At 39.6% G+C, this 72,089-nt stretch overlaps 2 protein-coding genes across 2 annotated transcripts in view; one reads left to right on the forward strand and one right to left on the reverse strand.

Annotated features, from left to right (window-relative positions):
- Positions 1-28,854: 28,854 nt before the first annotated feature.
- Positions 28,855-53,580, forward strand: LOC117298524. The gene is made up of 9 exons (XM_033781825.1): positions 28,855-29,758; positions 43,520-45,406; positions 46,697-46,897; positions 47,321-47,560; positions 48,622-48,767; positions 49,558-49,725; positions 51,064-51,199; positions 51,993-52,179; positions 52,764-53,580. Exons 1-9 carry the CDS (start codon positions 28,969-28,971, stop codon positions 53,029-53,031), a joined length of 4,023 nt encoding a protein of 1,340 aa, XP_033637716.1. The 5' UTR covers positions 28,855-28,968; the 3' UTR covers positions 53,032-53,580.
- Positions 53,581-62,335: 8,755 nt separating this feature from the next.
- The window catches only part of LOC117291424 (uncharacterized protein DDB_G0283697-like), a 13,185-nt gene continuing 3,431 nt past the window's right edge, over positions 62,336-72,089 (reverse strand). Inside the window, exons 3-5 of the mRNA XM_033773087.1 lie at positions 68,911-70,272; positions 65,974-66,192; positions 62,336-63,475 (exon numbers count right to left, since the gene is read on the reverse strand). Coding sequence (XP_033628978.1) covers positions 63,066-63,475; positions 65,974-66,192; positions 68,911-70,272 — 1,991 coding nt within the window. The 3' untranslated portion in view covers positions 62,336-63,065. The remainder of the gene's footprint in view (positions 63,476-65,973; positions 66,193-68,910; positions 70,273-72,089) is intronic.

The following is a 72,089-nucleotide window of genomic DNA, read 5'->3' on the forward strand; positions in this document are numbered from 1 at the left end:
GGAATTCCTCCTTTTTGGTCACGTGATTTTGGGTGATACCGGACCCTAAATTCGACAGAGCCTAGTAGGAGATTTTTGGGTCTGGGAACCTGTTTACACAGCCAAGTGCTATCTCTTTGAACTCGGGAGCATCTTCATCAACAGACAGCCGTGCAGTTTAAATTACTGTTAACGTTAATATTAAAAAGTAACTTTGATCATTTCTTCTATGCTAGATCCTTCGATCATCTGGTTAATTAGTGACTAGCTCGTTTTACAGATTATTAATGGTGCGATGAGTTGTTTTTATAATTATTTAGATTTCCGCATGTGATACATTTTCTATAGTAAAGTGCAGGTTATAGTTAATTAAATAACGTTAAAACTGTAACTGATTCCTTATGAAGTTACTCTAATCTGTTTACTTTGAAAAACGATGTTTGGTCAAATTTATAACTTATTTTGCAAAATTTATATTATCGAGTACAAAATTTCGATTGCAATTGTGTTACTAAAGTGATTTTTTTTAACTGGATTAAAAATTGTAAATCGAAAGCTTACATGTTTTGAGCTGTGTTTGGTGCACATCATGCTATCCTTTAAATTTGGATAGAAAAATTGTCCCAATCGAACAATTTACTTTAGTTTGTAACGAATCAGTACTCAACTGTAGATTCGTTACGAATTTACATTTAAATGTTAACGAATCTACAGTGTAGATTCGTAAAGTTAAAAAACAAAAAGACGTCACAGAAACCTTATAAAGACAGGTGTTTGTGCATAATTATTCTAGTAAGTTAAAGGACGCCGACATGTCCGGATAACTATTCTACATTCATCTTAGAAGGGTCGCAGTTGAAACTATGGAATAAGTTATAAGAAGGAGTTTTGATTTAATTTGAAAAAGGTTTGGACAAGCTAAAAAATAACGTGCCTCGGCTAAATATCTGGCTTTTAGCTAAGTGTCTGCACAAGATTTAATTAAGGCTAAGTCATTTTGAAAATGTGACACACATATCTATTAGGCCAACATGAATTTTATGAAGAAACGAGGTCTGATAGAAAGCTGAAAAATCTGAGTTTAGAACCTGAAATTGTCTGTCAAATCTTTTTAAACCGAACTATATTCGTAACTTTATTGACAGTTAGTAACTATTTTTGAGCGTAAACTATTGTAATTAGCACGTTTTTTTCTGAAATGAGCAAAGGCTCGACAAAGAAAGTTTCCATTATGTGTACAAGGCAATGGAATTCAGATATATGATCCTAACCTAAATTGATTGGAATAAAGTAAATTCAATTAAATGAAAATTAACTAAATTGAATTGAATTGAATTGAATTGAGTTGAGTTGCATGGAAATGAACTGAGTAAAATTGAATTAAATGTAATTGAATAATAATGGGTTGTTCTAAAACCCCCTCGACCCCCTCGACCCCCTACTCGACTTTTGTGCGATTTTGTGTCTGTACACCGAAATTGCCACAGTTCACAACCTGACGTCGACTACCATGCCTCGCTCATCACAACACAGCGTACGAGACGGACCATACACACGTGAAGCAAACTTCGCGTGATTGGCTGTTGAGATCGGCCTTTGGCAATATTGTGATTGTACATGTACAGTGTATACAGATATAAAAAAAACCGCGGCATTTCCACGCGTATCTCTTGGCCGATCCGACATTATTATCCCAACTGGGAACCTGCGTTCACCGCCCGAGTACGATTACGGCCAACTCATTACGTGATGATCAGGCGGACCCATTTCCGGCCGATTGCTCCCGTCCTGTGTACTTCCATGGTACTACTAGAAGCGGAGCTCAAGGTTGTAGACCCGACCGACCAAATTGCCCACACGTGTTTTGGGGGCCCCAATCGTTGTTCACGTGACGTGCGGACTCCCAATTCTGTGTGTGATTAACATAACCGCAGTCTCAGACTTGAAATCAAGTCTAGTAGTGGAAGGAAGTTGCGTCGCGGATCACACACTTCTATTAACTCGGGGACTTAATTCTTACTCAGCCGTAAAGCGGAATTGGGACATTCTTCGAACACGGGGATGACGTCGAGGGACCGTGTGTCGTGGGTCGTGTGGGTCGTGGGGGTCGAGGGGGTTTTAAAACAACCCAATAATATTAATAATAGTTATTTATGCCACATGATTACTTGACTGATTCACAATCGTCGCAAAGTGGGTTATCGACTTCACATCCACTTTTAGATCCGTCTTTATTCGTAATGACAGCTTGCGTGAACTGTGTTTCCATTTCTGGAGGGTCAACCTCCCGCTCGGACACCATAGTCGCTCTACTGGTTGCGCTGACTTTGGAGACATCGGTGCTGGACTGTCCAGGTCGATTGGTGGCGCTTGATATCTTCTTGACCCACATGCCTCGTACTCGGTCGGTGAACGCGAAAGCAAAGAACGACATGGGTCCCTGAAGGGTGAAGATAACGGTGGTGACGTAGGAGAAAACACGGTCCTCGAAATAACCAACGATGAAGATGCCAAACCATAGCAGACCGGTAGCTACAAAGGTCTAGTGAGAAATAACCACAAAACCCCATAATAATTATTTAAAATAATAGATGTTACATTGGAATCGGGGATGAAGAGCATTAATTTTGGTTTTTACCCATACACCGATATGTGTAAGCACTGTATACTCATGTCAGTACTCCCGAGTGCTGTGAAAAAAATCATAGGCATGTTACTCGGGTGGGGTTCGAACCCACGACCCCTGCAATTCTAGAGAAGTGTCATACCAACTAGACTACCGAGGTTGCTCGGTAGCTAGAGGCAGTTTCGAATCCTATGTTTTGGCAGCGGGTACCGCAACGATATAATAGTTGTTAAATTTGCATCGGGGATAAAAAAATATTAATTTTGGGTTTACCCATTCACTGATTTGTGTAAGCACTTTATACTCAGTACGTTCCCGAGTCCTAACTATATTAGGTGCAATTATGCCATTCACCTAATGTAGTAACAAACCATACAAAATTTTCCCAAGTTTAGAAAAGTAATAATAATACACTTTTGTTTTAATCTTGAAATGGGTAATTGAAATTTAAATGAAACTGCAAGTAATGCTCTTGCTAAGCTGAATAAAAAGGGGAACCAGGACCAGACTAAACTTACAAGCTTTTGTTCTTAAAGGTAGTGGACAATATTGGTAATTGTCAAAGACAATAGTGTCTACTTCCTTTAAACTGTTAATTATTATAGTTTGGAGTCTTCAGCAGATTAGAAGTCATATAACATTTTTAATTCACCCACCTTCACAAAGAGACTCAACTCCATATTCAAAGTCTCGAGTCGTCCTTTCTTCTTACGGACCAGTTTCACATCACTCCGAGTCTTCCTTATCCCCACCAATGTGACAGTGAAGAACACCGCGTTAAGAAACATGAGACACGACAAAGGAATGGCCACCAGGTAGATAGCAGCCTCCCCACCGGATATGATGCAACCGTTGTAGACATTCTCCCTCTGGCCACCAATCTCAACTAAGAAGTGCAACGCACAGCCAAGTCCTGCAATGACAATGGGAGCACCCCATCCGTAGAGCGAGTACAGCCGGAATACTCGCCCGTCGTTAGTCGATCCTGTGAGCCTCATACGAACACCGAGGCCGAATGTGCGCACAAAGTGGAGAGAGATAATGTTACTCCAGAAAAAGACGGCCATCAGGAAATAGTGGATAAGAACGGCGAAGGTGAGACAAGAAGCCTTTGTACCCAAGGTGAGCTGAGACAGAGGGGACCCAACTGATATGAGGAACGTCACCAATAGTGCAAACAAAGCAACCAGAAAACTCATCATGTTCTTACCAGGCAGATTTATCAGTTCAGGGAACATGTAATAAGTGAACAGAGACATCGCTAGAAACACTAGAGATATAGACATACCAACCATTGATAATATTATTTCAGTAGTGTCGTATTCATTCTGGGGGTAGTTTGAGGTTTCGGTATCGGAATGGCATACGGCTATCTTTCCTTGTGACATCATGATGACATCACTAGATGATAGATTTCGGCCAGCTGCGTCACGATACATCAGCATTGAGCCCACCGTGGTTACGTGAAACTCTTTTGAATCTAACACAATGATTGGGCAGATTAATTTGACACTGCAAGTCAAAACAGATAGACCGGTCTTTTTCCCTGCTGCATGGGTTATTTCTTGCTTCGTCTTGAGCGATGGAAGGACATAAGTCTCATTGCCCAATAAGAACTCAATGTAAGAAACCCCTTCGACTAAAAACCTTTGATACACACCCAAAGCATACTGGTCGAGCTCTTGACCTTGCTTTGCACATTGATCCTGCAGGAGCACTTGATCGAAATTCCTTATTCTAACTGTGGACACTGAAAGAGACATGTTGGTAAACTCCCAGCATTTTGTTTTATTCAAGGCGTCTAAGACTAACTCTGACATTGATTCGATACTGGTTGAGTTGCTGACTTGAACCACAGCGGATAGAATGTAAGGGTACGGCATTTTAATACCAGAGCATATTGGATTCGGATACGTTTTATTTGAATCATCGAGGTTTAGTTCAGAAGTGTCAACCGAAACATCACCCAATATCTGGCGGAAAAGAACCGAAGAAAATGCTTTCTTATCATCAACGGGGAATTCGGTTTGGATAAAAACTTCACACGAGAATCTCCCGTTAGGAACTTGGGTTTCAAATCTTAAGATGTAGTTGCTTTGGTTCCTGAGAGAAACACACGTGAAACCATCGTCTGCAACTACCTGACCGAACGGGCAGAAGAAGTCACGACACTCACCGGTCGACTGTTCATAGATTTGTCCATGGTCGCATGTTGGCTTGAAATACGTCGTCGGTAGATGACCAGGACGACGAGCCAAACCTGCACCTTCCGATGGCGAAAAATGGAAAAGTGCGTTGACTGGCGTAACAATAGGATAATCGGTTGGCTCAGTCCCGTAGCCTGGGAAGGTACCGTTTCTATCCGCTTTGTAAGCCTCAAGACACAAATAACAGTGTATGTTTTGAGAACTATTGTATGGTAACTTGTAGGCACGGCACGCGTCCCAGTTCGGTGAGTCTTTGCATTGATGTAATCTACCAAACCCACGAAATGGCGCCACCTCCCACGGAAAGACAGGTACGACCATATGTACAATCCAACAATTGCTTGCCACGAGTGAAAGGTCTTTTTTTTGTAATTCATAACCGAGATCCAAATTTGGTAGGGAGCAACTAAACATAAAATTCCAAAATGTGACGTTAGGGGAGTCGTAACCATTACACAAAGCGCAATGAATGTTCATATAATGTACTCCATTCGCAGCGGTTACAGGGAGCAGTGCTATGAAGTCGGGAAGGTGTTGAACACTTTTTATTGTACGGTTCATCTGACAGGCATGCACTTCATCTTCTGATGCATCCAATCTACAATCCTGTATCATCGTGTACAAAACCAATTCTCGTCCAGCACGAATTATGGCCTTTCGTTGAGTTGATCGGTGTTTGAGAATCACTGGCGACCACAGCGCCTTCAGTTGGCAGAGATACTCTTGAACTAATTCATGTGTCGCTTCCTCGGCGTATACTCGGCACTTATCTTCGGAAGTTGAGACCCCGCCCTCGCTTGTTAAGGAGCTATTGACCCGATCGTTAGTGCAATTTTCCATCCCAATTAAATTATTTCCACTTGTCCCCGTCTCGATATCAGTACAGAAGAGGGCATAATCTAAACAACAGTCCCCATAAATGACGCAGAAGGGTTCACATTTGCAGACCAGTTCAATTGTTTCATACGACGACTCACTGCAGCTACCACAACATGAAGCGGTGCGAGTAAGTTGCAGTGTGGCGTCATCCAGTACAATCTCCAAACCTGAGAGAAAGACAGAATAAACTTGATTTAGGAATGCCCGATCACCCACTATCTAAATGGGTATAACTAATTTTATGTCCACATAACTGTTGCACTTTTCAAAAACACTCCTGACAAGCATGTGCAGTCTGAAGGCCGGTTTATAGTCGGTCGCGCGATGGTCGCGCGACGGAAATCTTGCGCGCAATCCTAAGACTGAGGCCTCAAAACCGTGTCTTTTTGTATTCGCGCGTCTAGATTTCCGACGCCCGACCATCGCGCGACCGACTATAACTCGGCCTTTAAAGGCATTTATTTATTTCCTTTATTTACCCAGGGTGAGCCAAATCAGTAAAAAACTGGTTTCCATTTGGGCCCTGCGAACAAACTTACATGTTAAAAGTAAACATAAAATCACATGAAAAAATTACCATATAAAATTAATAACGTAAAATATTTAAGAATGTTACGGAAAATTAAAAGCAATATTTAAAAAAAATAAGAGTAAAACAAAAAATACAAGAGTAAATTAGACACGTTTGGTAATTGTCAAAGGCCAGTATTTTTTCTATGAAGCCTCATTGGTGCCATTTGACAAGTACATATGTTTCACTGAATGAGATGTATTTTACAGCACCGCCACTTATATCTTGCGGCCACCACTTATTATCTTGCGGCCTTTTTACTATATTATCTTTTGGCCGCCACTTATTATCTTGCTGCCGCCACTTATTATCTTGCGGGCGGCCGCCACTTTTCATTCTGCGGCCACCACTTACTATCTTGCGGCCGCCACTTATTATCTTGCGGGCGGCCGCCACTTATTGTCTTGCGGGTGGCCGCCACTTTTTATCTTGCGGGCGGCCGCCACTTAGTATCTTGCTTATCATAATCATCACTTATTATACTTACCATAATCAAGCCACAAGATAATAAGTTGCGGCAGCAAGATAATAAGTGGCGGCAGCAAGATAATAAGTGGCGGCCACAAGATAATAAGAGGCGGTCGCAAGATAATAAGTGGCGACCGTGGCCGCCAGATAATAACGTGCGCATTACAAGTATTATTATTATTATGATTATTATTATTTCATTTTATCACAGCATGCAAAAGAAAGATCTCATTTTCCTTTGTGCCGGTAACTCCTTGAGTCGGGCTACATCCCGTAGCCTTAGATCTCAAGGGTCTTTCTCAGGATCCTCGCTGTTCCCAAAAGCGCTGCCTTCTGTAACAGATCTACCCTCACATTTGTCCCTATTTCATCTTGATGTTTCCCCAGTGCTTTGGGAATGGTGCCAAGTGCTCCAACCACCACGGGGACTACTTTTACCTTTACCTGCCAAATCTTACGAAGTTCCCTGGCCAGGTCCTGGTACTTCTCGATCTTTTCCATCTCCTTCGAAGCTACCCTTATATCACCTGGCACAGCTATGTCAATGAGATGACACATCTTCTTCGTCTTATCTAATAGTACAACATCCGGACGCCTATGTTGTATAACATGATCAGTCTGAATGTTAAAGTCCCATAGGATCTTGACCTGGTCGGTCTCTACAACTTTCTCCGGAACATGGTCGTACCATTTCGCAAGCACTTTGACACCATACTTCTTACACAGATCCCAGTGAATCACCTTGGCTATCAATATGAAATACAGTCTCTTCTGCTTTATTGCACATTCTACACATAGGAGAGACGTATGCTTTTTCTATCCTTGCCTTCATTACATTTGTCCTTGCGCCGCAGTAATTATTATTATTATTATTATTATTATTATTATTATTATTATTATTGTTGTTGTTGTTGTTGTTGTTGTTGTTGTTGTTGTTGTTGTTGTTGTTGTTGTTGTTGTTGTTGTTGTTGTTGTTGTTGTTGTTGTTGTTGTTGTTGTTGTTGTTGTTGTTGTTGTTGTTGTTGTTGTTGTTGTTGTTGTTGTTGTTGTTGTTGTTGTTGTTGTTGGTGTTGTTGGTGTTGTTGGTGTTGTTGTTGTTGTTGTTCGATTTCGTTTCATGATTAGTCAAATGTATTCAATGTTGCGGTATTCAATTTAACAAAATAATTACTCAATTAAACAATTCATCGAAGCAGCATTCAAATTCGCAGTCGCTTCTTCAGGCGTGTGTGTCTTGAAAAAGAATGACGATACACTAAATTGAACATAGTGCTAAGGGAATTTGACTCGACTCAAAACGAAATTGAATGGCCGAATTCTGAATTTAAAACGCAGTTACATGAAATTGGCTGCGCATTTGCCGAATTTGGCCGAGAAAACCTATATTATTATTAATCTTGTCTTATATGATTTGAAGCATTGCATGGTGAAATCTTGTCTTCAGTAGAAAGCTGGAATATTGGTGGTGGTTGAGCTTAAGTATCGCTTGAGGGGTGCACATGGGCTGGAATGTGTCAGTGTTGTGGTGATGAGCTGCTGCAGAGAAGGTTGGCTTGAGAAGTGTTGACCATATGTCATTGATGAAGAATCCGATGTATTGTGGAACTGTGTTGCGAGCCTTGATCTAGATTGCCTCCCTCACTCTGCGTTGGTGCCAGAACTTGACTGGTGCAATGAGCCTTGCTTGTTTCCATTTGATAAGATGATCTTGTTCGTTTGGATGTTTGATGATCATGTTGGATTTGTCCAGGAGAATTTCAGGAAAGTTATAAATGATTGTACCCGCAAGTTTAACCAATCAGTATTTATAATTACTTCTTTTATTGACGTATAATTTATAGCAAAACACAAAGCAACGCCTTTACCGCCTTTTTATTTATTTATACAAAAAACATACTTATCCCCCGATAAGACCAAGAAAAGAAAGGGCATTATAGAGAGAAGGGTTCAGAACGCTTCAATCCGAGAAATGTTTCCGCATTATCTCAAAAATGCTACCTACTTTCAAAATACAAATATCACAGGTAAGTTAAGTTAAGTGATTAAAACAACCAAATGGTTCTAAAATAAATGTGGGTATACTTTGACTTTAAACTAATGCTTTTAAGCATTAAAGTTAGCCAGTTCCTACTTGGTAGTTTAAGCACTAGAGGATAGCAAACATGTGTTTTTTTTGTTCATGTAAATGTTCATGGTTGTTTTTCGATTTTCAAATTTACAGCATAAAAATTTAGTCCGAAAAATACTAATACGATTTTAAAGCAACAAAATTTCGTTTTACAGTTTCTCCCCAAACTGTAAGAAAACTTGCCCCAGAATTTTAAATTATCTCATTTTGTATTGATAACAATTTAAAGGAACGTTACAGAACGTTACAGAACGTTACAAAAATCGTGAAGATCACAGATTTACATAAAACTTACATGGTCTAATGATGGTAGTAGAAAACATCCCTGGAAATATTTCTGTCTGAAATGTCATATTTCATGAGATAATCTAACTTTGCGTTTGGAGTTAATCGCTCATGTAAGCGTTTTATTTATTTTTATTTTGGCATCGATGCACTGCAAAATATTTGTAATTTTCACTATTCTCGTGACCCAGATGGCCGATCGATCACAAACTTCTACAGAGTTGTCAGTTTATGTATAATATGGTGGAAAGTGCTAACACTGCCAGCAACTGTTTAGTTAGCAAAAACCATATTTGTAATGTTCCTTTAAATATGAATGAATTCCAGTTGTTTTTCGCATTTTATGATGCAATATTTTACTAGAAGACGGTTAAATCTAGTAACAGAGAATAAACAATGTACCATCCTCTTTTTAGTTGTGTTATGAATAAAGGATAAAAGACTACCCGCCTTCTTTTAGCTTGGTTTGAAGAACAAATGATACAAAAGTTACCCCTTTACAATTTCGTTAGCATACATTGTCATTGAACGGTGTGTTTATATTTCGCTTCGTTATGAACACGCAGTAATAACATATTTTGAAGAATGTGGAAAACTGCTGTAGGAAAAGTGTATAATTAAGCCTACATGTATAAAACATGAAATTACTGCTCGAATGAGTGCATCGATTTCCAACTCTGTCCTTACGGCAACACTATATGAAGTACAAGCGTGATTTTAACATTTTACAAATATATTTCAAGAAAAGTCATCAATAAAGAGGATTTCAAAAGCTGTAAATAACTATGAACCTATTGGATGTCAATCAAACATCCACTTGCAATATGGATCAACTGGATCTCATTATTTTAAGCTTTCTTATGAATGTAAAACATATGTCACAATGGGTCATTATACGTCATGTTACATGAATGGCTTATATTTTCATAATTATCGCAATTTATTTTTGCTAATTTTTATCTGAAAGCGTTCTTTCCATAGGCCTAAAGATGTAACGGTGAGTATCCTGCAAAACTACATCGTCTGAAGTGCTCCCGTTGATTATAAATCACAATAAAAAAGGCCTTTTTGTCGACAAATTTGAGTATATTTGCAAGTTTCTGAGAGTTGGTGTCCGTTCGCGAATGATGTTGCCAGCTATGCCGTTGGTACCCACCGTCAACTCGCTATAGACGTGAGTAGAATCGGCATTCTTAAAAAAATTCTGACGTTATTTAAAAAACCATACAAACAAACAAAAACACTGCATCCAACTGAACATTTTACATGTGACCTTTTTTGAATCATTATTTGCTCGCACGAGACATGCTGCGACTGTTTGAAACTCATGTGGGCAAACTTGCGAAAGGAGCAACTTTCCGCTAAAAAAACGGAATGTGAAGATGACCATAGTCCTCTGTCTTCCAACACAATCCCTCTTGTCCGTCCTGCCCCCCCCCCCCCGTTCCCCTCTCCTGCACCTGTTTTTCTTGCGGTTTGCCTCTATCAAGATCTGGACATGATGCCTCGAACGTGTGTAAAGCTTATAATGACATGATTTATCTTAATGACAAGACCCACACCTTTTTGAACCTCTCTGGTTGCACAACTCGCGAACGGACACAAACCCCCAGAAATAATAAGAACCGATTCGTGCATGATGCAGAAGTTTTTGGGTAGAAAATGAAACGATATATTACTCCGAAGGAAATCCTTTCTCCAAATAATTAGTACTTTGAAGTGCTGTAGTGCTTCCCAATAGGTAAATTGTGATGGTCATTTACATGTTGAAGTACCATGGAACTACCTCATGGTACTCTAACACTTGGGCGAATGTATGAATATTTGAAATTCGCGATGAATTCGGCCAAAAGTTGCGACTTGATAGTGAATAATGTTCTCGGTCGTCCTTAAACCTCTCCTTACCAATATCTAGCGCATAATACGCACGCTTTACCAACAAAATACCAATGGCTTACCAATGCTTACAAAAATCGATGGCGAGTTACCTTTTTTCACAACATTCGCTGAAATTTAGGAAGCGCTTCGTATTGCTGCTCTCACAGAGTGGCGAATGTTCTTTCGAAGATGAATATTTGAATTTCGGGTTGAATACGTCCTAAATGGCAGTGGGATAATGAACATTTTCATCTTGGTCTCAACCATTGTTCGTCCTCGGTCGCCCACTCCTTACTAACATCTTATGAATTTATTACGAATGCCAACAGACGCTTGCCAATGCCTTTACGAATGTTGCCAATGCTAATACGCGCGCTTTACCATGTTACCATTGCTTACAAAAAAATCGACGGCGAATAACCCGTTTCACAACATTCGCTGAAATTTAGAAACCGGTTTCTAAATTGACCGATCTTCGTAAGGAGATGGGGAAAAATTTGTGAATGTTCCGAATTTGTTACCAACGCTTACGAAGACATGGCGAATGTTGCGAAGTTTGAGCGATCGTCAAATATGTCCTTCCGATAGCATATTCGCCAGCATATTCGCCTTGTGAGAGCAGCATAAAGTGACCGATCTTCGCAAGGAGGTGGAGTACATTCGCTAGCATATTATCCCTAGTGTGAGAGTAGCATAATGTATTACCCATTAAAGGGACACGTTGTCTAGGATCGGGCGCCTTGGTCTATGACAAGCGTTTGTAGCCTTTTTAAGTACAAAATATATATACAGGGTTAGAAAGATGTTTGAAAAGAAGAGTATAATGATCCACACAAATATGCCTCTAAAATAAGACGTTTCCCTTTTACTTTGAAAAGTTAACAAGGTCTGCCATTTTGTGCAGACCAAAACTTCACTCCACAAATTCTGCGTTGGTTTATTATTTGAATTCCGAAAAATCTACTCCGCGGTAGTAGAATATAAAAGCAAGATAAGTTCTCAAAGACACTGTGCACTATTGGTAATTGTCAAAGACACGTCTTCTCAGTTGGTTTATCTCAACATAATATGCACAAAATAACAGACCTGTGAAAATTTGAACTCAATTGGTCGTCGAAGTTGCGAGATAATAATGGATGAAAACACCCTTGTCACACGAAGTTGTGTGCTTTCAGATGCAGTAGGGGGGACGGGCGAGCAGGTCTTGAACAAAGAACATCTAACATTATTTTCACCCCATACTATTACTTTTACCTTTACATTTAATTTATATGTTAGTATACTTGTTCCCTATTTTTTTACCAGAATTCCATCACTAACATCCAAAATCTAAAAATAACATGACATGCAAAGTTTTTGTTCATAATATCACCACCAGTGAAAGTAGTCTTCTTAACTTTTCGGTTTTTGTTTTCAACCAAAGGGAACCATTTTTTAAAATAGATTGTAAACTTACCGTGTGTCAAGAGTGATGTAGACAATATGCACAGCAATATCGCGGCTGCTACACAGCTGTTGCGTCCCTCCATGATGTCTCGATCGTATTGGCAGTCACAATCTCTGCCTCTCTAACTGCAATAGACCTGTCTCGATCGTATTGGCAGTCACAATCTCTGCCTCTCTAACTGCAATAGACCTGTCTCGATCGTATTGGCAGTCACAATATTATCTGCTCCCTACACTATACCTATGGTATCAACCACTGGAACATCACCTCTCTGCAAGGTAGTGCTACCGGGAGCACGCAGTTTGCTCAGCTGACGGGCGTAGTGTGCAGGAGCCAACTTTTACAGAGGGCCAAAAAACACAAGAGAATACTGGGGTCGATTTCACAAAGAAATACAAATCGTCGTAAGAAAAATTTTCCAAGATTATCATATTATGTGTATAATGACATCACACTTTACTAATTGCAATTAAGATTGGTTTGCAGTTATCGGCCCGCCCCTAATATCATTATTGTCCATTGCTTAAGTGTTCCGAAGTTAAAGTAACACGTTGCCTTGGATCGGAGCGTTTGAAACCGTTTGTTATGAAATGCATATGGTTAGAAAGATGTTTACAAAGTAGAATACAATTATCCACACAAGTATCACTCAAAATATTTATGGGAGTCAAAAATTTGACTCCCATAAATGGCCGACTAAGTTAAATTCCTTTCATGACTTACCCTCTCCAGGGTTATGGGGTGTGTTGCATTTTGGAATAAAACATAATACAAGCGTCTCTATAGTCTATATTATTCTCTGCTTACAGAAAGCAGATCCCCGATCCACCGGTAGACTCCCCCCCTCCCTGTCGATTACACCAAACTCTTCCTAAAACCCCTTTGATGACATTTATTCGGAATCAGCAAGAATGAAGCGCATGTCGGAATATTTTTCTTTAATTCGTGTCATAATCGGGAGGAAATTTAAAATTGAACAAGCTTTGTTTTAAGGATAACATCAATCCTGTTTCATTTGCTAGGAATCTTGGTGTCATCTTTGACAAAAACCTCACAATGTGCAATCATGTTAACCTTATCTGTAAGACTGCTTCCTTCGCACTTCACAAAATCGGCTCCATAAAAAAATATCTCGACACCAAAACTACTGAAACACTTGTTCATTCCCTCGTCATGTCCAGAATTGCACCTGCAACAGTCTTCTCTTTGGTTTACCGGATTCTCTTATTAAAAAACTGCAACGAGTTCAAAATTCAGCTGCTAGATTAGTCACATGCACTCGTCCACGTGATCACATAACTCCCATCCTACAAAATCTTCATTGGCTACCTGTTCAAGCTAGAATTAAATTCAAAATTCTCCTTTTAACTTTTCAATGTTTGCAAGGCACAGCCCCGATTTATCTCCAGGACCTAGTTCACAAATACATTCCTTCGAGAAATTTACGTTCTAAGTCAAAGTCTCTTCTTGTCATTTCCACTCCTGTTACAAAATCTTATGGTGCTCGCTCTTTCCAAGTAGCTGCAGCTGAACTGTGGAATGGCCTACCCGAGTCTGTCAAGGATGCTTCCACAGTTGACACATTCAAAAATCGCCTTAAAACTCATCTTTTCAACGCTTTTCAGTAACTTTCTTTGATGGTTCATTCTTCCTTTATTTTGTTTTCCTTAAAGCGCATAGGGACTTTGTTTTAGTGATATGCGCTATATAAATACGGTTTATTATTATTATTATTATTAAGAATGCCGTTCAAATTCACCTCAAATGCTGTCAGAACGCTCCTGGAATGGCAACTGATTCTGATTGGAGTGTCCATGAATTCAAACATAATGCAGCACGAATAATAAGAATGTACTGCGAAAAGCCCCTATTATGGTTTGTGGGGTGTGACATTGTTGGATACGTTTGGTAATTACTCAAAGTTAACAATTTTAAGCAGAAAAGCTTACTTGGCAACGAGCAATTAATGAGAGCTTTCGATAATATAAAACAAGGTAAGAAATGAATCTCTCTTAAATAACGAGTTTTTTTTAGTAAGAGGTAATTTCTCACTAGATTATTCTACTTGGGTCGAAACGTCAGGCCATTAACAATTTTGTTTGCATTTATACCATCGGCCCATTTGGTTGGTAAGTTGTTTGCAGCAGTTAATTTTATTTTCTCATCCAGATTATTTGAATCTGATAAAGCATTAAAAGACTTATGAAGCCTTTCTCAGACATTGAAAGCACACATTTTGGGCAACAAGGGTGTTTTTCTTTCGTTATTTACTAGCGACTCGATGAACAATTGAGCTTTAAATATATGCATTATGGACTGTCTTGACAAAGTTTATAAGTTTTTGTACAAGAACAGATTTTCAAAGGGTGAAAGTCAATGTCGGGATTCGCCAAGTGCGCCCTCATTGTTGAACTTCTTAAAAGTTTACTTTTAGGATTGTCACATGACAATCACTCTCTTTTTCAAAAGCTTGGTTTCTGGAAGAGCACATTATATTTGAGTGGTAATTCTCTCTATTTTTATTTATGGGAGCGGTAGGGTCATAAAGCTTTCTGTGAGTATTCTTGTATGCCTTAACCCTCATTTATTCCTGAAATATGTGATTTGTAGCTCACTCTTTCGATAATTTTGTGTGTGTATTGCCAGGCAGCACCGACACACGTGCGTCCGCTAGCCTCTGTGTGCTGACCTTGTTGTACTTTCACTCTTCGTTGTGGAATGTAGGCTACATGTATTGTAGTGCTGTAGTGTTGTAACTTTTTGTGTTGTTTGCTATGGGTTACCAGTAAACCTATACATGAGAAGTCTATTTGATATATTTTAGCTATCTTCTTGATCGCTTTTATTATCATTGAAAGTATTTTGGCGAATGCTCGTCCTTTATTAATTAGAGGACCGGCTCTCCCTTACTGTGTCTCTACATAAACATATCCAATAAACATTACCAGACACGTCCATGTCACGCTATAAGCTGGGGACAAATTCCCATGAGTTGAAAGCGGAAGGAAGGGATGCATCACCCTTCACAATCTCTGAAGACGTTAGGGATTACAATTTTGAAGGCTTCTTCATTCGATAATTTGGTGATTTGATTGACTTCTGCTTTTTTTATTGCGTCTGGATAACAATGCATACTTTAAGCAAACACAATAAGCTGTTCTAAGCTGAATTAAACGATTGGACTTCCTAACAGGCATCAAACCTAATCCAATCACTGCAGCTATCATTCCTTTGTTCTTTACACTAAACGTAAATCCTATACTTTAAAATAAAAAAAACCCACTGCATACAACAAAGTACACAAAGTGTTTTAAAGTCCCCTCAATATGTTGACCAACTAGACCTTTTTGGATCTCATACCGGGCACACAACCTTTTCTGGTATGGTTTGTGGGGTCTGATACTGTTGTTCTGTTGTTTCCTTTTCTAAAGAATTCCTCTGTGGGGTCCAAGTTAAAGACACTGGACACTCACTTGGTGTATCTCAACATATGCATAAAATAACAAACCTGTGAACATTTGAACTCAATTGGTCGTCGAAGTTGCGAGATAATAGTGGAAGAAAAAACACCCTTGTCACACGAAGTTGTGTGCTTTCAGAAATCTAATTTTGAGGGTCGAAATAAAATTCGTTACTTCAGAGGGAGCCGTTTCTCACAATGTTTCATACTATTAAAACAGCTCCTCATAGCTTGTTACAAAGTAAGTTTTTATGCTTAAAATTACTTTGAGTAATTACCAATAGTGTCCACTGCCTTTAAACTATAAAGGAAATCATTTTGTTCTTTATTCGTCAATATTGTGTAAAATATACCACATCAGCATGTTGGACTAATTTGTCACTTCTCTTGCATGTAGGTAGTCCAATGCCTTGCAAAGAGTTATTGTTCCTAATCATCCACGCTAAGCCCTTCTCGGCACATAATGTATACAGTAATGGATATGTGAATAAACATTTAACTAAGATTGTAAAATATTAGTTTTTATTTTATTAACATAATTAAGTGTAGGCCCACCTTAACCTTGACCCGAGGGGCGCTGTTCGTGACGTCAATCATGGCGCGATATTTAAAGAGGAAATGTGTAGCCTGGCCCCGTTCATTACGTCTGGGTACCTGATAGTCGATCGTATCAAAGTTTGCTCTAAAAAGCATGCACCCATCTGTACACATATTTTCTATGGCAGCTTGAAATGACATTAAGTGTGTAGTTTGTCTCTGTGTCGCAAGACATCAAAACTATATATTATTTTTTTTAGTTATCTCGTACCTCGTACTAGGCTTGGCTCCAAGTCTTTTGCTTTTTAAACGTCCTGATAGCCGCTACAAACAGCGCCCTCTTGTGCTCAACCTTTGTCATAAGGGCGCGTGATAGACTGGGCCCAAGGATACAGACAGGTCCCAGCTTCTCAGATCCAGTGATTCCTGTGGATACAATGATATGGGATAAACGTGCATAGTGACATGAGCTTTCCGTAGATGCCCAAAAACTTCACTCCAGTCACGTCCGCAATAGAATTGGACTCGCGGCGTATCTCTATCTGAAATGTATGGGGTCAAAGGTCAAAACACACGCCGGTTTACGCAGGTTTTGATGCCGGTCTCTGGCGTTATTCACGAGCCTCGAAGTGCGACGTCAGATGTTCAGGCTAGGCGCGTGATAGCTAATAATGTGGGGGCAATTTTCGTGGCTGAGAGGCAAAAGAACAATCGCGACTAAGACTTGAATCAAGTCTAACCTCGTACCCACTTTGCTCTTGTCAGTCTGACTTTCGCGGCCCACACCCACCTTTACTTGGGATATGCAGGAAACAGATGCAGATTGACCACATTCTTAATTGTTTTGCATCATGGTTAATGAGCTTTTGTCCAGTTTTATATGCATGGGTTGGTGTGGGTTTTCATTCGTATACCTCGGTTTGAATATCAATTAGTCCAAAAGGACTTCTGAAATTCAGTCTTTTTCGGCCTTATCTGAAAAGTATTGACAGACATAATGAAGCAGAACATTGAAATGAAGAGCGTATCTGTCGTTTTGTATGAAAGAAATCGGTGCAACTCACATTTTAAAAAGAAAAAAGTTGTACGTCAAAAATGGCTTCAAAAAGAAATAAATCAATTCACAAAAACACGGGAAATTTTCCCGTTACGAATGTCGGCAACAGTCCCCAATTCGTATATTGATAGATGATTAAATAATCTATCCTTCGTATTCTTCCCGGAAATGTTAAAGCGAGACCGGATCGTAGCTAGTCCAGTCAGGATACAGCGATTTCCACCAGTAGTCCCTTACGAAGAAATAAACCATTAACATCATGGTTTTCCTGCACGGTGATTGGCTGACGATGACATCATCCATTGATATGGCAGCTTGCTGCTTTTCGTGGGTATGGTGCCCCGACCGCCAAGCCGGCATTAGTCAACCACCAAGGTTCCGTGAGGCTCATAGACCGAGACACGGGCAAAACGCATTTATGACGGCCTTATCAAAATGATTAAATACTTTTAATTTGGTCTTATCGGGGGTTCCTCGACCCTTAAAACGTATTCATAAATACCCCCAGACAGTTTCTCTACTCCTATTGGTGGAGAGCGCGTCCCGTGTGGGTGTTTAAACGTTTGATAAAGACCAGTGTTTTTAACCGGCTGGCTAATTCCGCGTGTCAGGCGCGCAAGATTATCACGCGGAACGCAATTCATAGCTTTTAGTAACAGCGCGTAATCTGCCTCTAAGCACAAATATTTCAAAACTCGAATTTTCAACTGTCAAAGTGTATGTTATATTATATTGTATTGTTTTTTACGTTGTTTTAACAAAAGGGCATTATGAATGGGAATAAAAGAGTAGTGACTCGTTCTTATAATTAAACGTCCGTTTAAAACCTTGCAGGGTCGTTGACGTGCGCTAAAGTCCCTCGCCTTCGGCTCGGGCTTTTATCACACGGCAATTCGACCCTGCCGGCTTTAAACGGCCGTGTAAGAACTCGTCGCTACCCTTTTATTCCCTTAATAATACTAATAATAATAAGTGTTAATAACCGGTTGTGCGCGGAGACTCCGCGCTAGTCTTGTTGCAAGACGTTTCTTGTTACGAGCGAGGCAGGCGCTGTCGGTGAGTTGGCCGCGCTGTGTGTGAAATGAAAACCAGCGAATTTGCACCAAGACTATACGCGCATGCGCACGAACGGAATCGGAAACACGCGTACGGACGTCGTACATGTATATGTAACATGTACTGTACATACCATGGAGGTAGAAACATACAGAGCTCAAGCACTCGGAAACAAGTTTTACAGAGTTTCTTACTTTATAACGCCTTTTAACTAAAAAGGTATTTATGAATCGGAATAAAAGGGTTAGTATGTTTTAATTAGGATTTTCTGCCCGGTTTATATTTGTTTATTTGGTGTGTAGATGTCTAGTTGGTACTGTCTAGTCCTTGGTCTTTTTGTTGTCCATTCTCGTTTGTCTTCTGTCCGAGGTTTTCTTGTTTACTGCCCTTTAGGCATTTGTGTTTAATCCTGTTGTTTGCTTTTTCTGTGATTTTTTGTATTTGTATGGTTTTTGTCCCATAATGAAAAAAAAAAGAAAAAAAAAAAAGCTTAGTCCACGGCCGTTTAAAACCTTGCAGGGTCGAATTGCCGTGTGATAAAGGCCTGATCGCCTTTCGGTTTGGGCCTTTATCACACGTCAATTCGACCCTCCAGTTTTAAACGGCCGTGAAAAACTAGTCTCTACACATTTATTCCCTTTAGTAAAGACACCAAATCCAAATCTCCATGAGTTTCACGACCGAGATTTGGGCACAACCAATTTCAAAAAGCTACCACATTGAAAAATGGCCGCCGTCTTTATGCTTCCAGCTTTTTTACTGGTTTCTGCATCCAACGTTTTTTTCTGGTTTCATCAAAATAATCACTCTGCGGATGATTTGGGTGGGGTGCCTTACGGGAGGGGGGGGGGGGGGGGTGGGTATTCTAGACCTATGTCACCGTGGTCAAGTGGTTAGTTTGCAGGACTTGCAATCACAAGGTTGTGGGTTTGAATCCACAGCTAACTGCAGATTTCACAATGACTAGAATAAATATTGTCGTCTAGTTAATGAATCACAATTTCTTGATTTGTGTAATTCGTAATCATATAGACGTTAAACCAATGTTTGTGAGAGAGATTGGCTGTTGCCAGCTTGGTGTTTATATCTTTTTTGAAAAAGAAAGTAAATACATTACTGATTCTTTTCATATACATTGTACAGGTTTTGCCGGTTAAACCTACAAAAGAGTACATGAAATCACCGTTTAAGAATAGTATGCTTTCATAGTTACGAACTTTGTGAAACATCAACGGCTGTTTTGAAGCTGTAAACGAACATTCCATTCAAAGTTCTGAAGCAACAAAATTGTTAGAACGCAGTTTGGTCCGGACTCAGGATGTAGATTTTGCCAAATCCGTTTTGTATTAAGCAATCGGCCGTCAGGTTTGGTTATCGAAAGAGCCCTCATGTGCAGCTGAATCGGGTACTTTTTACGAATTTCTTCATACAAAATTAACCAAACTGGCCTACAAACCCTTAAAACAACAAGGCAAATGTTTTCTGAAAGTGAATTAAGTGAGAGGATGTAGGGGTAGCTGGCATACAAACCCTCAAAATAACAAGGCAAATGTTTTCTGAAAGTGAATTAAGTGAGAGAATGTAGGAGTAGTTATTAAAGACCAATAAAATTACCGTTTCTATTATTTTAGTTTGTATAGGGTTCCACATATAATTATGATAACATATAAAATTGGATGTTTTATCAGGGGACTTCGTCACGCGGGGCGCGCGCCCCGGCGAATGTTGACCAGAAAGTTTACATGAGAATTAATTGATATGAGAATAAACTAAAAATTAAGAGGCCGACGCTCTGTTACTCCCAAAAGCGGTGGTAAAAACAGTAGATAAGATGTTGCACAGCATGTTCCGAAAACTCGCTTTATTTGGTGCTCTTGTATGCGTCGTTGGACGTACGCTCAATAAATCACGATGAATGGGGCCTTAGATTCTAAAATCGTGTACACATCATTGGAAACAAAGCAAAAATCATTCAACAGTTATAGCAACCAATCATTAAATATATTTATTTTCAATACAATTTTGCAGAAATTGACTTTGTCGTTAAAGTCCATACCAACTGGCACGTTTTTTTTTATCTGCTGTATACCAGAACTTCTTCGAAGCTTCCTTTTCAGTCAGATAAACTCCGCGGCTATTAGTGGCTGTGATTATGAGTTTGTTTTAAAAGAGGGTACCACTTTCATACAAGCCTTTTTAGTCGGATTTCTCCTCTGCTACAGCAGCGGTGATAATTGATGAGGGGGAGACCAGACTTAGACCACTCAAATCCATGGCTATCGGTGACTATGGATTTGTTGCTAAGGGAAATACCACTGCTGATTCCAAATTCAGCGTGTTATACATTGTCCGATTGGCCCATCTCCATATAAATTAACCAAACTGGACGTACAGACCCTCAAAATAACAAGCCAAATGTTTCACAAAGTTCGTAACTATAATGAAAGCAGTTTGGGCGGGACTCAGGATGTACATTTTGCCAAGTGTAACTGAATTATTATTACCTGTAAGAATACCTCCCTTGCCCCCACATTACCTTTTACAACATTTGTTTACTATAATCCTCCTCATCTAGCGGGGTGCCGCGCGAAGCGCGGCATCCCGCTAGTCTTTATTAGATTCGCCGTCTGGGCAATCATAACTACTAGCGGGATGCCGCGCTTCGCGCGGCAACCCCGCTGGAAAGCTCGACGTAAAAATGCTGCAAGTGTAGCGTTGTGTACAGGGGAGGGCTTAAGTGGCTGGGCAGGGTCACAAATACAAATCACTGTGGCAAACAACCCATTCTAAGTTAAGACGAATCTTAGTGCTTTGTGAAATCGTACACTTGTTCATCTTTTTTTCCGTTTCGGCATTGTCGATCCCATCCATATTTTCCAATTTCCAGCGGATCCCGAGAGTGGTTCTTTCCCAGCGTTTATATCCCGTTTCTTTAATTTTGTTCCCGTTCAGTTGATTATTTTCTTTCCTGTATAATTTTCAAACCCCTTTGCTTTTTTCCCCCTCACCAGCCTCCCTGTCCCACCGTGTGCCCCTTCCCTATCCCGTCCCATATCTAACCCACGCCACCGTGTCTCTCTATCTCCCGTCCCCGCGATCCCCTGCCTTGGCATTGTTCTTTTCTTGCCAATGTTTGCCAATAACTCATATTTTCCAGTTTCGCGCGGGTCCCGTTTGTGGGGTTTTCCCGTTTCATGGGCTTGATTCCCCCCCGCCCCCCATTCAGTTTTCCTGTCCCATGTCCCATCTCCCTGTCCACACAACGTGATCTAAAAAAAACCCACCAGTCTTCGTCCTGTCGTCGTGCCTAGCTCACCCCCCCCGCATTGTTCTGTACTATATGGATTATATGACTTTCTGGATAGCTCGATGGACTGCTAGAGAGCTATGACCCCTGGAAACAAGGTGTTTCTTAAGTTCCTGTGAGTGGTGGATAAAATCAGAATCATTAGAACAGATTCGACGGAGTCTGCGGGCCTGACTGTAGGCTATGCTGGTTTTGCAGTGTCGGGGGTGACAGCTAGTGGAATGTAGGTATTGGTGTTTATCTGTGGGTTTAAAGAAGAGATCTTTACTCAAGACGGATGAAGGCTTAACCACAGAGAGACTGTGCGTTTGAGTAGGGAGAAACTCTGGATTAGACGCCTCCAGACCATTCAACCCCATGGTCTGAACATCCAAGAAGGAAACGACTAATAAACCTTTTGTTTTGCCGTCTCCTTTTTTTCCCCATAGCCTTTTAGCCTGAGCCTTATTCACTAATAAATTACTTTTTACCCAACCTCACCACCCTTGATGTTGTCCTTTGTGTTTCCATCTTCTTGCTTGTGGTCAAGCCAGTCCCTTCCCTTCACCCCCCCTTTTTGTCCCCTATTCATTGTTTACCCCCTGCTTTTTTATGTACGCTTTCTAACCCCATTCATGTATTTCCACTTCACTGCTTATGTTTCACTTAGTTACCTGTTCATGTTTGTTGGGTTGTCATTTAGCCTTCGAGAAAGACACTGCTAGGGTCGAAACGTCAGGCCCTTAACTATTTTTTTGCATTTATACTCTCGGTCCATTTGGTTGGTAAGTTGTTTGCAACCGCTAATTCTATTTTTTAAACTTTACCCTATAACAAAACTTGAACACAATCAAAAGAAATGTCATGTCATATATTTTGCGGCGCTTTGGCCATCACTATAAAATCCTTGTTACTCGTGTACTCTAGTATTAATTAAGTACAACTGCAAACTGAGGAAACCACAGTAATTCTTTAAAGTTCATATCACTCAAAAAAAGGACACTGGTTCTGGGTTTTTGTGGAGATTTTATAAGTTTTGTCTCAGCTTTGGAATTGGAGAAGTGCCTCATGAAAACTGGCGGCAAGTCGGTGAGGCAAAACACATTGGTTCGGGGTGGGTTTTTTTTTGGTTTTTTTTTTTTGGGGGGGGGGAGTGAATTAGACAAAATTCCAAAGGGCTGACCCGCACAGAAATTGACGAGAAATCCGTAGTTTAGTGGTCTCAAACTAAATATCTGATTGGTCTTCAAGAGGTTGAGAGACATTTTCAATAGTTTTTGAGTATTGATTAATATTTAACATTTAACATTGGTTACTGAGAGGTTAGTCTACATAGTGGTGCACGCTCATCGACGATCCTGCTTTTTGTTGTGTATCATTAGAGGGCGCTACATCGACTGTTTTGGATGCGGAAAGTCTACTATCGGAAAGTCTACTACGTGTATCTGGATCGAAACGGAAATCAGACAGATCAAACCGTGGCATGATTCAGTTCGAGACGTTCAGTGACAGAGAACGCTGCAAAAACTGGGGTGTTGAATCGACACCATGATGGGTATTGTCACATAATTTTAGATACACAAGAGAGAATACATATAAACATCGTAAGGTGTTAAATTAACACATGTTATTGTGTTGGCAGAAATTAGTGTCATTATAACACCCTAGTGGGTTAACTTTGGTTTTTCTTTTCTGTATCTAATGTGACAACACCTGGTGTCGGTTTTACCACCCCGTTGTTTTGTAGTGTGAGATGTGTATGGTATACCATAATGTGTATAGGTCACAACTTGTTCAGTTGGAAATGACAGTTATCGTGTTTAGTTTGCATCGAGTCCGTCTGGAGCATTTCATGTTTGTTTGTACATCAAAACATTGTCAATGTCGTTATGCATTTCAATGAGAAGTTTGTTTTTCTTTTCTTCCTTGGGTTACTTTTTGTAACACAAAACACGATAATATCCACAGATCTACTTAAACTTACAAAGTTTGAAGATTTAATGTGAAAGATTTGTTCCGGATTTAATTCAACTTGTTAACACAACAACAATATGTATACACAGATAGAATTTGGATAGTCGTGTTCCTGTATAGGCGACGCTATGTAGTGTGTGCACGAAGTATCGTGTTGAGATTTGCCAACGATGTTTACTACTAATCATATAATGCGGTATACACTGTATTACTAAATTTCACCATTAGTCCATAATTAATTTCGAAATAAGAATCGTCTTTGCGAGAACTTACACAGGAGTCGTTTAGAAAACACCATCTGTATTTAAATTGGATTTTGAAAAGATTATGTGCTTAGTTTTTTTCCCATTTCTTAAAGGGACACACCGGCCGAATTGGGCTATTTGGGCTACAAAATAGACTAAGAAATGTATTCAACGGGTTTCCAGGAATGAAGAAGAACAGTCCTTAAAAAAAATCATCAAATTTGGCCGTTTTTGAGCATTTTAAAACAAAAACGAAGGTCGCGTGATTGTTCTAACCAAAAAGTGGTACAAACAATCACGTGACCTTCCGGGCTAGTTTTACTTCCAGCTGTCTAAAAGTAACTTACCAAACCAAATTTAAATCTTTTGTTTACAAAATTATTAACGAGTAATTGACGAAAAAGATCATGTATTCAAATTATCGCTACAAAATGTAAATAATGGTGAAAAATCTAACGTAAGATTCGCATTCGAAGAGTCCGTGTAACGGAAGCTTGTTATATGGCCCCACAGCGTGGAGTAATCGGAACGTAAGCCTCGGGGCATATCACGTACCGCACATGCCGTGTCTCGTGGGGGGCTGGAGGTGTAATCCCGGGCGCTATGAACTCCCAGCTTGCGGGTCTCGCCGTGAGCTTGGGAGGGGTTGGGAGCCAGACATCAGAGTACATGTTTGTCATCGTGGGTTTGTCAGTCGGTACACCTCGTGTCAAATCCGTTATTTCTTATGATCGCAACGTTCCAATATTATTATACTCTGTTTTGTTTCATGGCTCCTAATTTCTTTTTGCTAGGAGTTTTCAGGAAACAATATCAAAAGATTGACGATGTCAAAACGTAGGAATACCGCATTTTGTTATATTGACAGTGTTATTGTGTGAGTAGCTTAAAAAATGTTTTATGAAGAAGAAAAAAAGGATTAAAAAAACCGGAGCCCCCGATCGAAAAAAGAACAGGTGAAAAATAATTTTGTATAAAAGGTTGAAAAAAATATGATAAAAAAAATTCCCTCAAAGCATAATTTTGTCAAAAAAATATTTTTTAATTCTGTGAATGAAGTGTTATTTTTGAGATTGTTGAGGTATTATTTGGTTACGTTCCAAGCTACGCAGCTACTCAGCTACGCTTACGTTCCTTCAAGTTACGCTATAATATGAAAAGGTACGTTTTCAAGCCCGAGTCAAGCTACGCTTACGTTCCATATGCAGCTACGTTTACGTTCCAAGATATCCAGCTACGCTTATACCTTCCAAAATATGACGTTCCAAGCTACGCTTACATTCCAAGTTTTGCTTACGTTCCTTCTCAAGTTACGCTATATATACAAAAGGTACGCTTTCAATCCTGAGTCAAGTTACGCTTACGTTCCATACGCAGCTACGTTTACGTTCCAAGATACCCAGCTACGCTTACGTTCCAAGATATGCTTACGTTCCAAAAGATAAGATTACATTCTAAGCTACACAGCTTCTCAGCTATGCTTACGATCCATACGTAGCTACGTTTACGTTCCAAGATACCCAACTATGCTTAAGTTCCAAGATATGCTTACGTTCCAAAAGATATGGTTACGTTCCAAGCTACGTAGCTACTCCATATCCATACAATCCATATACATCATTAAGGTTTGTTACGCTAAAATAAAAAATTACGCTTTCAATCCCGAGTCAAGCTAGGCTTACGTTTCAAGATTTGCAGCTACGCTTACATTTCAAAATACATTCTCACAAGGACGCTTTTGAATCCCTCACGATTCCCTCCCTGTTAAAATCTGTATTAGTTAATTGTATTAATAGGTATTTTTTCTTCGTCAGAAAACGTTGGAGTCAAACCTTAGAGATTTTGCTGGTGGCTTTGTAATGTATACAAAAAGAAAAAGTTTTGAATGTCTGTGAGTTCACCAGGAATGGGGGTTGTAGTCTAGTGTCAAGGCTCTGATTTGTTCGTGTGATCGGGCTTGTTAATGTGATAGCGCCCTCCACCTACAATTGATCAACATTACGAACGATATAATCTTGCACTGATTAGTCGGCCCGTGAGGCCAGGGTCCATAGAGCTGCCTAAAAGCTTTCAAAAGCTTGAACTCGAGACCTCAGCTGAAATCTCGAAATCAGTACAAATATTTTAGTGAGAAACGACTTCGTTCTCCGAAACTACAAAGGGAGCCGTTTCTCACAATGTTTTATACAATCAACAGCACTCCATTACTCATAACCAAGTAAGTTTTAATGCTAACAATTATTTTGAGTAATTGCCCAAAGTGTCCAGTGCCTTTAAATTTAGACCTTTTCAAGCTGTATGATGAATACAGGCAACGACTCCGCCCATCAGCTGATCAGACCCGGCTTTCCGTTCCTAGAACTAGACGGAAAGCTGGGGATAGCTCATTCTCCATAGCTGCCCCTCGCCTATGGAATGAGCTCCCCGCGGGTCTGAGAGAGGCGATCTCGTTGCCTGTATTCAAAAGCCTCCTCAAGACATTTCTTTTTCCCCACCCATCCTATAGTTTGTTTGTTTTTCTTTTGTTGTCATAGTCTCATGTAAAGTGCTCTGTTCTCCGTAGAGCACTACATAAATGCTTCATATTATTATTATTATTATTATTATCGCATCTGCTCTGCATTGTGATTGTATTTATTTCCTCCAACTATGACGATACGAACAAACGACAACACGTTTTTCGATCGCGGCTCCAATCACTCTTTCTATCTCGGAAGGGTTGTAATTGAGCCGGTGTGTCTTATTGTTCTGTCAACACACCTCTTTCGTTTTATTGTATTTTACAAACAAATTATACCTTTGGTTTTGGGGACCGTTCGGCTGTTTTAATCCTATAATACGAAAAAGTAACTGGTAAAAGTGTCATTTCAAAATATGGCAGCGTTTTGAAATATCGTCGTCGATTCAGAGCGGTAATGTCCACGCGGAAAGACTAAATCATAATTGGAGTGAACAATCTGAGAAACGTTTCTGGCAGTAACGTTTCTAAGGTTCAAACTTTGGGGAATATCAGCTGGGACCGATTTCACTAATAGTTAGGACTCGTCTTATCTCGAGTTAGGACGAGTAACTCTCCCTAACTTAGGACTAATCTTAAGGTCTGCATGCTACAGTGCAGGGTTTGGACTCGTCCTAAGTCCTAAGATTAGTCTTAAGTTAGGAAGAGTTTTGTGAAATCGACGGCTGGTATCTTAAAAATGCTTTTATTTCATCGAAAGCTGCTGTATACTTTTAACAGTTTTGTTTTATTGCCATGAATTTTTAATTCAATTTCGATTTAATTCTAGTTCAGGTTGCTTGTTGTTGTTTTTCAGGCTGTTTACAACCCTGTCATTACCTTTTTAATTTTAGTTGTAATTTTTTTGATAAATGTTTTACGTCTTACGTATTGAACAGCACAGTTAGCGCAAATAACAGGATGAATAGAAACCGAGAATAAATGCTCAGCTTTGGATGTGGTGAGGGAAAATCACACTTCGGAAAATTTAACTGAAACAGATAAAAGAACTGGAAACCAATCCACATGTTTAATAAGGCTCCGCACTGAGGTGGGTTCGCACCAGGGTCCGCAGAGGTGAAATGCAGAGAAAGAAACCACTGAGTCAACTTGGCCCCTATCATTATAAGGGAAAAATTGTTAACATCTTCTATAACTATGTTTTTCTGAATTATTTATTATTGTTAATTTTATTAAATTTTAGAGTAATTTGTATCGTTGTACACCAATATGGTCCATTGGGATTTCTTGTTTTTGTGAATAAAACCCGAAAAAAGGGATCGCTGTCTCTTTCAAAATCTATATTATTCAGTTTGCTTTGGCAGCAGAAAAAGGGACGGTGGGAGGGGGAGTGGTAACCACTCTCTTAAAAAGAGTGAACAGTTCACTTTCTTGTCAGAGTGGGTCAGTTTCGCTCTTTTGAGAGTGAAAGACAATCTGTGTTACTTTTTTTTGAGTGAAATTAGAACAAACTTCACTCTAAATCGAGTTGAAAGTACCTGTCAATTACTCTAAAAAAAAGTTGTCCGCTAAATGGATGCGACTGACTTTTCACTCTTATACATTTAGAGCGCTGCAGGTGTTGTGCGCAAAGGTTCTTTATCGGCAATGATTGGTCTATTTTATTTATTTATTTATTTATTTGTTTATTTCTTTCTTTATTTACTTCTTGATTTTTTTGGGGGTGTTGGGGTGGGAGTTTAATTATTTAAACCATATCACAATACCTTTAATACCAATGCATACTTGTTATGATGCATCCGGTATGATAACCCAGTATGTTGGGATGAGATATGAATATGACGATGCTCATAAATATCACTCTCGCTGGCATCTACATCTACAGATTTGTTTGTCTCTTTCCCACACCGAGTTCGGCACATTTCTTTTCTGAGTGACGCACATTTCTTTGATAATCATTCTATACCAAGGGTAAGGGTCTATACCAGTGTCATGGTGTTGTTTACAAGACTAGTATTTCATTGAACCCCGTAGTCTTTGCACATTACAGCTAAGCTTAGACTGGAGGTCATCCTCTGCTCCCAACACCCGTCTGCTTCTCATGTCAACATTGCTCGCCTCTATGTCATTGGGCGGCTAAATATAGCCCAAGCCGGGCAGTATACCATACCACGCATAAGTTGCATTCAGTTCACTTGCTCGCGTACCCTGGATTGGATCGTTGACAACCTTTTGATTCTAACATCTATCGCCAATTAACCTTAGCATCGGGCAAGGTTTAAGTTAACCGATCCAGCTTTTGAACGCGATACCTAAGCATTTGTTTTCAGTTGGTATAGGTCACTCTGCCGGCACTGCTCCGACCGTGCACCGGCAATGCTCGGCGTATCGTCTTAACACGGGAAAGCTCCGAACACAGGAACCAAGATGGTGGTGTCTGTGATGTTTTATCCTCTGCTACATTGCTTAGAGCTGTTTCTTGCATCGGCATTGATAACACAGATAGCTGTGTCTCTTGCTGCCGTTGTCGTTTCTAGCGTCACCATCTACTACTGCAGACAACAGCTGGTCTACTGGCACCAGGAGAGATCCGTAAAGGTGCGTGGAAGATGGAAAAGTGATGTTAGCATTAAGTCATCCAAGAAGCAGGGAGATTCTGATCACTCGGAATCCTCTGAGAGCGATGGAAACGACCCGTCAATGCTGCGAAGAATACGGGCCGGTCTAAGGAGTAGATCACACGACCATCTGAAGACGAGAGCAAGTCGCGAAGGGGCGGGTGAGAGGAGTTTAAAACTATCACAGAAAGCACAGACGTCAAGAAAAGAGTCTCTTGACAAAGTGCGACCGAAGCTGACGAAGCAGGCGGGTGCTATGCACCGTTCACACTGGGTAGCCAAGCCGCAACAAAGCCTCTCCTCCACTGGTGGGAGGGTTGACCTCATTGAACTGGCAGGAAGACGTCGGAGTTCGGAGAGTGATGCTGACCTACGGGGAGGGGTCACCGTTACGCCCCTTATAGACGCACACCTTAGCCCAGAGTCAACTGTGTCCACTGAACTGACGGGTGCTCCCGAAACGATGGGAAAGACCCTCAAACGATCGCGAGCAACTGCCCGAATGACCCTCAAGAAACATCCCCGGTTTTCTTCATCTGAGTCGTCGTCGTCGGCCTCTCCATCGTCATCCTCGGCCGAATCAGATGACCTTGTGCACGGTAAGTCAAGATATTCACTAAAGACACATTTTCTCAAAAAATTGTTTTGCATAAAAACTTACTTGGTAAAAAGCAATGGAGGGTTGTTGATAGTATAAAACTATGTGAGAAACGGTTCCCTCTGGTAAACGTTGTGTTTGAGAACAGGGTAATTTTTCATTTTAATAATGAAAGACTTCAGACCCGAACCTCTTTTGATGCATCTGAAAGCACACAATTTGTGCAACAAGGGTATTTTTCTTTCATTATTTTCTTGCAACTTCGGTGACCAAAATGTTGCCGATATTTTCATGAATTTGTGATATTCATAGCATATGTTTGGATTCACTAGGTGAAATTACCAAAGGTGTCGAGTGCCTTTAAACTAACCTTATAGAAACCTTCAAATCAATCTGCACATATTACGCTCTGGACGGATTATTTAGGTAGGAAGGTACACACTTGGTATGTAGAAATGTGCCTCCCTTTCAACGCTCTACATTTCAAGGGCTGTGATCTGCTGCCATCATAAGTTATTGCAAGACGTGTTGACATGTGACACTATACAATGTAAGCTCATTAAAGACACTGGACACTATTGCTAATTGTCAAAGACCAGTCGTCTCACCTGGTGTATCTCAACATATGCATGAAATAACAAACTTGTGAAAATTCGAGCTCAATTGGTCATCAAAGTTGCGAGATAATAATGAAAGAAAAAACACCCTTGTCACACGAAGTTGTGTGCTTTCAGATGCTTGATTTCGAGACCTCAAATTCTAAATCTGAGGTCTCGAAATCAAATTCGTGGAAAATTACTTCTTTCTCGAAAACTACATCACTTCAGAGGGAGCCGTTTCTCACAATGTTTTTTACTATCAACCTCTCCCTATTACTCGTTACTAAGTAAGGTTTTATGCTCATAATTTTTTGAGTAATTACCAATAGTGTCCAATGCCTTTAAAAACATAAAGAAAAGAACTGCTATTAATATTGAGTGGTTACCCAAATTATAGGCCTGCAAGGTAAGCAATTTTGATGTCCCAATCAACGCAATGACGAATGACCATACAGCTTGTGGGAATTATATAGACCTTCCAACTATCCTAAGAAATATTCACGTTCGAAATGCTCAATTTTGGGTCAAAGTCAGGGCAATAATCCTCTTCTGTCATCAAACATACAAGTAATATGTGATGCTTAAAATTGATAAAGGATCTCTAGGTTCGACAAAATTAATAAAACATACTAATAAACCAGTATTCATAAATATCTCAGACAGTTTCGCTATTCCTGTTGCTGGATAGCGCTTTCCGTGGGGGTATTTAAACCGTTGATAATGACCAGTATTTATAACCGATTGTGAACGGAGACTCCGCGCTAGTCTTGATGCAAGACGTTTCTTGTTACGGGCGATGCAGGCGCTGTCGGTGAGTTGGCCGCGCTGTGTGTGAAAGGAAAACCAGCGAATAAGCACCAAGACTATACACGCATGCACACGAACGGAACCGGAAAACACCGGACGTCGTACATGTGCATGTATTACATGTATACTGAACATACCATGGAGGTGGAAACATACAGAGCTGAAGCACTCGGAAACGGATAAGTTTTACAGAGTTTCTTACTTTATTACGCCTTTTCACCAAAAAGGTATTTATGAGTGGGAATCAAAGTGTGTTGAATCGGTTTTCAACTAGTGGTTTAAACCCGCCGAGGCCTGGTTCTTGATAATTTACCCCGACTTCGTCTCGGTAAAATTATCAAGAACCAGGCCTCGTTGGGATTAAACCACTAGTTGAGAAACATTTTCACCACACATTGATTCCCTTATTTATATTGACCCAATTCACCTGACGTCATCATCAGAATAATCTTGGATGCGCCATTTTGGTGGGCAATTTCACCGTGCGTTATTCAGTGAAGTGCGCATTTTAGGCGATGCGGTGTTAAGCGTTGCACAGTCGCCGCGTGTGACGTCCATGCAAGGGGTCAATAGTCCTTGATTTTAAGAACAACCGAAATCATTTGTTGCCTTTTTGTAAGGTTTTCAGATAGACCCACAATTTTCTCGAATATTTCAGACAAAGAAAAAAATATTTCTAGTATTAACTTCGAAATCGGTAAACTTTCAGAACAAAAACAAATCAATGTTTTTTTGTAATCCTTTACCATGTAATACTTTTTTTTTTACAGTTTTAACTTTGTCTCTTTTGCCGCCTTAAAGTTTACGAGAGCAGAACCATATTTTTGCTTCATTGACCTGGAATCACACTTGTGAAAGTTTCAGCTCAATCGGTCGGTAGAGTCACATGAAATAGTGAAAGGATTTGTAAAGGTCAACGAGGTCACTGGTGTTTGATGTGTCTGCTTTTTTGAAGCAGTTATTTCCATTGCAGGTTTTCCAATGCATCCAGCGGCCCCTAAAACAATAACAATCAAAAATAGCTATATCATTAAGGCTTCAATATTCACGAAATAGTTTCCGAACTATGAAAGCATGCTAAACTGACAGACTGCAAACTCCATTATTCACAAATATTTCACAGCGAGGGGGAGTCGATCTGTTCTCTCCATCTAAAAGAAAAATATCTCCCAAATCGTTTACCGGCGGTTGACACCTTTCACGAAAAGATGCAATGTTTATTTTGAAGATAAGATTTATGACAGGAAAATGAAATTCTGATCATCGACCTTGTATTGGCTCTTGAAAATGGAGCTAGCGTAAACCCCACATGGATGCACTGCGGGATAGTGGATGATGCTAATGTGTTGTCTACGTCAACGTGTAACCGATCCGTGTCCAGGCCTAGGGCGTTCACTGTCAGGGGGTTGGCGTGTCACTGGGTATAGCGATGGCATGCAGCCATCCGGACCCGCACGGGCTGTACGCGTGCCGAAACAACGAGGGTCGCTTGGAATCAGGTTTCGCTAAAATACCCCATCCCGTATTACTTACGCGGGGTTTTGTTCTGGATGGTCGCGTTCAGAACAGCGTTTGGAAACTTATGGATTAGTTGACTGGTTGGTCCAGGAAAGATAATCATGTATGGTAGTGCTACTGCCCCTTCAGACAATTATCTCATGATAAGTCGGTAAACGTGCCTAGAAAAAAGGGCCTCATGATGATCAGGGCTAAAAGACACTGGTAATTGTCAAAGACAAGTCTTCTCACTTTGTGTAACTCAACATATTAAAAACAAACCTGTCCAAATTCCGAGCTCAATTGGTCGTTGAAGTTGCGAGAGAACAATAGAAGAAAAAACAACGAAGTTGTGTGTTTTCAGATGCTTGAATTCGAGACCTCAGCTGAGGTGTGGAATTCAATTCAAATATTTTAGTGATACATTACTTCTTTCTCAAAAACTACGTAACTCCAGGGGAAGCCGTTTCTCAGAATGTTTTATACTTTCAACAGCTCTCCATTGATCGTTACCAAGTAAGTTTTTTATGCTAACAATTATTTTGAGTACTTCCCAATAGCGTCCCGTTCCTTTAATTGCCGTACTTTTTATGCTAGCTGTATGCGTCAGGACTCGCTCCAAAAATTCTAGTCACCACAAGGCATAGCGTTTCAACCACACGCTATCATTACATCGGCATCTTTGTTTAGACATGCGATGAACACACATATTACACACAGATCCAGGAAGTACAAAAATGTACATTAAAGGGATTTGAATTGATTGGTTTACTATTGTCAGGGAGATTGCCTGCATAATGTGTGTATGCATGTTATAATAAGGTACACAAACAAACCAGAGGATGGAAAGAATAACAATGCAATTATGCAAAATGATCCCTAAAATATAACAAGTTTCTTATGAATTGTATCGGGAAACAACATGTAATCTTTCAAACCTGTTGCAAATAATTACAACGCATTACAGAGGCTGACAACGAGTTCCTGACAAACTCATAATGTGCGTTCAATTTGACCAAACCAAAGGTATTTTGGAACTTGGGGAACACTGCATACGGTTTCCCCGCAATTCCTAAGCTAATATCCTGTTAAATAAAGCATTTTAAAGAATGGAGTATGTAGGTTGACCTGTATTGACCAGTTAACTAAATCCAGTATTTAAAGGAACATGTGAGACCAGAGGATTGTGGCGTGTAATACGTGCACATAAAAAGCACATGCTGAAAACGAGTTTTTGAAATCAACTGTTAAAAGTCCGCCTTTGATGTATTATACCAGTCTGGATTTACTGTGTCCTATATTATTTTAACGGCAAAGGGCACTATCTCTTGCCCGTCTATTTCCATAATATCCCAGCAAGATCGGCAAGAGGCACGAAGATACATCTCAAGACATTTGGCTCATCCCCACCAGGAATGTAGAAACGAAATCGAAAGTATCCAACTCGAAGCTTAAAGCCACTGGACACTATTGGCAATTACTCATAATAATTATCAGCATAAAACCTCACTTGGTAACGAGCAATGGGGAGAGGTTGAAAGTATTATTAAACATTGTGAGAAACGGCGTATAATTTACTACTAATTTGATCTCGAGACCTCAGATTTAGAATTTGAGGTCTCGAAATCAAGCATCTGAAAGCACACAACTTCGTCTGACAAGGGTGTTTTTTCTTTCATTATTATCTCGCAACTTCGACGACTGATTGAGCTTAAATTTTCACAGCTTTGTTATTTTATGCATAATGTTGAGATACACCAACTGTGAAGAGTAGTCTTTGACGAAATGCCAATAATGTCCGGTGTCTTTAAGAGAAAGGGTTCACCTCGGTGTTCCTGGTTTGATTATACATGTAGCTACACATAACGCGCCACAGCACCTTGTTAACCATTACATGGTGCTATTGTGTGCATATATTGAGATACATCAAGTGAGTAAACTGTTCTTTGATATTTACCAAAGGTGTCCAGTGTCTTTAAACAAAAACTCCAACCCAGAAGCTCTCCTTGAAAAAAGTAGACAAGCTGATGAGAAAACCTGCAGAGTTTGCTGTTTTGAAACGTGCAGCTGTTTTGTCATTTAATTATGACGTGTTGGTGGCAGATGTGCATGACGTCTGCGATGATCTTTGCCACTCTGCTCCTCTCGTCTCCCCGAGCTCACCATCTCTCTTTCTAGTCTCCTCATCGCAGGGTTGCAACGTAGAGATAATGTCACCGAAGTTACCAGGCAAGAACTAGGCCGAGGTAGAGCCGCGCTCCGACGGTACGTCCTTGGGGATATAGAGCCCCCCTCGGTCTACATCGGAATTCCGCTGAAACGTGTAACGCGGATAAATTACACTTTTACGTCATCGGGAGATGGTTCTGGGTCGACATTACCCCCCCCCCCCCATTTCAACATCCCGTGTTTCTTTTTAGTTTCAGGCATATAAGTATCATTCGGACGTCTGTGCGGCACCTAAATGTAGCCCGAGCCCTAAATGTAGCCTGACCTAAATGTAGTCAGGCTACATTTGGGGCTCGGGCTACATTTAGGTGCCGCACATACGGGAGTGTGGTCAGTGCGAACTATGACGGGTCGCCACGTCTTACGGGAGTGTGGTCAGTGCGAACTTTTAACGGGTCGACTTGTCGTACGGGAGTGTGATCAGTGCGAGCTCGTCCAGCACGGCGTGGGGGATATATCGGATCCATTGCGCATTGGGACTTGGAGCCTGACCCACAACCTTCTTCATCCGGAACATCTAACATCGACTCAAAAAGTTTGTTTTGGTTTGAGCTCAGTCTACGTGCCATCGGACACGATAACGTCCCAGTAATTCTGCCCTTGTGTTATCAGGGGAATTATACTTCATTCTTAACTAGTCTTCAATCAGATGAATAAGTTACCGTAAGACATGCCGACCCGTCATAGTTCGCACTGACCACACTCCTAAAAGCCATGTCGACCGTCATATTCCTCTCAATAATAACAGTAATAACATAATCGAGTCTGCAGATAGTTTGAGAATCAAGAAACTATAAATGGCTATAGCTCCAGAGACCTGCATTCTTTCTCGGAGATGTTTTGACCATACATGTCTGTTAACCTGTCATTTTTTTTGGCCAGCTGTTTTCACGGAATCGTCCCTCATCTGTGTACAAACGCTCACTCATAACGACCCACGAGCGATGAGAGAGAGGGGCTTTATTTATAGCTGTGACCGCCACGGTATCTTTGCCGTCACGGTCGGGCCAAACAATAACGCGGATCTAATTTTGGTACAAGACGCAAGTGTTTGGGTTTGTAGACCGGAATTGGTAGACACGTGCGCCTCTAAGCGATCGTTACGTTGAGGGATTGCTTACTATTATTATCTGGTATCTAAATCTAAATTAGTCCTTATGCCCGGATGGTATTAAAACGACAAGTTGACCCGTCCTTGGTTCTGGTATTGCGAATTCTATAGATACCAGAGTAGAACTGCCTGCACGATCTTTTAGCTTCTTGCTTGATTGCTCTTGAGAATTATTAACAACTTGTACTCTACTCACAAAGCAGAATTAATGATAATTTTTATATAGATATAGGAATGTCCAGATGGGGTATAGAAAAGAATACAAGTCGAGTATCCTCGGGTCTAGCCAAGGCCTGTCAGTACCCGAGCCCTCCCTCTCACACACGGCCTCGAATCCCGGTCACTCCAGCCGGTTGTGACCCGACTATCGGTCAGGCGCGATCATGGACAAATTTAATTACATTTTCTAGTTCTATAAATGCACTCCCTACAGCGACTAAGTTCGTGAACTTTATGTCAAGCGCATGATGGGTTAATTTGTGTTATTGAAAGCATTTATATCTGACCCGGCCGACATTCATGATTGTAAAAGATGAAAGTAGGTTGTTCAGGATGCACTCTTGCTACCATCATTAGTCCATAACCTTCAGGATTTACTGCTGCTCTTGTTGCGGTGATGTTATTGTTGCTTTAAAACCGTGTATGGATGGTCGCAAGTTAAACTGCTCTATGGACCACGTGACCTGTGGCGTCGCATGTTTACAAGTAGCCATTCATAACACTGACTTTCGGCAAACACAAACATTGTGCACACACTTTATTTTTGTATCCCTGTGGAGACATCTTTTGCTCTTCCTTTTGTCCATTTAGTTAGGAACATCCCATATACGTTATACACATACAGCTTCACGGAGCCCCTAGTGTTCGAGTTCCACCGTCGAGACCCTTTGTGTTTTCTTCCCTTTTTCCCTTTCTTTCGGTCTTCATAAGATAATGATAATGCAAACGTAGCCTCATGGAATGAGATTGCCATGCACGGCTTACATCAAAATTGGAGAAAGAAATTTGATGTATCTCAAAATTGTGCAAATTTGATTCGTTCCAATTTTTGTTTTCTGTGGTAATAATAAATAAAAATTTTAAAAAATACAAAAAAGTGAGCTTCCTGATGACTGCTAATAATTTTTTTTTTTTTAACCCATAAACCGATGCTCAGTACTTTCCCGAGTTCTGTTAAAAAATTTTCACATGCGTATTACTGGGCTGAGATTCGAACCCACCACCATTGTAATCATAAAACAGTGTGTTACCAACTAGACAACAGAGATTGTCCTGGTGTAGCTAAAGGCAGTTCAAATGATTACAACAAATAACACAAACATTCAAGACTTTTCACCAAATTACAACCCTCGTACTCTTCATGTTAGTATTGGCCTGGTCGCCAATATTTACGTAAATATTTGCGTGAATATTGGTGAGAAACAAATCGCAAATATTTACGTATAATGTTCGTTCAGGGACCCCATGGAGAACAGATCATTGAAAACTGACAAGGTTATCCTGCATAAAGAAATAAATATCCAAATAAATCAATAGATAAACAAATTAGATTTACAAAACACCATTATTAGTATCTGCATTTTGTGTGCACCAACATGTACATGAGATAACATACAGCAAAGGTTAATGCTCAATAGTCATTAGTCGTTGGAGTCATGACAAACTTAGTGAAAAGTACCATTGAATTGTCTACACTTTCAACTATCGAGCTGGTCCCTTTAAAGGCACTGATCACCTTTTGTAATTCTCATAGACCAGTCCTCTCACTTTGTATGCATAAAATAACAAACCTGTGAAAATTTGAACTCAACTGGTTGTCGAAGTTGCGAGATAATGGAAGAAAAAACACTCTTGTCGCACAAGTATAGTTTGCTTTCAGATGCTTGAATTCAGCTCCAGGTTTCGAATTCAATTAAAAAATTTTAGTGCGGAAATTACTTCTTTCTCAAAAACTAGGTTACTTCAGAGGGGGCCCTTTCTCACAATTTGTTTTCCTATCAACAGCTCTCCATTGCTCGTTACCAATTGAGTTTTTATGCTAACAACTTTATTTTGAGTAATTTACAATAGTGTCCAGTGCCATTATAAGTTAACCGTTATATAACCAGTTTCTCAATGACTATAATAGCAATCCTTGAAACCATATTTTAGGAGAAGCTATCTACCATGTGATGTATATGTTAATCTGCTATACAGTTTTCATTACAATGGTGTGTACACCCTTTTAAAGGCAGTGGACATTATTAGTAATAACCTAAAATAAATTTTAGCATTAGACCTTACTTGGTAATGAGTAATGGGGAGAGGTTGACAGTAACACATTATAAGAAACGGCTCCCTCTGAAGTAACGTAGTTTTCGAGAAAGACGTAATTTTCCACGAGTTTGTTTCGAGACCTCATATTGGTAGATTTTGAGGTCTAGAAATCAAGCACCTTAAAGCGCACAACTCCGTGTGACAAAGGTGTTTTTTTTTTTGATAATTATCTCGCAACTTCGACGACCAATTGAGCTCAAATTAGCACTGGTTTGTTATTGTATGCATATCTTGAGATAGTGAGAAGACTGGTCTTTGACAATTACCAATAGTGTCCAGTGTTTAACTCTGCATTTGTCAATGTTGCTTTTTATTATAATTATTCGATACTAATGAATCACAGATTATTAAAAGTAAATATATTTTATAAAATGTATTATATAGAGGAAATATAATAGACAATTTAATTGCCGAATGAACACTTTTAGTCTCTTTTGCAAGCAAACAATGTTATTTCGATTTTGAGGGATGTCCCATAAAACTGCTCATTTCATTCAGTGGTAATATTATTATTATTATGTTAAAGGAACAAAAATTGACAGCTTGGAAATCGTTTGAACTAAACCAGCAGCCCACAACGCTTCAGTGAAAGCTGTGATATACCGTATCAGCTCAAATGACTCGGTCACAAATTCCTTAAGTCGCTCCAAAAGCATGAGTCATCGACGTCGACCGTCTAGAGACACTGCGTTAAAGACAAAGTACATGGGGATGGTTCTCATCCCAGGGAGAACCAAATGTTAGTTTCAATCTGAAAGATCAGTATACTGATCATGAATTAAATATCAGTTATGGATTCACAAAAGTGATTTCTTGGCAAAAGTAAACTGACAAAGTTGAGGAAAGAAGCTTTTAATGTCATTTAATAATTTTGCAGGTAGAATTTGATTTTAACTCTTGGCATCTGACGCATTTCACTTCTTGTATTAAGCCACGCTCAAATACACACAACATTCAATAAGCTCACGTAAAGTATGTTTTAACAAAATCAATGAGATAAAATAGAGAGTAACTAAACGAATACAACACTCGGTTTTCTCGTTTTTTTATGTTGGTGATTACTCAAAACATTTTTTTTCATAAAACCTTTCTTGGTAACGAGTAATGGGGATAGATTGGTAGTTTAAAACATTGTGAGGAACGACTCCCTCTGAAGTAATGTAGCTTTTGAGAAAGAAGTAATTTTCCACGAAATTGATTTCGAGACCTCAGATTTAGAGTTTTAGGCAGTCTCGAAATCAAGCAAAGCACACAACTTCGTGTGACAATTCGTGTTTTTTCTTTCATTATTTATTACCTTGCAACTTCGATGACCGATTAGATACACCAACTGCGAAGACTAGTTTATGACAATTACCAATAGTGTCCAGTGTCTTTAAAGATCAACGCAAGTTGACGTTCTCAGTTGCCAGTTATGGTTCGCACATATCTGAGGTTGACTTCCGTATCTCTCGTTGCATGGTATTTGCGTTATCAATATCTATTACTCATCAATTAAACATGCGCTCCACCGACATATGGTGGAGAGAACGTCCAGAGTGAGGTGTAGGCCTAAGATATACAAGGTTATTCGCTCAACACACTAGAGACTTATTGCTTGACAGTCATGTGCTGCACTTTACTTCTGGAGAACAAATATAAACACGACCCCGAGGGAATATTTGGTAGGTCCGAAAATTCGAGGGGGAAAAATTTAATAAAAATAATTTCTTGTTTTAAGTTTGCTTTATGTCACTAAAAATTTGTCTGTCTAGGAAGACCTTAGTTCTGATGGGGAAAAAATAAAACTGACAAAAATTTTGAACAAAGAACCGTATTTTTCGTTGTAAAGGCAAAGGCGTTATCAAGTCTGTTTTTATGCTATCAATTATTTCGAGTAATTAGCAATAGTGCCTTTAATACGTAAATGTGTGCTCCTAAAATTAAATTAGGCCTCAGCAATTAGAAGAAGAATTTAAAATACAAAATCCGAAATTAAAAACAATATTTCGTTGTATGTGTTTCCCCTCGTTGAAAAATACCAGTCGATGTGAAGTTGTTTCTTCCTTTTTGGCCATACAGCTCAATATTTGTTTTCAAGTTAAGGAACATGTTCAGCAGGAGATGATCTAGCCTATTGGCTCGGACCAGACCAATTCTCTTGTTTCTCCAAGCCAAGTTTCCCATCCCTTTCTCCCCCTCGAGCGAATGTCTCCTTAAATAAAGAAATAGCTTCGTGAGTTTCATCTTCTTGTGTGTGGTGACTAGTTGTGGCATGGCAGCAGCGCGTGTATTACGTGCATGGGCTAGGAATGACGTTGGTGCCCATGCTGTTGTGGTCTCCATTGCCTCGTAGCCTTAATCCAAGACTGATTATCAACAATCATACCAGTTATATTCACTGTCGGGTTTGATGTCTGGTGCAGACGGACTTCCGTTCCACCTAAAACCATTCAACTGTCACTTTGGTGCAGACGACATTAAACGTTACCTGCCCAGGATTCCGTGTTTGAGACTGTTGAGACTTATCACGCAGCAGCCATATTATTAATCTTGCTCCCCATGTAAATAAGCATTTTATACTGAACACATTCTCATTCAAAGTTACCAGACTATTTTCACCAAACAGTCTCGGTTAAGTTCACATTTGTTTTAGTGGTATGAAAAACAAGATGGCGGTATGTATAATGGTGTACCAGTTGTCTCGTAGTGTAGCCCATCTAGGTAATTAAACTGTTTACGGCTGTAGATGTTTGAGATTGATCACTGCATAGTCCTAAATGAAACTTGTAGCCCGATCTTTACAGGAGCGAGATTGCAGTTTTTCAAGTGAAATCATTCAACGAATGCTTTAAAACTTCGATTGGCCGAGGGTTTCCTGTCCAACTTCCTTTGATAATTGTTGAGTTAAAACAACGAAGCAAAATGTTAAGTCTCTAACAGTTTTATGGTCTTAAAAATGTCTGATATTAAACTACAAAGGTATGAACAATATAAGGAGACCGCAAATGTAGGGTTAGCTAACTTTTAGTTGTTAGAGCGCGGGCACGTTAATCTTGAGATCGGTGGTTCACATCCCGCCCGCTCTAGTAACTTTTCTTTGTGCAACCCTAAAGTCGTTTAATTTAACCATTCAGTTTCCCCTTTGCGTTTGGTATGTTATAATTAAAGGACATCAGTAAAACAAAAACTAGTGTTTATGCTGGAAACATGTGTACGGTTGCAAACATTATTGACAATTTTCCATCATTAGTCACCATGTCAAAATCTCGATTCGTAGGCGGATAAACATCAGCCAACATTGTAAGGAAATAATTGAAATGCTTTGTTTCACCACAAAATCTCTTCAATCCAACGCTTGAAAGCTCTATACACCATCGCTCTGCCGTGCGCATTCCACTTCCAACCACAGAAATCTGTCCCAACTATGAAAACATATTCTGGTGGGATGACGTCAAAGACGCTCTAAGTGATAACGATTTAGGGTAATCAATGTCAACTTATTAAACTGTGGACATTTCTTTTGGGAAAGGAGTATAACGAAACTCAAAAGATGTCATTTTTATACACATGAAGTGACCTCAATCTGTGTTAGCTGAGAATAGTTGGGATGTCTAAATGCGATGGCGTCTTGATTGGGTTGATTCTTTGTGTGTTTGTGACGGGGTCGACGTTTCATTTTTACGATGTGTTTAACCTTTTGAGCTATACGGTCAACCTGGTGCGAAGTATCGTGACATTAAAGGGACACGTAGTAGCCATGGATCAGTCGAGTTGGTCTAGAACAAGCTTTTGCAAACGTTTGTTATGAAATGCAAATGGTTTGAAAGATATTAATTTTTGGTTTTACCCATATACACCGATGTGTGTAGCACTGTATACTCAGTACTTTCCCCGAGTCCTGTGAAAAAAATCACAGGCATTTTACTCGGGTGGGATTCGAAAGATGTTTTAAAAGTAGAATATAATGATCCTCACAATTTTACCTCGATAAGTGCGTGGTTTTCCTTTTATTTTGCGAACTAACACGGTCGGCCTTTTTTTTCGAGACAACAAAATGGCGTGCCGTGTTATTTTACCGTTCAATTTCGAGGAATTTTTGCGTGGATAATTATGTTCTACTTCTAAAACATCTTCCTAACCATATGCAATTCAGTAACACCAGGGCCCAACTTCATAGCGCTGCTTAACAGCCGATTTTGTGTTAACCTCGCGATTTCCATGTCATAGCACTGCTAACCGTAAGCACAGAAAAGGTATGCTAACCTTCTGGTGCTTATACCGCACGAAAATAACTGACGTCACAATGCAAATCCATGGTAAACATGCAAAATGGCCGCAATTTTTTTCTTCTGCTTACTTGTGAAATACGCTTGCACCTTAGCAATTTTGTCTGCTACAGTAAGCACGTAAATGTGCTTACCGTTAAGCAGCGCTATGAATTTGGGCACAGGCGTATCACTTTAATTTAAAACCATTCAAAGCATCGTAAGATGACGGTATTTTAAGCAAGGGAAACGGAGATAAATGCTTTAAAGATATTTATTGCCCCCTTCTGTTTGGAAGTAATTGGTTGAAGGTAAATACAACTTGATACACTCTAAAAACCGTCAAAGATTGGTTATAGATTTAGTTGAAAGATACATTAACCACAACCCAAATCGCGTTCGCTGCAACCATCCATGTACAAGCAATGTGCCTGTTGCGTGTGGCATAACGCGAAACTTGTTTGGAATACTTTTTGTTTTTCTTTATTGAAACATGGTTATCTATCAAAATTGTTTTCGACAAAAATGTTCTAAATTTGACCTGTTAGTGTTAACCTATGTACAGTCTAATGCACTATTTTCCAGAAAACGAGTTGACCTTTTTGGAGAATAGTTATAAAGATGTCTTAAGTTTGTTCCACACCCAACAAAGTTAGGCTACAGAGCTCTCCTTTCCACTGCATGCTTAACAGTTTTGTTTAATACTCTGCACCATTAAAATATAAGACATTCAACCAAATCGTGAAGATTGCATGATCAAATCAAACTTTGACAAAGGAAAAAGAAACCGACATCAAAATGGGAACGTCCTTTGATTTTCTTTAATTTGAATTTTTGCTGATAACTTTTACCAATGTGCTAATCTTTAAAACTGTAAAGTTCAATTCAATGCAATCGATTATCCGATTATGTTAACATTTATAGCATATTACTTTTGTATCCTCATTTTGCTGCAGGTGAAACAGTTGAGAGCACACCCCACTCCAGAAGAGTCCCATCTATTCAGGTGGAGCCTATAGTTGAGGAGAGGATCGTCCCACCAGGTCGTCTCTGCCAATCCCACCCGAAGATAGTGGCCACATCACCGGGAGATACCACGAAGGAAACAGAGATATCAACGCTGGAGTTCTCACTCGTGAGCGTGGTAACGCAGCATTATGATGACCACAGCCAAGCGTTTCGAGACGGGGACACTGCGAGCGGTCAACCCGTCCACCCAGCCAGTGAACCTCGGTATCCAAAAGGGAATGATGAGACAGAGGACCATGTAAAAACCGCAGGTAGAGATATTACTCGTGATGGACAATCCAACACCGCCGAGCAAACAGACTGTTCGCGGGAAGACATACTTCTACTAGGCTCTGAAACCGCCGCAGATTCTGCCGACGAACCCCCAATTATTGTCTGGGTGAGTCGAGCATCTGGTGGCAGTCCGCAGAGACCATTGATTCTAGAAACCAAAGAAATTGGTGACGACCTGGAAAGTCCTGTGGACCTTAGTTCCGGAACCGCAGACGCTGCAAACAACAGGGGTGGCAGGAGAATGGATAGCCTGGACATACCTTCTGTTATTTGCGGGGAGGTGTGCTTCCCACAGGTCATGCTTTCTGGCACCAAAGAATTTACACAAATTACTGTTGACGAAGACCAAAGTCATGGACAAACCGCTCCTGCCAGGAAAATCTTAAAAATCCGACCGAAGAGTCTTGATATTCCTCCAATGCTGCCTGGTCCGTATTTAGAGAGCGACACGCCGTCCCCGACGGCTGGGGAAGGGCACGGTGTCAAGAGGAAGCACAATAGTGCAAAGTCAATCCTAAAGAGGAGTGGCAGCATTGAGAGGCCAGGCAGGAAAAAATCAGTCACGTTCTCACCGGATGTTTCACCTCGTGAGTTCGAGGTGGACCGGTTCTACCACGGAGACCGCGACCGAAGAGACTCACCCTCGAAACGACCTCGCGTATTCCGCAACTTTAGCATGGATGTTCCGGACTCCAGCATGTGGTCCGAGGATGACGTAGCCCCGAAGAGCACATGGTCCAAGGGGGACCCAGAGGAGGATGAACACCCCGATGTATTTTCTCCCGGTGCAGATTCTTCTAAACTCTCAAGAGCTGAGGGGTGGATTCACCCATCTCCCCTTGAGCCTCTTGAGGTGGAGGGATCCGATGCAAGAATGGCATTTGTGCCCGTCTCCGCACTGGAATCTGACGAGACCGGACGGAAGAGTGCTAAGGAGCGTTTCCTCGAAGCTGGAGGTGCTAAAGCGGTTCTGTCGGTTCTGTGCACCCAGGATTCAAGCGATTCGAGTAAGTTTGCCTCGTCACCTGGATGCAACAAAGACGTCCTGTCCAATGAGGGATCTGAGGAAGATTCGATGGAGACTATGCCTGATCTGGATTCAGTGGTATCACCTGAAATCGACGATGACTCCATAACAGATGACACCGTCCTGTTCGGAAAGGACGCAGCTACTGAAGAAACTGAGAATCAAGTCAAAGACCAAACAGACGGCAAGGGTATCAAGTCACGTTATTTTGAGTATGCGGAGGATAGCGCCGATCTACACACATCTCGATTATTCGTACAGACAGTTCGAAGCTCACTGGAGTCGGAATCGTCAGACGAGCAGGACAGAGTGCCCCAGCCAAAACTTACGGGAACACAAGAGGACAATGTAGATGAAGTCGATGAAGAGGATGATCAAGCGACTAGTGCTAAAAGCCGGTTCCTGCAATCTTGCCAAGAAGCCGATGGAGATGAGCAATGTGGATCACGATTTGTGGTCTCGGTGGTGCGTCCGTACTCAACGAACGGTCACAAACCCGAATCGCCACCTCATGGTAACTCCACATTTCAACATTTTCTAACCATCGAAACTAATTAATTACCAGGGCCTCGTCGAAAAGAGGCACCGCACCGTTTACTGTAGCACGTGACTAATTTGTCTAACCATGTCTTACGATCCCAAGACAAAATATGTCAATATTCAATTGTGACTGAATTCTCTTCTTCGAAATTGCCTGAAATTGTTGCCTGTAAATTGCCTCGTGTGGCATGGCCCTTAGACTTATTTTTTAAAACCATTATAAGGTAAATAAAGCATACATTGAGTGTGGTACTAGGCCCTGTACCATAACATGATGATGTGAGACGATTGCTTGAGGAGATAGCAGGTAGGCCGATGATAATTACAGACACTGGACACTATTTGTAATTCAAAGACCAGTCTTCACAGTTGGTGTATCTCAAATATGCATAAAATAACCAACCTGTAAAATTTGAGCTCAATTGGTCGTCGAAGTTGCGAGATATTAATGTGCTTTCAGATGCTTGATTTTGAGATCTCAAAATGTAAATCTGAGGTCTCGAAATCAAATTCGTGGAAAATGACTTCTTTCGAGCCGCTTCTCACAACGTTTTATACTATCAACCTTTCCCAAATTACTTGTAATCAAGTAAGGTTTTATGATAACAATTATTTTTTAGTAATAACCAATAGTGTCCACTGCCATTAAACAGCTACCTGAGCGGAAGGTTTTTAACGGAAATGGTATTTAGACTTGTTTATAATGCACTTGTTGACCATTTAAATGTAATTTTGATATGTTTACACTTCTGAGTTTTTCGTAATTATCGATTAAAAAATCAGGCCCAACCAAAGGTTTTGAAAAACTAAAAACACTTCTGCCGTTGAGAGCACGCGCCAAAGGACAATGCCGCTGACGTCATTTGTGGGAGTTTGCTTTGTTATACCTCCACGCTGCAACAAAGCGGCTTTACAAATTGGAGCTCCCAACTATGACGTTTTAAGAGTGATTACGTAACGGGGCTTTTCGCAAATCTCTCAGAAAAGCACTGGATAAGGGTATTCAAAATGATTGTTTTTTTACACAATCAAAATCTATTTATAATCATATGACTCGATTTCCTTATTCATTGAAAACATTTTAAATGGAATTCAGCAAAGTTCACGACTTTACATTTTCGTTCAAGCAGGTCTTTAAGTATACACTTGACAATGTAAAACTGTGCTATCGATGCGTTGCCATGTTTTAAAGGTGTTTTCCAACGAAAAATTATCTCAAGTGTGTCAGTCACCTAACTGTCAGATATGATTGTTATTGCAACAGCCAACTCAAGAAACACCTCCAAGGTTGGTGGGTTTCACGAAGCCGAAGACGAGAAAACACTCGACGGTCAACAACTAACGAATATTCGGCAACAGAGGTCGTCCTCGCTTTTTGGCAGGTTCACTGTCTCGTTGGTCTCCGAGGATGACCCAACGCTGGATGATAGTGTAACTGCAACTTACCACAGTGTCTCATATGCAAGTGAGTATTGACACCAGTATCGCATTAAAGGAACACGTTGGCTTGGATCGGTCAATATTCTACTTTTAAAATATCTTTCTAACCATATGCATTTCAAAACAAGCGGTTTCAAACGCTTTTCAAAGACCAACTCGGAGCGATCCAAGGCAACGTGTTCCTTTAAACATAGCTTCATTTCCCAACGCCCTCATGTGAATTTTGTTTTTTAAATAACGGCACCATCACTAAGGTTACCATCTTAGCTAACAAGTCACATATAATCTTGTTTCCAGGATCCTGCTCAGTTCTGCTTATAAAAATTGTTGAGCAGTTTGTTCTTCTGAAGTAGCTCTATGAAATTAGGCCCCTGTAATGCCTTTAAAAAAATGAGCTCCACGAAACATAACCGCTAACCATTTACACCCACTTGTTTCACTGAATCAGCATCGCCAAAATGTTACAGCAGCTACAGTGAAAACACCGCCGTTGTGATCGACAACGGTTCCGAGATGTTGAAAGTGGGTTTTGCGGGAGACGAACAACCGAGGTATGTAGTGCCGTCCGTGGTGGGTAGACACATGGGTGAAGTCCAACCTGACACGGCGACAACAAAGAGGGCGGCTTTCATCGGGTACGATGCAACCAGAAGAGGAAGTCTGCTCTCATTGGAATATCCCTCGTCAGGTGATTATACCATGTGACATGCACTGACAAATGAGAGTCTTGGCTGATCCTAATGTCTTTTATCCCCAATCATACAACGCTTAAAAAATCAGGATTTTGTTATACATTTAACATTTACTGAAAGTAGTATTTTTGATAAAACGATGACAACATACACCCGTTTCAGACAGGCGCTCAAGAGTCGCGCCGAACCAAATTATTCGGTCGCGCGATGGTCGGGCGTCGGAAATCTTGACGCGATCATAAAAAGACACGGTTTTTAGGTCTCAGTCTTAGGATTGCGCGCAAGATTTCCGACTATAAACCGGCCTTGAAACAGTAAGGAGCGACTGGACGTGCTAGAAGTCGAAAGATCGACTGCTGCAGTCGGTCGGAACGACTCTGGAGCGCCTGTTTGAACCGGGTTATAAGCAGGAACCGCTAACCCTGAGCACGGTTTAAGGAAGGTTGGAAGCGTTTTTAGACGCCCCTCTGGTGTGAAAAGTGCTTTATATAGAAACTGGTTATTCATACATGTATGGGAAACACTGTACACCAGAGGAAACTTAGTTTGGAATCGAACCTTTAAAGGAACACGTTGTCTTGGATCGGTCGAGTTGGTCTTTGAAAAGCGTGTGTAACCGTTTTGTATAAAATGCATATGGGTAGAAAGATGTTTTAAAAGTAGAATACAATGATCCACACAAACATGCCTCGAAATTGCACTGTTTTCCTTTTACCTTGTCGACTAACACGGTCGGCCATTTAAGGGAGTCAAATTTTTGACTCCCATATATGGACGACTGTGTTAGTTCGCACAGTAAAAGGAAACTACGCAATTTCGAGGCAAACTTGTATGGATCATTGTATTCTACTTTTAAAACATCTTTCCAACTATTATGCATTTAAGGGTTACAGTGACGCTGTTTATAGACCAACTCGTCCGATCTAAGGCAACGTGTTCCTTTAACATTTTGCATTACAGTACAGTGACTAGAGGCCAGTTCGATTTCCATCATTACCATACACATCGGTGTCGGGCAAATAAAAAATGACAATTAATTCTTGATCCCAAAATGCAGGAGGACAAATCCAGAACTGGAGCGACCTAGAGGCAATATGGGAGTACGCGTTTAGTTCTTTGATGGACGTCTCGACGCAAGACCATCCCGTTATCATCAGTGAATACGCTTCCACATCAAAGAAACAGAGAGAGAAGTATCTGGAGGTAGGTCTACGGTAGCCCTTGTGGTTAACTACAGTGTACGGCACAGAGGAAAAGTCCTATTATAGGGTTAGGTCTACGGGTACTTATTCTGGTATTATGTAACACCCAGGCAGATCCTAGCCCTTGATTGGAGGATTGTTCGTCACGTGATAGCAAATAAAAATTACTATTGCACGCTACGTCATTCACCGTGCATTATTTCGTTCCATTCAGCGTGCATTTTATGTTCCATTCACCGTGCATGTTCGTTAATTCCGATTGGTTCTATTGTATGATGCGTGCTACCTCACTGCGTGGGTGTTAACGTCACTATTTGGTCATGTAGGGCTTAAGTTTTGTTTGTTTTGAAAGTTGTGTCCTCCAATCAAAATATCCAGGTGGATGTTATTTAAAGCAACAATGAATATTTTTAGTTCGTGCAATAGTGAGATTCGTTGAAAGTTAGAATGTTCCATTCAACTCGGCTTCGCCTCGTTGAAATAGAACTCCGTCCATATAAAAACTGTGTATTATTATTATTATTATTATCTTTTAACTCATACAAATATTCGCACCGTTGCACTCATAAACATTCATTATTTATATAATACTCTTTGACAATGACCTTGGCTTCGACCCCAACAGGGGTCGATATAAGCAAGATGTAAGCACACAGAATCTCAAACAAATCATAAGTCGCTGCTCGTTGTTTTTCTGTGTTTTTTTTAAGTGGGGATAATTTAAGTTTACTTTTCAAATAGAAAAAAAAAAGTTTTAAATGTTTCCCTCACTGTCTTTTTCTTTCGTAAAGATTTTCTTCGAGAGACTTCAAGTGCCTTGCCTCTGTCTTGCCAACCAGGGTGCCTTAGCCTTGCATGCTCAGGGTAATACGTCAGGGATCGTACTGACCAGCGGTGGAGGTTTGACTGAGGTGACGCCGGTACTTGATGGATGCACATTGCAGTATGCTGTCACAACGGTAACAAAACACAATCATGTACTTTAAGACAGTTGACACCAATGGTACTTGTCAAAAGACCAGTCTTCACAGTTGGTGTATCTCAACATAATATGCACAAAATAACAAACCGGTGAATATTTGAACTCAATTGGTCGTCGAAGTTGCGAGATTATAACGGGAAAAAAAACACTTCTCACACAAAGTTGTGTGCTTTCAGATGCTTGATTTCGGGACCTCAAGCAATCAATTCAAATTATTGAAAAATTACTTCTCAGAGGGAGCCGTTTCTCACAATGTTTTATACTATCAACAGCTCTCCATTGCTTGTTATTTTGAGTAACTACCTTTAATAAATATTTAATTTGCATCGGGATATTGAAAAAAGAATATTAAATTTGGTTTTACCCATATACACCGATGTGTGTTAGCACTGTATATCGAGTACTTTCCCGATTTTTGTGAGAAAAAAAATCACACGCTTAATACTGGGGTGGGATTCGAACCCATAACCTTTTCAATCAAGATTATACATTTAATAACTTGAATGAAATGCAATTTTTTTGTTTAGCACGCTCGGGTTAAAATGCCAGTGTTTTGATACAATCTTCACTTCTTGCTTTTACATAGTCACCCTAAACTGCATAGGCCTAGAGTATACTGTAAAGCCAGGTACATACAAATCACGATCACGAGATCAAAGAATAGTGATAGGGGACCCGTTGCTCTATCACTTGAGGTCCACTTTGATAGCGTGTTTTGCGTACGTCTCTAACACAAGGTGATGCCACAATGTTTCACTAAAATATTTAGTAAATGGACTTTTGAAAGTCACACTTCCAGGGGTTACGAGCAAGATGTTCTGGGGTAGAACTGCGCGGCGAGATCGTTCACCGCTGGAAACGAGGTTGATCCCTCATAGGGCGATGTTTCAGATTGCAATTTGTCGACCTTTGTACTGCATCATTTTTAGACGAACGTGAAATTACTACGCTGCTTCGAGGTGACCGAGAAGTTATTGATAGTTACTCAAAATAGTTGTTAGCATAAAAACTTATACCGTGTAACGAGTAAATGATAGCTCTTGATAGTATAAAACATTGTGAGAAACGGCTCCCTCTGAAAAAAACCCGTGGTTTTTGAGAAAGAAGTAGTTTCTCACAAAAATATTTGAATTGGGTTCGAGACCTTAGCTGAGGTCTCGAAATCAAGCATCTGAAAGCACATAACTTGTGCGATTTTTTTTTCTTCCATTATTCTCTGGCAATTTCGACGACCAATAATTGAGCTCCAATTTTCACAGAATTTGACCAAAGGTGTCCAGTGCCTTTAACTCTCACAATTCGGCATTTATTTCAGCTTGAGGTTGCCGGAAGAAACGTCACAAATCACCTGGGTCATTTGCTCCAATCAAAAAGAGGCTACACTATGACGTCAACGGCCCAGTTGGAAACCCTCCAGGTCATCAAAGAAACAATGGCTTACGTTTCTATGGGTGAGAAATTCTAGTTTAGTTTGGGTTTATTTCCAGGTCTACTCGTAATGTTTTGTTTCAACCACTACTCAATATTGTTTACATTTTAATGTCCAAGACTTTCCAAGTGACCAAGATTACCCTGATTCCAATAATTGTACACATTTTTCTCACTTTTTATGAAGTTTTATCTCATAATAATAGTTTGTACGAAACATACATGTGGGAATAAAATTATTATGACTTACTAGTATAATATAAAATAAAATGACTTTTGGCACAAGGCATAATGACTTTTTTTATCGTAGTAAAATGATAAAGTCATAGTTATGACTTAATATGTTAATTCATAATCATTAGACATGTCTTAACTAAGTTATTACTATAAGTAATATTCTTGTTTTTTTCAATGTCCCTTCGACACTTCCTTAGATCTTTCACTTTTCATACGTATTCGCAACAGATATTGAACAAAGATTAGTTTGAAAATCATTTTGGATTATTATTATGTTTGAAGTTCGTCTTTATGATCAATAAGTCAATATAATATAACTTAGGCATATCAAACCAACTCTGAAGATTGCAAGTAACTCTTGAGCAATCTCACAGGTCTAGTTGGTGAGACACTGCAGAATTGCACAGGTCGTGGGTTTGAATCCCACCCGAGTAATATGCCTGTGATTTGTTTTCACAGAACTCGTGAAAGTACTGAGTATACAGTGCTAAGTTGCTAACACACATCACTATAAGGCTATAAAAAAATAAAAAATAAAATTATGATGCAGATTTAACATCTATTAACTCTTGCGTGCAGATATTAATCGAGAAACTGAGAATGTGAAAGACAAGGATCCATTGGAATACAAATTACCAGATGGGAGCTCAATGACCGTAGGACATGAGGAGCTGTTTCAATGCTCTGAGCCACTCTTCCAGCCTCACCTTGGTGGTATACGCAATCAGTCTGGTATACACGATATGATACAAGATACACTCAAAAGGTAGTTATTCAATAAGCTTTTTTTAGGTTTGGTGGGACACAATACTATGACGCTATTTGGTTTGGGTTAATTTGTCTGTTTACACACACAGCAAAGGCTCCACCATATAACCTTAAAAAGGCTAACAATTATGTTGGTGAAAAGTGCATGTAATTAAATGCATGTATTAAAACACTGTTTCAAAGCGCTGTACAGCCAAGAAAAACATTAATATGCAGGATAAAAAACATGAGCAAAAAAAGCAATATGGTTTTAAAAAACAGTTAAACAGTTAAGGCTGTCCAAAATGCTTTTCAAGAAAGTTGCATTTCGACTTGCGTGTTTCTGCCTCCAGTTTTGCCAACCACAGTCACCGAAGTCTGAACGTTTGAGCTCATTTTTGGTATCCGTCAGGGGAACAAGGAAAAAGAAATATTTCTTTTTTTGAGATCGATTGCTTTTAAAACCGTGGACTCTACAATGTCAATAATAGTTCACATAATATTTGCACGTCATACCTTTCAGATTTAACCTGGTTTTACTAACAGTGCATTTCATCATTTTGCACTAATAAATGCATTCTTTGTTCAACATTGCTTTCTTAGGTGCGACCCAACATTTCTTGCTGGCATCAACAAGTCCATTCTCCTTGCCGGAGGAAACACACAGCTTCAAGGCTTCGGAGATCGTCTTCAGTTTGAGCTGGCCTCTGCCCATCTCCCCTGGTCGGTATCAATGCCCGAAGAGCGTACTAACAGCGTCTGGATAGGCGGGTCGGTCCTCGCTGCTCACGGCAACTTCTACCAGCGATGCATCACCCTGAATGAATACACCGAGCACGGGGCGAGCATTGTGCACAGAAAATGTTTCTAAGAAATGAAACCAAAAACAACATTATTTCGAAATTGACGATTGTTTTATTGTAGGGAAGGTTTCATGTACACTAGAGAATTGGCAAGGTATTTAAATGATTCAACACATGGTAACTTATAGGCTACAAGCACAGACAGTCACCGCGAATTTTCAAAAGAAAACAAATGATACGATTATAGACTTTAGATTTAAGATCTTTGCAAAACTGAAGATTAAAGTTTTTGCAGACACTGGATATTAATATTTATTGCAAGCTATCCATTCGCTATAGCTAAAAAGTAAAACACTTAAGAGGTGAGCGAAAAACGAGCAATAGTTGTACTTTATATTATAAGTTTTACGCAAAAACAAACAAACAAACAAACAAACAAACAAACAAACAAACAAACAAACAAACAAACAAACAAACAAACAAACAAACAAACAAACAAACAAACAAACAACAACAAGAGTTTCTGACATTTTGTCTCAGTTTAAGTGAATCTTAGCTACAGATTGTTCTGTAATTGTGTTTTTATATTCTTTATTCTGTTTAATTATTTTTCCATTTGTCATAATAATGTGTTATTGATTTTTGTTATTCACTCATTTTTTTTCGGTTATTTATTTGTTTGTTTGTTTATTAGTTTGTTTTTGTTTTTTTATGAATTTGTATTTATTTTTTACATTTTGTTCCAAAAATTTGTATTAGGTTCATATTCGTATTTATCAAATTAATACAGTATTACATTAATATTGTTAGTATTGTTATTATGACTTTTTTTTAAGGGGGCCCGGGAGGCATGGACATTAATTTTATTAAAAAGGTCAAACATGCAAGTGAAGGAGTAAGACATTTTTAACACGACCACAAATCTTGAAAATGTAAATCTATTTTGTAGACAATGGTGTTTATTATTCTTTGTCGCACGTACTGGAATGTATTTAACTCGGGGGGTCAACCACCACTCAAGCTGCAATAATTTTTTACTGCCTGACAAAACTCAGATAATCGAATGAAATAATCATTATTTTGGGGGTCTAATCCCGTGGCTTATGGGCCCAAAATTACATGATGATCAATTACATGAGTTCCCCTACTATTGCCTTTTGGCGGAACACTGTAAAATAAATAAAATCGAAATAAATTTCAGGCTTTAAAAATAAATGCAACAAAAAGCCGAAGAAAAATTAATTTGAAGATAGACTTTGAATTGGCAGGATCCATCATAGCAATGAAAGAGAAGTAAAAACTATATTTATAAATAATCGGGAGTTTAATTACAAACTGACTGTAAGAGTAGTAGTGTATACATAATGAGAAAGAGAAAGTATTTATTGTAAATAATAATATTACTGATAATAATGCGTGCCTTTTAATCAATCCATCCCATACAAGTATAACTGTATTAATTATTATTATTATCACTATAACGCTATTTTAAGTTCGTGTGTGTTTAATTTCGATGTTATAAGCATGCAGTTAGTCTCTAAAGACAGTGGACACTATTGGTAGTTACTCAGAATAATTATTAGCATAAAATCTTACTTGGTAATGAGTAATGGAGAGCTGTTGGTTGTCTAAAACATTGTGAGAAACGGCTCCCTCTGAAGTGAAATATTTTTCGAGAAAGATGTAATTTTCCACGGATTTGATACCTCAAGTTAAGAATTAGAGGTCTCGAAACCAAGCATCTGAAAGTACACAACTTCGTGTGACAAGGGTTTTTTTTTCTTCGATTATCATCTCGCAACTTTGACGACCAATTTAGCTCAAGTTTTCACATGTTTGTTATTTTATGCATATGTTGAGAGGCACCAAGTGAGAAGACTTGTCTTTGACATTATTACCAATAGTGTCCAGTGTCTTTAAAGATAATCATTTAAAGATTTAAGTTTTATGCATTGGCAGTTTACACTCCAAGACAACTTTCGTTACCGTGTGAAAATCCCGTCAGGAATTTAGTTAACCATTCATGCCATTGTTACATTGTGATATCCCCCGAAAAGAGGACTGTTAAAATCATATGTTGTGATACATGATGAGCTTTGTGGTTCATTATAGTTTAGCTTGTTGGGCACATAGCACATGTTTCTCTAGCGGTGTTTCTTTCGAAAGTCTGTTCGTATGGTGCACACGCCCCTCCCCCCCCCCGCCCCCAACTTTGTATGATGGCTACGAGTACCAATCCGTTTGCTTGTTTTCTTGGTTTTGAAACAAATTGTGGGGGTTCTTCGGGGGCAAAGAAATGAGATTTAAAATCACAGTAACCTTTGATGTATGAGTATATGAGGCAAAAATACTCTTGGATCCAACGCACTAACATGCACAAGTGTGTCCCCTCTATCTTGCAATAGCCGCCATTGGTTTTGTAGACACTTTCCAACCGGGGACGTATTGTCCTCTTTTGTTATAGGTCCCCGGTGTGGATGTGTATGTACCTACTCACACTCCCACACCCTTTTTGGGTAGAGTGTCATACATTTTAACTCATTAGTTTGCAACTTTTAATTTAATAATTTATTTCAATTTCATTGAACATGGATGTGAATGTTACCATCTTGAGAGTTTAGAGTATCCACTGATGGTCGAGGTGTTTTTACGGATAGTTCCTCGTAAGTTTGCATGTCAAGTACGGATAAAATAGGAAACAAAGTCAATTTTACGAAGTGCCTTGCGATCCACTTTGTCGCATTTTAAAAGCAATATTCACAAAGTAATTTGTTACTGAGTGAAGAGTGGCTCAGGTAGCGAACGAACTACACTCAAGTGTTCTTATTGGTTTGGTTACCACACCATTTTAGACCTATGCAATTATTGTATATTTTTGTTGTTTATGAGATCGTATTCGTATACACAGTGGTTCACAAACTACAAAGCCATCTATTATCTGGGGCCATGGGATTTTAAAAGCGTTTTTGTTTTAGAACCACCAACGCAATAAGTATCGATTTAGTGACATTTGTTTGCTTCTCCTTCAGACCTTTGCATCTCTCTGCAAAGAGGTTTTTTGTCACACTATATAGGCACATTTTGCAGGCAACTTGGAGGCAACTAACTGCAATGCATGCTACAAGACAACTTTGATAGCACATTAGTCATTTTGTTCGAACATCGTCTTACAAACCTCAAGAACAATGGCCAAACACTTATGTGAATGTGAATGCTTTTTCTTCTTGGAGATTGCCTCGAACTGGTTGCCCGTAAATTGCCACGTGTGACACGGTCCTAACACATCTTTCTGCTAATGGGGATCCCAACAAACAATTCACATTGTGTTGTGTTTTCGGAAAAATTCCTTACCTTTTCCCGTCACAACACAATGTGAATTGTTCGTGCTCAGCGAACTTGTGTGCGCTTTAAAGTAGCTCTTAGTAATTACGCTTAGTTTGTCAAATTGATGTTTAATGGAGGAAAAAAATACGATCATGACGAAAATACACAAAGGTGAAGTTGCTTTTCAATGGTGTGTTGTGTAAAATACGGTTAATGATTAGGGCCTATATAGGCCACTTGTTTTTTGTTGTATTCCAAATTAATCACACTTTTGCTTCTCCTGGTGAAAATGTAATTAAACGGCGGAAAACCCGATTGTCTTTTCCCCTCCAAAATGAACTCGTATAGTAGAATAACCCTTCGTGCGCGTTCATCATCACTGCCTTGTATTTAGTATGGTGCCCAGCACGAGAACCATTTGTATCTATATCCAACCACTTGTAAATTCTTATAATTATTATTCACTGTATACAATGTTCTGATGATTGTGTATAACATATAGACAATGTAGACAAGCAATAAAGTGGTTATTGAAGTGTTAGATTGGTGTGTAGGGCGGTGTTCTGTTAACATGGTTAATATGCTGATATTGGCGTCATTGATGGTAGACCCAGATTTGGAAAAGATCATGTGCTTAGTTTGTCTCCTTACTTAAGCCGGATAAGAGCGGAATTCATATAACATCCCAGCAACTTTTTTTTTTAAACCGTCGTTTAACACCTCAAGAATGTCTTTACCTAGGATAGGGTACATCAACCCTGGAGGTATGCAACAGCCGATTTCACGAAACCCTACGAGTTTGGACGATTAATTCGTCTTAACTTAGAATGGCTTAAATGAGTTCTAAAGTGAATGGATACGAAGCTGAAGTTGTCCCAAGTCCTACGATTAATCCCAAGTGAGGAAGAGTTTCGTTAAATCGATGGCCGTTTCCTTCCGCTATGATTCCGTCAAAGATACACTATACTTTCTTGTCAGATTTGACCCAGATCAACCGTTTGCCCTGCTGACCCATTCCTATAGGTCAATCTCGCCCGGAATGTGTGTAAGGAAGGATGGCCCCAGAAACGGGTCTTACTGAAGCACATTGGTTTCCCCCTTTTTTGACAACTTTCTGGGTCAGCCCGCCACCCGGAAATGCGAGCCCCCCCCCTCCCCACACCCAACTGCAACTGGAATCCGGGTCAATTCAGAACCGAAAGAGTGTGATTTTGTAAATGCCCATCATTAACAAAAGTGTAATGTTTCATTTCGTTGACAAGCTATTCAGTTTGAATGCATGCATGAGGTACGTCCCAATGCTAACCCAAAACGAGGCGATGGGCGCAGCCACTGAAAGTGGCGGCCGTGCGCCTATGTCTTATTAAAATTTGGGTAAGAATTTTGATGTCACAACGTGAAACTCATAACACTAACACATAATCTGTAAATTTAAAGTCACCTGGAAGTGGTATTTTTTCAAAATAAAGCTTTTGTCACTAATATATGTGTTTTGATGAGTGGAATGTGAATAAACAGTTAACTAAGGTTTTAAAAAATCAGTTCTTATGTTATTTACAAATTTAAGAGTAGACCCGACCCGAGAGGGCGCTGTTCGTGACGTCAATCGAGGCAGACTTTGCCTGTAATGCGTAGAGTAAACACAATTGCAAAGTACATGTACGGACCAAGTCATGAGTTTGTACGTTTCAAAAAAATAATTGTTTTGTTTTTTTCCGGCAATGCCGACCAGGTGTATTGCTGCTGAATGCAGAAAAACACTTTTTGAAATGTACCAACTCACGACTTGGACGTACATGTACTTTGCACGTGTGTTTACTATACGCATTGCAGGCAAAGTCTGCCTCGATTGACGTCACAAAGGGGTAGGCGGAGTCAGCCCCCAAACAACTTTATATATTTTTTAAACATATAAATCGTGACAAATACTAAAAAAAATGTTTTATTGTTCGCAAGCATATACTCTTATGTTTGAAAGAAAACAAATTCTATTTCCAGAGATGACTTTAAGGTGTGTGATACAAACTTGTTTACATTCTTCAAACACACCCTTGGCATTGGTCAGACTTGCCTTTCGTCACGACCTTAGTGGCATGGAGGGCCGCGATCCCAAGCGACTGGAACGGGAGACACGCACGAATTTGGCCATGGCGTGTCCTTATTATTATAGCTCTATGGGCGTGTTTCTACTACGGGGAGAGCCGCGAACCTTAACGACGACTGGAAAGGGGGGGGGGGGCACGCACGAAGGTGGCGAAGCCCCTCCCCCAATCTATCGCCACACTCCCATCATGGGCGTGGTCTCCCGTTCCAGTCGCTCGGCTGTTTACGGCACAAAGGCCTTGACAACAGGCTATTGTCAGACAATATGGAGCAAGTTCGATCAAGGGACTAAAGTTGACTATTTGGGCGATGTTGCCTGGTACTCAGTAGGTATTTGATGCATGGAACATTGACTAGTGGTTTCCAAATTAATGGTCGCTGATTGAACTTGCCCATGGAAAGAGAGAACGGGATACATATACTCACAAAAGACGCCCTCAATTATTATTACATCAGCTGATGCATGTACCTTTATTTCGGTATTGTATTTTATTGAATCTGATGTGAACACGTACAAATGTAAAAATATACAAACAGCAACCTTTCGCCTCAAATATCTCACAACTGCCCCTTTCTGCATGGTCTGTTCGATGAATGTTCCAGACAAATAAATCTACACATTAAATTAATCTAGTACAAAACACACTGGTATTTACACAATACTTGCATTAATTATGTTACCATGAACATGACACAACCTAAAACATGCAAGGCATGCACACATCGTCAAATTAATGAATACATTATCATTACATGCGCTATCTAAGTAGCATTATTAATAGTTTTTAAATAACTTTTTAAATAGTTGGGTCATTTGTATAACGTAATTGAACCCTGTTCAAATCATTAATGCATAGACACTGGACACTTTTGGTAATTGTCGAAGACAAGTCTTTTCACTTGGTGTATCTCAACGTGTGTATAAAATAACAAACCTGTGAAAATTTGAGCTCAATTGGTCATCGAAGTTGCGACATAATAATGAAAGAAAAAACACCCTTGTCACACGAAGTTGTGTGCTTTCAGATGCATGATTTCGAGACCTCAAGTTCTAAACTTGAGGTCTTGAAATCAAATTCGCGGAAAATTACTTCTTTCTCGAAAACTACGTTATACTTCAGAGGGAGCCGTGTCTCACAATGTTTTATACTATCAACCTCTCCCCATTACTCGTTACTAAGTAAGGTTTTATGCTCATAATTATTCTAAGTAATTACCGATAGTGTCCACTGCCTTTAAATCCATGACATCACATGTAACATCATTCACACTATCATTGCCATAAAAACGTGTAGAGTAGCCTGTGTGGAGACAAAATCTGGAATGTAAAACTTATTAATTACCCGTGTTTACTTGGAAGTCTTAAAGTGAAAGGGAATATTCAAATTAATTTTTAGCGACCAATAGTTTTAGTCCTTATGTGAGTAGTGAACAACAAAACAAGTCTCTAAACCTCACGCTATAATGGTGTACAATAAACACCACATACAATTCTTACACTCAAAGCTCTGTTATCAACATCCAGAACATCCAACTTCATCCTTCATAGAAAGTGGGTTAGTACATTTTGGACATGTCCCTTCCTCTTTAAGTAGACACTGCTATCTATCAATCAATCTAGCAATTACAATTACTATCAGATTTGTTGACAAAGCCTACCCCCAAAAATGTAACCGTGACGAGCCGATTGTGAATAATAATACTAATGAGTATTATAATAATACTACTAATAATATTGATATTAATAAGCAACACCCCAAAACTAAGCACCTCCGATGATTTGTCATTAGTTTCTTTAATTTTTTATTTAACATGTTGCTTCGATTAAGGAAAGATAAAATGGATGTAATGGTGCTATGTATGCTTATTCATGTGGGCAACATAATGTATTTAAAGGCAGTGGACACTATTGGTAATTACTCAAAAAAATATCATCATAAAACCTTTCTTGGTTTGTGAGAAACATCTCCCTCTGAAGTGACGTAGTTTTCGAGAAAGAAGTAATTTTCCACGCATTTGATTTCGAGACCTCAAGGTTCGAATTTGAGGTCTCGTAATCAAGCATCAGAAAGCACACAACTTCGTGTTGCACCGGTGTTTTTTCTTTCATCATTATCTCGCAACTTCGACGACCGATTGAGCTCACTTTTCACAAATTTGTTATTTTATGAGTATGTTGAGATACACCAAGTGAGAAGACTGGTCTTTGACAACTACCAATAGTGTCCACAGCCTTTAAAGACAGTGGGCACTATTGGTAATTGTCAAAGACCAGTCTTATTCACTTGGTGTACATGTATCTCTACATGTGCACAAAATAACAAACCTGTGAAGATTTGTACTCAATTGTTTGTTGAAGTTGTGAGATAATAATGGAAGAAAAAACACCCTTGTCACGTAAAGTTGTGTGCCATCAGATGCTTGATTTCGAGAGACCTCCAAATCCAATTCTGACGTCCCGAAATTAAACTTCTTTCTCGAAAAATACCTTATTTTGTTTGTATTGCATGTATTCAAAATGAATTTCTTCCATGGTAGGACCAATAAAAATTGAACTGAATTGAATTGAATTGAATTGAATTGAATTAAATTTGATTGAATTGAATTCAGAGGGAGCCATTCTTAAAAGGATCTATTCTAACAACAGCTCTCCATTGCTTGTTACCAAGTAAGTTTTTATGCTAATAAATATTTTGAGTAACTACCAATAGTGTCCAGTGCCTTTAAAACTATGCATTAATAGATTACTACATTTTCTAGTTCAGACTCCTAAATAGATACAGCTAGCCTATGAAGTACCTTTTTCTGTAAATATTATTATTAAAATTCTTCATGTACCAAATATATACAGAAACACACAATAATAAATAAATAAATAAATAAAGTTAAGAATACATAGAAAAAGTCGTACACATAGTTGAAGAATGGATAAAAGATAAGAAAAAAACAAAAGACAAGTTGGATAAGAAGATTAAGAAAATTTAATGAAGGAGTACTTAAATGATTGGGGTAGGCACATTCATCAATTCCTTTTATGACACCATTTTTATACTGAAACAACTGAATAAAAAACAGGTCGAAAAAAGCAGATTATGGCAGATGGGATTCGAACCGAGGTCAGCAGAGATGGCAGAGGGGGGAAAGTACCACAATGCCACCCGATACCATTACAGTACCTCAAAAACTCCTTCCAAATACCTAACCCTCACATGTACATCACCAAGTGGAAGTTCTGAGCGACAAACCCTGTGGATTTTTTCAGAACTGTCCACTTATGGGTCTAGCCGTTGATTTCACCAAACTCTTCCTAAGGACGAGTCCCACCCCTGCACTGTCGCATGCATAACTTAAGATTAATCCCAAGTTAGGACGAGTTACTCGTCGTAACTCGAGATAGGATTGATCCTAGCGATTCGTGAAATCGGCTGCAGGCTTGTTAGTTTAAGTGAATTGGTCCCTCAATTAAGTCATGGAATACATTGATTTTTGTAAATGTACGGTGGGTAAATAAACACTGACAACCAAATGTGTACACAAATAGTCAAAACATTTGCATTCAGTAAAAACCGTCCAGCCAAAGTCATTCCGAATTCCTTGTTTAAAATTCATGGACAAAAAAACCTCCAGAAAAAAATTAAATCCCTTTAAGTTTGCTGAAGATCGTCTCAAATTTCTATGACCCCCTAGATTACACATTCCACTTACTGAGTTTCACATCTCAAACTGATATTATCCTCAGACATGTCAGAATCCCACAAACCAACACTCTCCTCTGTAGCAAAGTTTCACTTTACAATTCACAAGTTAGAAATTAAAGTCAATTTTATTGTCGAGCTTATCGTCATTCTGCTAGTGCTCTATTCCAAAATCGAATTATTTCATACATTGTACATTCTTGGGTTTCTCCAGAAGACGATCAGAGCATACTGATCGAAACGTCGAGTTGAAACCAACCGTTCTTTTCAGAACCACCCCCACTCATTAGAGATAGTCATGGTGTTACCGCAAACCTTTCTTTATTTCATACATTGATAACCATTTTCAGTTCAATGCTAAGTCTAAGTTGTATATTACAGTCACTCAATATAATTTTTTTTGATACGTAATATTTACATTCATGTATATCCAGCTTCACTGGTAAGTTCAGTGTACCAGGTGTATAGTTTCATACCATTTTCCAAAAGTTGTTCTTATATTTCATACCAAGGTGATAACATTTTTATTGACTTAAAGTGTAGTTTAACCATGCTTCTTGCTTATAAACCAACAAATGTCCTAAGCCAAAATATTTTTCAATTTCAAGTGTGTTTTCCTGACATTTTTTATAGGACAAATAGAGCTGCTTAAGCACAAAAAGCACAATAGTATAGCAAAGCACAACAACAAATTATGCTTACCAGAATAAAGTTACCAGCCAAACTACCATGTCACAAGTACAATTTGTGATGGGTAACCTGCTCATTTTTTGTTAGCAGACAATTGTTAAGCAATATTTTATGATTAAGCAACTCTTGGAAATAGGGACTAGGGTTCGATTTTACAAAGAGTTAGGACTAGTCCTAGCAGATATTTAAAAACTTAAAACTAGTCCTAAAAGACTAATCTTAACTCTTTGTTAAATCCACCCCAGGTATTTATTTTAATTTGCTCCAAGTTATTAATGAAGCAATCCATTTTACAGATACATGCCATTTATGAGATAGTCAGCATCATGGGCGTGCGTCTTCAGTCGTCCATACCGCAATCGACGATTCATATACCGTAAACGACAGCTCAGCATCATCAATAAGAACAAGGTGATGATCAAGCCGACAGCGAGGGGTAGGATGGCGCTTGTGGCCGGCTGAATGCCATGAGGGGTCACCTTCCCAAGGGTTTGGTCTCCGAGATCATCAACCTTGGATGTGCCTTCTTCAGTCTTGCCGCTTACCACCTTGGGCACGTTTACCACCGTGGGCACGGCGACACTCGACGGATGACCTTCTTCCCCCTCTGGGTCCACAAGATTAGAAGAGACTTCTTGAACAGGCTCAACTGCTGGCTCGGGGGAAGATTGTGGTAGGACATCTTGAGAGTCATCGATGTCTGTTGGAATCAAATTAATTAAGGGTAATTATTGCCGGTGTTGAGTGAAAATTCTGACTTGTTTTGATCACTTGTATGAAGTAATCAGAGCTGTCACCTTCGACGTGGCTGTAATTTTGGTCACCTTACAACGATATCATGTATCAACTGCCAGGTCAGAGCTGCCAGCATTTGCATCTTGCAATATTAAACAACAATAAAGGTGGTGTTTAGAATTACATTCAACATATAGGGACAAGTTCTCATAATCAGGAAGATTTTCAAATTTTAAATCAAAAATATAGGATTCAAACTGCCTCTAGCGGCAAGCAATCTCGGTAGTCTAGAATTGCATACGTGTAGGTCATGGATTTGAATCCCACGGGAGAAACATGCCTTTGATTTGATTTTCACAGAACTACATGAACTAGGGAAAGTACTGAGAACACACAGTGCTAACTCACATCGGTGTGTGGAAAATTGGGTATGGGTAAAACCAAATTGACTATTTTCCAATTTGTTCATCAGAGCATGGAAAGATTGGTTTACTTTCAGGGAACTTTCTGCAGAATCAGGGAGAGTTGGCAGCTTTACCAGGTCAACAAACTCAAAACATCTGACTCAAGCTTGCCAATCACACCTCCTTAAGCCTTTTGTCAAACACATCACATACATGAATGGTGATAATGTATTCACGTTAAAAACTGAATTCCCAGTAGCATTCTTACAATGTACCGTGACTAATTCGATCTTTGTAGTGCCCATAAATGTATGTAAAAAAAAAAGAGGAAAAAAAGAAAAGAAATGGTATTGCAGAAAGCTGGTGAATCTTCTCAAGCAAATAAATCTGAAAAGCTTCCAATGAAGAGTTGTTGATACAGTGTATATTCAAATAAGATCCTGGAAGAAACACAGCAAGACAAATTAATGGCAGGTGTTAATGTTGCATTGGTAACCCAGCTGGGCCAGTTTCACAAATAGCCAAGATTGATCATAACTGCAAATCAATCGTAGTAGTACAATGTACATGTACCCAGCTTAGTTAAGTGTGATGTCACAATACAAATCATTATTTATTATAAGTAAAGTGTGGTGAAGTCACAATACAAATCATTATGGAAATACTGACAATTCCTATTTTGATGGAGTTTATTGCTTTGTGAAATCGAACCCTGGTGAGATAATGACTGTAAGACAGTTTGTAAGAAGTGTCACATGACAATCTCATTGCTATGGAGAACAAGCATGAAACTACCCAGAGGCCAAGTTTCACTGCTAGCCAGACGAACCCAAGAGACATGAGAGAAAGGTGTTTTGTACAAACTTGGTGATGTATGATTTGTCTGAGTCTTTCTGTATTGCTTTTGTATAGGGCTAAAGGACACTGAACTAAGCTCTGGAGACTCGATAGTGGAAGCATTGGAGGGGTGCTTAAGGGGTTTGATGAATAGAACTGCTTTAATACAATAATGTATGCCTGGTTAGCAGCAGTGAATAATAATACCAAACCATCTCAATGCACTTTACATTAGTCCCCTGGTCTATGGGCCAATAGCATCCCTTTATTCGTTTTCAGTTCCACGGCGAGTATACAACCTGGACTACCGTTTTACAGTGCTCCAAAGGCTTATTCAGTCACAAAATCAACCTTTACCCTTGCAGATACCATTTATACCACTGAGTAAAGAGAAGCAATTACAGTAAAGTATCTTGTTCATGGACACAAGTGTCACGACCGGGATTCGAACCCACACTCTAGTGACTTAGCACCAGAACTTGAATTTGATGCTCTTAACCACTCGGCCATGACAAACTACAACAAGGCTTTTAAGTCAGAATTTTAAAATTTTGTCTAAATTATTCATTTTTGTTTTGGCATCGATACAATGCAAAATGTGTAATCGTTTTTTTCACTATTTTCTGATGGGCGATCGATCTCAAACTTCTACAGGTTTGTCAGTTGTATATGGTGGATTACATGAAGTGATACACTGCCAGCAATGTTCCATTAAATGTGATTTCATTTCATTTCATCTGTTCTGGTCGTAAAGCCAAGGACTCACAGAAAAGCGAACATAACCACTGTACTAGCCAAGAACCCTAGGAAGTTTCCCGTTTAGATGCGGGAGAAAATCAAAAGAGCAAGGCAAACCCATGCGATCAGGTAGGGACTCAAAATACAATCCACTATAGTGCCTCTGGCGAGATTCGAACTGGGGGTCCTCGAGGAGGAAGGCGTGGAAAGATACCACTTAACCAACCCAACCACATGATAACACCCAGTGTGCTTGGTTCCACACAAGGGCTAATTTCATAGAGCTGCTTTTATAAGCAGAAAATATTGCTTAACAATTTTCTGCTAAGCAGATATGAGCAGGATATCGGTCACAATTTGCACTTGTTGAACGGTAGTTTGGCTTGTAACCTTATGCTGGTCATAAGTGTAAAGTTGATATTATGCTTAGCTACTTTTTGTGCTTAAGCAGCTCTATGAAATTGGGCCCTGAATAAATAATTACCGCTAAGCTGGTTATCCATCTCAGTGGGTAAGACACTGTCCTCAGGTCTCTTGTCTTGTCTTGCATCGTTGCCTTTATTACTATCGTCAACATCATCTTGATTGACAGCTTCGTCAACCTCACTCTCTCTATTCACCCCTTCATCAGATCGATCTCGGTCATCATCGTCGGGGTATGTACTGTCCGGATGGTTGTAGTTATTCCAGTGTTTCCAAGAACCTGAATGAATGACAAATATCAGGGAACAATAAGTAACATAGAATAGCAAATGCAAAAAAATGTTGGTGAAAATCACTGTACACAGGGAACGATTTCATCCAGCACATTTGCACATAGCAATATATTCCGACTGAACAATTTTTGTGCACACTCAATGGTAATATTGGGTAGCAAATTATGATGATTTTTTATACATTTTTCAAAGAATTTTGCTCTGCTATAGACCGTATTGAATATGACGTCACTGCTCAAATATCTGCCCTACAAAATGGCGTCTGTGCGCGTGTGCGTGGGTGTGTGCGTGCATGTGCTGTAGAAATCTAAAACCGGGAATGATTCATGCTGCGTCATTCATCGATGTACACGTTTGGACGCGCATCAGGTTTGACCTACATGTACAAGATGGCGACTTTCATAGCAAAAAAGGGGTTATTCAATACAAGGGAAATCGTTCACTGATACTGAATACAACATGTATTGTAACAGTAGCAAATAAATTCATCACAGAAAACAACTATTGCTGGCTAACATAAAAACACTGAACTTAAATTATAAATAAGCTGCAAAACAAGACAATATTACAGTGGATAGGAATTGGGAGGTGGTGGTGCCAATACAAACTACACATGTCACAATAAATACAACTAAATTTACAATCTACATTCATTATTACATCAATTGAATGGTATAAAAGGGAACATGTCAAGTATTTTCAATCTCTCCCAGGCTTGCAGTAATGAGGCATAGTTTCTAACAACACAGCAACCAGGATCCCATTCCCACTGGACCCTGCATTGATCTCCCAATTCGAGAAAAGGGCGATCTAGACCCCGAAAGGGCGATCAAAGAGAAATAAGCTCCAGTGGCGATTAGGATCTGACCGTGCAATTTTGATCCTCCTTGGGAGTAGGATTAAAGCGGGATCTGATCGCCCTAGTGGATGAATGTGCAATCAAAAGTCTAGTGGGAACACAAAGGGCGATCAGACCCCGCAATTTGCTAGCAGACAGTGTTCTGTTCAACCCACTTCTGTTCACAAAAAGGGGGATCAATGCGCAATCATACTCAAGTAGAAACGCGACTGCGATTTCACGCCTGCAACTAATCTTGTTACGGGATCCCGATCTCGCAATTGTGATCAAGTGGAAACGTGGTCCAGGGTAAACTATTTAAACACATCTGGATTTCATAGAACTGCTTATAAAGCATACAAAATTGCTGATCAAGGCCAAATGTTGCTCAAAGCCAAATGTTGCTCAAAGCCAAATGTTGCTTGAAAACGAAAAGGTTACCAGTTGATTTTAAACCACATTTAATTGATTTGCAACTGGTTTCCTTTCATTAACTGGGAGTCTTTCAATCTTTAACTAGCAGGGAATTTAATTAAAGGCAGTGGACACTATTGGTAATTGTCAAAGACTAGCCTTCACAGTTGGTGTATCTCAACATATGCATAAAATAACAAACCTGTGAAAATTTGAGCTCAACCGGTCATCAAACTTGCGAGATGATAATGAAAGAAAAAAACACCCTTGTCACACGAAGTTGTGTGTGTTTAGATGGTTGATTTCGAGACCTCAAGTTCTAAATCTGAGGTCTCAAAATTAAATTTGTGAAAAATTACTTCTTTCTCCAAAACTATGGCATCTCAGAGGGAGCTGTTTCTCACAATATTTTATACCACCAACCTCTCCCAATTACTTGTCACCAAGAAAGGTTTTATGCTAATAATTATTTCGAGTAATTACCAATAGTGTCCACTGCCTTTAAGGTGGGCCAAACATTGGTTGTTGTCAATGTACAAATGAAATGCTGATTTATTGGCAAAACTACAAGTATCAAGACAGATGCAATTAAAGACACTGCACACCTTTAGTAATTATCAAAGACCAGTCTTCTCACTGTGTGTATCTCAAAATGTATAAACTGACAAACCTGTGAACATTTGAACTCAACTGGTCGTCAAAGTTGTGAGAGAATAATGGAAGAAAAAAACACCCTTGTCGCACAAGCTGTGTGCTTTCAGATGCTTGAATTCCAGACCTCAGCCCGATTCTTTAAAGGGCAAGAAGGTTTTCTTAATACAGTACATGTACACGTACATGGCAGTCAGTCAGGGACATATAAGATTGCACCAGAACATTTTCAGAAGGCGCCAAGGCAGTGACCAGGGGCATGAGGGGCAATCCCCTCGCTTGCCTTTGTAGCCTACATTGTATACATGTAGCATCAGGTCTGGCGTATAGCAAGCGAATATGTCAATGTCAACGGAACACTGAATTATACTTGCCTACGTTATTATATGTATGTCACAATACTCACTGTTCCAAAGTAGCATACAGTACCAAATGTACCATACAGTGTATGACAGACAGACATTAAAATAACTAAGTACTCTACACTGCAAATATAAAATTGTCCAACAGAATCATAAATTAAAACATTTGTTCAACAGCTCATGTCATGAAACATCAAATTACTCGGCAAATACAACGTAGAATACAATAATACAATATATACAATAGTACACAGTCATGAAAGAAATGAAAATAACAACATTGTATCATGCGATCCATTGATGTACAGCTGCAAAAAAAAAAGGGTTTTAGACAAAAGAAATTCACATAATGCAAACAAAGTCATTGCATGCATTTTACTGTCACAAAGCATAGCCATCACAACACAATGAGAACAGGAGAGAAAAAAGAAGCATGTTACCACCAGCCCTGTTCTGCTGACTAGAGGTAGCGTCATCAGGCTTGATCCTGCCCTGATAGGGTCTACTATTACCTCGTTGCCTACCCTGTCCCCTGTCTCCATCTCCCATGCCACTATCACCCTCATCTTCTCTTCGGTTCCAGTCATCTTCTACCGGCAGGTGATCATACAGGGGAGGTCTGTCACGTAGCCTCCTATCCTCGGGAGGCGGATCCTCCACTGGGTAGTTGTAGTTGTTGTTGAGTCGATCGCGCCTATGATAGTTGATATAGTTCTCTTGGTCAGGGTCAAACCTATCATCCTGAAGGTCTTGGTATAGCGGGTTTCTGTTATCGTACCTGTCACGTCCAGGATCGCCTGCACGTACATCTTCAAACATGGTGTCGCGATAGTTATAGTCGGGTGTGTCCGGATACGGCTTGCCGTTGAAGTTTGTGTCATAATTATCATAGGGATAGAGATTTTCTCGGCTGTCGCTATCGGGGTAGTAGTTAAGACGGTCAGGAGTTCCTTTTTCTTTAGTGATGTCGGGCCCAATGGGATTTGTATGGCGTATCTGTTGCCGAGTATAATTTGGATCATCTCTTTCGTCATTTGGAAGAACTGGTCGATGTTTGGAGTCAACTCTGGCAGATTGGCTGTGGTACTTTGCATCATCATCAGGATATGTGTATCCCTTGCTCTCTTTGTTACTCTGCTGTCTGCCTCTCTGTTCTCGGTCCGGCTCAATCTGATCATCGCTACGATCAGACATCTTGGGATGCTCTTTATCATCAAGTCTTTCATCTTGCTTACTGTGTGTCTTCAATGACCTGAAGTCATCATTGCCCTGGGCTTGTTCTTTTAAATCCTCGTCATCGTCTGAAGGGTGGTGTAAATTTGGCTTCCAGTCAGCAAGTTCATCTGAGGTGTCTGGTTGATCCCCTTCCTGGTGTTCTCTTGAGTTGGGTTCCACATAGTCTGAATCCGGAACTTTAGCCTTACTAGCTTTAGCTTCGTCAGTATCCTTCGCAGTGCCAGTATCACCATCGTCATAATTCTCTCCATTCCGTTCATCAACTTCATCTCCGTCTTGAAGACTCTGAAGGTCCTCATCCGCTCTATCGCTCTTGTTCTTATCGGACTCCTGTTTCCTGTCAGCATCCTGAATCTTATCGTCATCATGAGCATCTCTCTGTCCGTCATCGGGACTGCTCTGTTCATGGAGCTCACTAGCTAGCTCACTCCTGATGTCATCTAGGCGCATCTTCTTGGGGGCTTTAGTCTCCTCCTGCTGGCCTTGATTGGTGGCCGGGTTGGGACCTATTTTAGGATGGTTAGTGGCATGGGAAGAGTGAGATGAGGAAGAGGGAGTATTGGTGTCTGAAGAGAGGAAGGAGAAAGTGAAGTAAACTCGTATCATATGGTAAACAACACTACTCAATTTATGCCTGTTAAAATTAAAATTAAATTACAAAAACACCCCGAAAAAACAAAATAAACCAAACAGACGAAAAACAACTCTCTATTTTTAGTTGAAAAATAACCATGACTCCATGTGACCAACTGCAACTTTCTCTTTTAAATGTCAGATCAAACTTTGACAAAAAAGAAGAATGACCATAAATCCCCACTGTCAAGAATACCATCCCACCATAAATTTCTTGAAAGTTACCGTGGTTGATGTCAATTTGTCAATTGTATTTTGTACCATAATCCCAATTTTCACAATTTGTGGACGTCCTTGTTTTCCCCAAGAGAACTTTGTTTCAGACAAGGACAAATTTATCCTTACTTTATGACGCTTCGATTTTTCATGGTACATGTATAAGCCTACAGTACTGTACATGTAATGTACACATGTAGTACAGAAAAGATTAGGCATTTTACAAATGCGGGCAAAATGTTGTTTCAAATAGAAAGATAATAATTACTTCACCTCCAACATGCGACTTTCGGATTAGTTGAGGAAACATCACATACCAATAGAAGTGAAAACTACAATGTATCATTACCTTTTCATTCAACAAGTATCATACCATGATGAGGAAACAAGCCAAAGGATTAGTCGAAACTTGTAAGGTGACAACATTTTAAAGAGTAGGCATATAACTCAACTTATTCAACCATTACAATTTTATCAAATTCATCAATTCAACGAAAGCAGAATTTTAAACACTTGATACCAATGGACTCATAACACCATCAGCTAAACCAATCATGAGACTGGCATGACAAAGAAGAGTGTACATCGATTGAGATTAAGTGGGGCAGATACAAATGTAGTCTAGCTGTTAGCCAAAGTGAATTTGATGGATTTACTATGCATGATATTGTCCCTCGGGATCAAAAATGCGTAAGTTTGTTTGAGTACAAGGGCAAACCTGCAATTTTAAAAGACTGGATAAATTAGCTACTTGGAAAAAGCACTTTTGCTGACCTTTCTACATGTTCCAGAGGGAAAAGAATAGAAAACAGAAAATCAGAAATCAGATAGTGGAAAGAATCATGCTTTCTACATGTACATAATGGTACATAGTAGTCTGAAACACAGTGTTTAAAAATCCTGTTCTGAATTCTATCATTGTATGGAGGCATTTTTGTTTAAAGAGTCTGGGTACTTTTTCTAGGACGCAAAACACAAAGTCCACAGATTTATACATTAAACTTGTAAGAACTATACTAGGTTTGAAGATAATGATGGCAGAAAGCTTCCCTTTAAATATTACTATAACTGAGGTGCTGCAGTATTTGAGAAATTAGGAAACAGTCACGAACATTATTGTAGCATGTAAAACGTATCTTCATGACATTGTTTTGACTAAATTCTCAAAAAACTACAGCACCTCAGCAAGTAATTTTGGAGGGAAGCCTTCTACCTGATGTACTTTCATTATCTTTCAATCAAACAGTGTAAGTTTAATGAAAATCTGTGGACATTGTGTTTTGTATTACAAAAAGTACTCAAATCCTTTTAAGACACTGGTCACTATTGGTAGTTGTCAAAGACCAGTCTTTTCACTTGGTGTATCCCAATATAAGCATAAAATAACAAACCTGTGGAAAATTTGAGCTACGTGTAAATCGGTCGTTGAAGTTGCAAAATAAAAAGGAAAGGAAAAAACATCCTTATCACACAAAGTTGTGTGCTTTCAGATGCTTGATTTCGAGACCCAAAATTCTAAATCTGAGGTCTTGAA

This window comes from Asterias rubens, chromosome 1, assembly GCF_902459465.1.
Source record: "Asterias rubens chromosome 1, eAstRub1.3, whole genome shotgun sequence".
In the NCBI taxonomy this organism is placed as follows: Eukaryota; Metazoa; Echinodermata; class Asteroidea; order Forcipulatida; family Asteriidae; genus Asterias; species Asterias rubens.

Excerpts from the sequence above, each read along its gene's own strand:
- LOC117298524 (XM_033781825.1), top strand. The coding sequence starts at position 28,969 with ATGGTGGTGTCTGTGATGTTTTATCCTCTGCTACATTGCTTAGAGCTG. Across the intron at positions 49,726-51,063 it reads TGCAGTATGCTGTCACAACG|CTTGAGGTTGCCGGAAGAAA; the intron begins GTAACAAAACAC and ends CATTTATTTCAG. Across the intron at positions 52,180-52,763 it reads ATACAAGATACACTCAAAAG|GTGCGACCCAACATTTCTTG; the intron begins GTAGTTATTCAA and ends TTGCTTTCTTAG.